This window comes from Pleurodeles waltl, chromosome 4_1, assembly GCF_031143425.1.
Source record: "Pleurodeles waltl isolate 20211129_DDA chromosome 4_1, aPleWal1.hap1.20221129, whole genome shotgun sequence".
Lineage (NCBI taxonomy): Eukaryota > Metazoa > Chordata > Amphibia > Caudata > Salamandridae > Pleurodeles > Pleurodeles waltl.
The window spans coordinates 34,634,764-34,688,340 of record NC_090442.1 but is presented as its reverse complement, the minus strand read 5'-3'; the positions used below and the strand labels follow the sequence as shown (position 1 = coordinate 34,688,340).

Below are 53,577 nucleotides of genomic sequence, written 5' to 3'. Positions count from 1 at the left end.
TCCTGGCTCTCAGAGGCGGGTTGGGGAGCGTTGTCTGTTGGCACACTCTCAGGGATGGCAGGCATTTCTTCTTCTGTGTTCTGTGGCTCCAAGGCCGGGGTGGGGTCCTGGTCAGGTTTGACTTGCTCCTGCCTGGGGCCTTTCCTCCTCCCAGTTTCCTTGGTCTTTCTGGGTGCTGGGACTGGAAGGTTGGCCACGGCAGCCTCCTCTTGTGCCTCTCTCCCAGGAGGTTTGGCCGCCTGGGCATAGGACTTGGCTCTTTGCGGGCAGTCTTTGAAACGGTGGCCCACTGCACCGCAGAGGTTGCAGGGGGCTTCCTCTTTGCATACCCTGGCTGTGTGTCCTTCTCTTTTGCAGTTCTTGCACACTTGCACTGTGCAATCTTTAGCGGTGTGGCCCGGTTTACTACACTTGTTGCACAGTCTGGGCTGCTCGGGGTAGTAGAGGTAGCCCGAGTCGCGCCCTAGGGAGAAGCTTGAAGGAGGGTGAAGGATTCCATCCGGGGCGGCCGGGTCCTCTTTCAGCTTCACCATGACTGTCCATTTCCCATCCCATATGCCATCACTGTCCAGGTTGCGGGAGGGTTCTCTCGTCACTGTGCAGTGGCGGCGTAGGAAGGTGGTCAGGTCCTGGATGTTGACATGCGGGTTGTAGACGTGCACGGTCATCCTCTTCACCTCCAACACGAGTTGGCACTCCAGGTGGAAGTCGGCAAAGGGTTTCTCGTCCCGTCTTGACCAGCACATCTGCCAGTATCTCCTGCAGATTGATTCCGACATGAACGTCAGCAGGTAAGTGCCTTTGGGTGCATCTGACATTATGCACCAAATCTCTGCTGCTGTGAACCCCATCTTGGTCACCAGCAACTCTGTGAAAGTCTTTCTGCTCAGCTCTGGTGTGGAGCCGTCCGATTCCACCTTCCTCTGCATCTTCACCGTGTTGTGGAACCAGGGGTTCAGCGGTCTGCTCATCCTGTTCTTGCTGTTGCGGCGTGCCTTGGGAAGGGTCCATCAGGGAGCTGCAGCAGGTAGGTACTCCTCAGGCCTGCTCCTGGTGGCTGGCAGTGGTTCCCTTCAGGCAGGCAGGGAAGCTTGGCAGGCAGGGGATCCCCTCAGCAGGCAGGCAGGCAGGCAGGTCTCAGTATCCAGGCAGCTACAGCAGGCAGGTGAGAGTCCACAGCAGGCGTTTCCAGCAGGCAGGCGAAGTCCACAGCAGGCAGGTGAAGGTCCACAGCAGGCAGGCAGGTTTCAGCAGGCAGGTATCTTCAGCAGGATGCAGCTCCAGTAGTAGCACTTAAAAGTGCCCTTGTGTGCATATAGCACCAGGTAGCTCTTTGGCAGAACAGTGACCTCTAGTGGACACTAAAGGTACTGCAGGCACGTGGTGTCTCCCCTGCCAGGTAAATATGAGCTGGAAGGGCACAGGGCAAGGGGGGCCTGCTTGGCATCTCCCTGCAGAGCGAGGGTGGCATCCACAGAGGCATGGCCTGAGGTGGGGCAGAACATGGGCGTGGGGGCGCAAAGTGACCAGCCAAGGCCCCTCAGTCCCTTTGGGCATGGGGTTGCCTAGCCAAAGCTGCTTCCCACAAGCCTCGGCCGGCCAGCAAAATCTGCATGACCACGCCTTCCAGCAGAGCCAATCAGGGCTTTGCTTTCACTATCCTGTCCATTGCTGAGAATTGGGGCAAGCGTAGAGTAGACCAAGCAAGCTGACAGGTGGGCTCACCAGGTGGAAAGCAGGACCAGAAGCAGAGTTGGAGGCTTCTGAGCCTACAGAACTGCTGCTAAGCCCTACTCTAGGGCTAGTCAGCGCTTTTGTTGGCCAAGGCCAGGGAAAAGGCCTGTGTGGGGCCAGGGTTTCTCGCCCTGAGCCCCTCACGCTTTCCCCGAACGCTCCCAAACGCGGCAGAACCCTCGCCGGGCCCAGGCCTGGGGGCCTCAACCAGAGGCTGAGCTTGGGAAGGCAAGGGTGAGGGCTACAGGCTGGCAGCCGGTCCACAGGCCCCGGGGCGCAGCTGAAAGGGACAGACCTGTCACCTATCCCGGGCCTACTTTCCTCTCTCTGGGTAGGCCCCCTGTGTGGGAGGCGGCAGCTATCCCAGCACTCCCCAGACTCCTAAATTTGCATGCCACTCCCCCTTGCCCAGCCCCATTTCCAGCTTCCTGCAGCCCCCAGAAGGAAGCTGGAACAATGGCTAAGTGTGCTGCAGACCAACTTTTTCTTTTCTTGACACCAAAGATCAGGGGAAAGCGCGAACGCAGTCCCCCACTACCAGAAATTCTGCAGTCGAGTATCCCGCATTTGGGGACATCGCAGGGGTCAGCACATCCGAAGTGCAATGGATGAGCCTCACCCTGGGAGAATCACTTTTTTTTTTTTTTTTTTCAAAAACCTTTATTAAGTGCTTTAAGTAGGCGATACATAGGTTTTTAAAGAGTGGTACCTCTTCCCTTAGGAAGGGCAGTCCACTTCAACTTTGTTTCAAATCACATTTTAACAACACAGTCAGTTTACATATGAAATAAGTAGTAAAGGGGGTTTGGTTTCTTGGGGCAGTGTGGGGAGTTCAGTGGGAAAGAGGGGTTAGGGTTTACAGTTCTTCCTCCTTCTCACTCTCCTTGTTGTCCTTGTCTGTGTAATCTCTCAGCAGGTTGAGTACCATTCGGCGGCACGCTTCTCTGCTCACCACCTCCCCGTTGGTCACCAGTCGGGTCCTGGCATACAAGAGGATGTCTTTTACGCAGCAGAGGATTCTCCAGCATCCTTGGATGGCCTCCACTGAGTGTGTCTTTGGAAACAGCCCATACAGCACCGAGTGGTGAGTGATGTTTGGGTATGGGATGTGGGCTTCCATTTCTTGTTTTAAGGCTCCCCGCAGTCTCTGGGCAAAAGGGCAGGCCCAGAACAGATGGTATGTAGTTTCCTCTGCAGGGCATCCCCTTGGGCATTCTCTGTGTGGGCACAGACCCCTGCTGTGCATGAATGACCGGACTGGCAGTCCCCCTTTCACGGCCATCCATGCAATGTCTTTGTGTCTGTTGGTTAGGGATGGGGAGGATACATTTTCCCACACCCTTGTTGCTGTAGCAGGTGGCAGGTCGCTCACTGGTTCTGTGGTGTCCCTGGACCTGATTAGTCTGTGGATTGTCCTGGTCTTCCATAGGCTTGGTGTGACACAGTTCAGCCCAAATTCCACCATAAACTTCTCAATCTCCTTGTAGTACCAGGGGAGGTCCCAGTTGAACATTGTTGCATTCTCCCACTTATCCCATCCCAGTCTTCTCCATACTGGGAGCAGGAAGAAGCGGAAGACCTTGTAAGCTGAGTGGTCCTTGTTCTCGTTCGTCAGGGTTATTCGGACGCAGCCACACACAAAGAAGGCTCTGAGGATTGTCGGGATGTCAGGGACTGCCTTCCCTCCCTTGCGATGCTCCTTGTGCATGACTGTCCTTTTCACCCTGTCCATCTTTGAGTGCCAAACAAAGTGGAAAACCATGCTGTTCACAGCCCGTGCTACGTTGGCCAGGAGTGGCCAGGCCTGTGTCACATACTGCAGCACGGGCAGTGCGTCGTTCCTGAGCACCAGAGCCTTTCCTTCAATGCTCAGGTGTCTCAAGCTCCAAAAGCCCAGTTTCTGCTTGACTTTGGCCAGGCGTTCGTTCCAGCTTTTCGCCGCCGCTCCTGGTCCCCCAAACCAGATACCGAGGATCTTTACCAGTCCTGCCTCAACGGGGAAAGGGAGAGGCTCGTTACATAGGTCCCAGCGGCCAAAAAGCTTTGCCTGTGATTTGTCCACGTTGATCTTTGCTCCTGATGCTTTGCCAAAGTCCTTGCATGCCTCCAGCAGGGACTGGACCGATTTCCCATCCATGCAGAAGAGGGTGACGTCGTCCATGTACATTGAACACTTGACTTCTTTCTTTGCGTCTCCTGGTGTCGGGATCCTTCCGATGTTCGGGTTCTTCCTGATGTACTCCGCGAGTAGCTCTATAACCAAAACAAACAAAGAGGGCGAGAGCGGGCAGCCTTGTCTTACCCCAGACCTGATAGGAAAGGGGTCTGTTTTCCAACCATTTACCATGACTGAACTGAAAATGTCTGTATACATTATTCTAACATAATTGCAGAAGCGCTCCCCCAGCCCAAAACCCTGCAGTACTCTCTCCATGAACTCATGGGAGACGCGGTCGAAGGCCTTTTCCTGATCGAGACAGACCAGCGCAGCGTGGATATTCCGGTCTGTGATGTATTGGATTGTGTCCCTGATCAGTGCTAGGCTGTCCGCCACTCTGCGTCCTGGAACCCCACAGGTCTGGTCTGGGTGAACTAACTCTCCCATAGCGCTCTTGAGTCTATTCACCATTGTCTTTGCCAGGATCTTGTAGTCCACATTCAGGAGAGAGATGGGACGCCAGTTCTTGAGGTCACATCTCTCCCCCTTATGTTTATACAGGAGCGCAATCGTTCCTTCCCTTAATGTGTGGGGCATGACTCCCTCCTGCTCCATCTCCTTATACAGCTCCAGAAGGTCTGGTCCCACTAGGTCCCACAGTGAAGTGTAGAATTCAATTGGTAGACCATCACTGCCTGGTGTCTTTCCTGACTTGAAGGATTTAACTGCAATGTGCAGCTCCTCCAGAGTGAGGGGTGCGTTGAGGACTTCCCTTGCTGGTGTGGAAACCTTTCTCGGGATACCTGCCAAAAACCTTTCTGCCTGATCCCCATCTGACCTCTTCTCTGAGTACAGGTCCCCATAGAAATCTGTCACAGCCTTCCTAATGTCTTCCTTGGTGTCACACAAAATTCTCTCCCTGTTGCGCAGTTGAACAAGTGGGGTGTGCGCAGAGTGGACTTTCTTAAAGAAAAAGGAGTTGCATTTCTCCCCCTTTTCCAGGTTCTCCACCTTAGAACGGAAGATGATCCTCCTGGATTCCTCATGAAAGTGCTCGCTCAGCTCTTTCTTGACTGCCTCCAGAGGGTTCATGACGTCCCATCCCCGGAGTTGGAGGTGGTGCAGTTCCTGCAGCTGTTGCTGCAGTCTACTGAAATCCCTCTTCCTCCCCCTTGCTGCTTTCCTGCCCACGTTCTTAAAGAAATCCTGAATCCTGCCTTTCACCCATTCCCACCATTCCCCTATGGACTGGAAGGTGTCTTTCATGTCTTGCCACTCACTGTAAGTCCTCCTCAGCTCCTCCTGTACATCCTCTCTCCCCAGCAGAGAGCTATTCAGTTTCCAGGTGCCCGGTCCTGTCAGGAACTTCCCTGTTAGTTCCCCCTGAAACCTGATAGCCCTGTGGTCAGAGAAATGCACTGTCACCATGGAGTGCTGCCTGATCCTCACTGATCTAGAGGTGAAAACAAAGTCTATCCTGGAGCGCACAGATCCATCCGGGCGGCTCCAGGTGAAAATTCCTGGCGTCCGCCCCCATGGATCCCATGACGTCCGTCAGGGAGGCCTCACCCACCATCTCCGCTAGGAGTTTCGCACCACCATCCATCCATCCTTCCTTAGCTCTGGTCCCACATCGACCACCACTCTCTAGTATACAGTTGAAATCCCCACCCATCATGACTGTTCTGGAGGTGACCAGCTGTGGTCTGAGGCGCTGGAACAGCTCCCGTCTCTCACCTACATCAGAAGGCGCATACACATTGATCAGTCTAACCGGTTCTCCTGCCCATGAGCCGTCAACGACAAGAGCCCTGCCGCCTTCCAGCTCGGTGACCGAGTCCACTGTGAAGCACCTCCCTCTGACTAAGGTAGCGACTCCTACAGACCTACTGCTGTTCCCCCCAGACCAAAAAGAAGACCCAAATGCCCACTGCTGTTCTAGGTGGGTGTATGAAGCTGAAAAAGGGATGGAGCATTCCTGAATCATGTACACATCACATTCCTGGCTGGCAAGAAAGTTCAAGATGCAAGCACATCTGCGCTTGTCTCTGATACTTCTCACATTTATGGAAAACAATGAAATAGCCATCTTAATTAGTGTTTAAGAGTTTAACTTAGGCTTAAATACTAACTATCAAGTCAGGGTAATTAGCTGTTTTTACACAGTGACAAGGCTACTTACAGGGCTGGTCAGGCTCCTGGCGGGTCTCCGGCGCGGGGGCTGTTGTCTTGGCCACCGTTGCTTGGTGCTTCTCTGAGGCTGGCTCGCCCACGTGGCTGGTCTCTGGCTCTTCCTCCTCCATGGAGGTCTCTTCCTTCTCAGCTATTGCTGGCGATGGTGGTGGGGATGCTTCCATGACGCTGGCTAGCGCCCTCATCTCCTGCAGCACTCTGGTGACTTGGTCCAGTTGGTCATCTGGACCCTCATTCCCTTGTTGTTCTTCTTCTGACTCCTCTGGATCGGAGTTGGGGTTGTGGTTGCTAAGGTGTTTCTTCCTGGTCTTCTTTGTTACTTGTGGGGGACTGTGCCTCCTTTTCCTGCGCTCCTGTTTTGTCCAGGGTCCTTCTTCCTGGCTCTCAGAGGCGGGTTGGGGAGCGTTGTCTGTTGGCACACTCTCAGGGATGGCAGGCATTTCTTCTTCTGTGTTCTGTGGCACCAGGGCCAGGGTGGGGCCCTGGTCAGGTTTGACTTGCTCCTGCCTGGGGCCTTTCCTCCTCCCAGTTTCCTTGGTCTTTCTGGGTGCTGGGACTGGAAGGTTGGCCACGGCAGCCTCCTCTTGTGCCTCTCTCCCAGGAGGTTTGGCCGCCTGGGCATAGGACTTGGCTCTTTGTGGGCAGTCTTTGAAACGGTGGCCCATGGCACCGCAGAGGTTGCAGGGGGCTTCCTCTTTGCATGCCCTGGCTGTGTGTCCTTCTCTTTTGCAGTTCTTGCACACATGCACTGTGCAATCTTTAGCGGTGTGGCCCGGTTTACTACACTTGTTGCACAGTCTGGGCTGCCCGGGGTAGTAGAGGTAGCCCGAGTCGCGCCCTAGGGAGAAGCTTGAAGGAGGGTGATGGATTCCATCCGGGGCGGCCGGGTCCTCTTTCAGCTTCACCATGACTGTCCATTTCCCATCCCATATGCCATCACTGTCCAGGTTGCGGGAGGGTTCTCTCGTCACTGTGCAGTGTCGGCGTAGGAAGGTGGTCAGGTCCTGGATGTTGACATGTGGGTTGTAGACGTGCACGGTCATCCTCTTCACCTCCAACACGAGTTGGCACTCCAGGTGGAAGTCGTCGAAGGGTTTCTCGTCCCGTCTTGACCAGCACATCTGCCAGTATCTCCTGCAGATTGATTCCGACATGAACGTCAGCAGGTAAGTGCCTTTGGGTGCATCTGACATTATGCACCAAATCTCTGCTGCTGTGAACCCCATCTTGGTCACCAGCAACTCTGTGAAAGTCTTTCTGCTCAGCTCTGGTGTGGAGCCGTCCGATTCCACCTTCCTCTGCATCTTCACCGTGTTGTGGAACCAGGGGTTCAGCGGTCTGCTCATCCTGTCCTTGCTGTTGCGGCGTGCCTTGGGAAGGGTCCTTCAGGGAGCTGCAGCAGGTAGGTACTCCTCAGGCCTGCTCCTGGTGGCTGGCAGTGGTTCCCTTCAGGCAGGCAGGGAAGCTTGGCAGGCAGGGGATCCCCTCAGCAGGCAGGCAGGCAGGCAGGCCTCAGTATCCAGGCAGCTCCAGCAGGCAAGGAAGGGTCTCCAGCAGGCAAGCAGCTCCAGCAGGCAGGTGAGAGTCCACAGCAGGCGGTTCCAGCAGGCAGGCGAAGTCCACAGCAGGCAGGTGAAGGTCCACAGCAGGCAGGCAGGTTTCAGCAGGCAGGTTTCAGCAGGCAGGTATCTTCAGCAGGATGCAGCTCCAGTAATAGCACTTAAAAGTGCCCTTGTGTGCATATAGCACCAGGTAGTTCTTTGGCAGAACTCTGGCGACTTGCTCCAGTTGGTCATCTGGACCCTCATTCCCTGTTTGTTCTTCTTCTTCTGACTCCTCTGGATCGGAGTTGGGGTTGTGGTTGCTCAGGTGTTTCTTCCTGGTCTTCTTTGTTACTTGTGGGGGACTGTGCCTCCTTTTCCTGCGCTCCTGTTTTTTCCAGGGTTCTTCTTCCTGGTTCTCAGAGGTGAGTTGGGGAGCGTTGTCTGTTGGCATACTCTCAGGGATGGCAGGCATTCCTTCTTCTGTGCTCTGTGGCTCCACCAGGACTGGGGTGGAGCCTTGGTCAGGTTTGACTTGCTCCTGCCTGGGGCCTTTCCTCCTCCCAGTTTCCTTGGTCTTTCTGGGTGCTGGGACTGGAAGGCTGGCCATGGCATCCTCCTCCTGTGCCTCTCTCCCAGGAGGTTTGGCCGCCTGGGCGTAGGACTTGGCTCTTTGCGGGCAGTCTTTGAAACGGTGGCCCACGGCACCGCAGAGGTTGCAGGGGGCTTCCTCTTTGCATGCCCTGGCTGTGTGTCCTTCTCTTTTGCAGTTCTTGCACACTTGCACTGTGCAATCTTTAGCGGTGTGGCCCGGTTTACTACACTTGTTGCACAGTCTGGGCTGCCCGGGGTAGTAGAGGTAGCCCGAGTCGCGCCCTAGGGAGAAGCTTGAAGGAGGGTGATGGATTCCATCCGGGACGGCCGGGTCCTCTTTCAGCTTCACCATGACTGTCCATTTACCATCCCATATGCCATCACTGTCCAGGTTGCGGGAGGGTTCTCTCGTCACTGTGCAGTGTCGGCGTAGGAAGGTGGTCAGGTCCTGGATGTTGACATGTGGGTTGTAGACATGCACGGTCATCCTCTTCACCTCCAACACGAGTTGGCACTCTAGGTGGAAGTCGGCGAAGGGTTTCTCGTCCCGTCTTGACCAGCACATCTGCCAGTATCTCCTGCAGATTGATTCCGACATGAACGTCAGCAGGTAAGTGCCTTTGGGTGCATCTGACATTATGCACCAAATCTCTGCTGCTGTGAACCCCATCTTGGTCACCAGCAAATCTGTGAAAGTCTTTCTGCTCAGCTCTGGTGTGGAGCTGTCCGATTCCACCTTCCTCTGCATCTTCACCGTGTTGTGGAACCAGGGGTTCAGCGGTCTGCTCATCCTGTCCTTGCTGTTGCGGCGTGCCTTGGGAAGGGTCCTTCAGGGAGCTGCAGCAGGTAGGTACTCCTCAGGCCTGCTCCTGGTGACTGGCAGTGGTTCCCTTCAGGCAGGCAGGGAAGCTTGGCAGGCAGGGGATCCCCTCAGCAGGCAGGCAGGCAGGCAGGCAGGCAGGCCTCAGTATCCAGGCAGCTCCAGCAGGCAAGGAAGGGTCTCCAGCAGGCAAGCAGCTCCAGCAGGCAGGTGAGAGTCCACAGCAGGCGGTTCCAGCAGGCAGGCGAAGTCCACAGCAGGCAGGTGAAGGTCCACAGCAGGCAGGCAGGTTTCAGCAGGCAGGTATCTTCAGCAGGATACAGCTCCAGTAATAGCACTTAAAAGTGCCCTTGTGTGCATATAGCACCAGTTAGTTCTTTGGCAGAACAGTGACCTCTAGTGGACACTAAAGGTACTGCAGGCACGGGGTGATCGTGGTGTCTCCCCTGCCAGGTAAGTATGAGCTGGAAGGGCACAGGGCAAGGGGGGCCTGCTTGGCATCTCCCTGCAGAGCGAGGGTGGCATCCACAGAGGCATGGCCTGAGGTGGGGCAGAACATGGGCGTGGGGGCGCAAAGTGACCAGCCAAGGCCCCTCAGTCCCTTTGGGCATGGGGTTGCCTAGCCAAAGCTGCTTCCCACAAGCCTCGGCCGGCCAGCAAAATCTGCATGACCACGCCTTCCAGCAGAGCCAATCAGGGCTTTGCTTTCACTATCCTGTCCATTGCTGAGAATTGGGGCAAGCGTAGAGTAGAGCAAGCAAGCTGACAGGTGGGCTCACCAGGTGGAAAGCAGGACCAGAAGCAGAGTTGGAGGCTTCTGAGCCTACAGAACTGCTGCTAAGCCCTACTCTAGGGCTAGTCAGCGCTTTTGTTGGCCAAGGCCAGGGAAAAGGCCTGTGTGGGGCCAGGGTTTCTCGCCCTGAGCCCCTCACGCTTTCCCCGAACGCTCCCAAACGCGGCAGAACCCTCGCCGGGCCCAGGCCTGGGGGCCTCAACCAGAGGCTGAGCCTGGGAAGGCAAGGGTGAGGGCTACAGGCTGGCAGCCAGTCCACAGGCCCGGGGCGCAGCTGAAAGGGACCGACCTGTCACCTATCCCGGGCCTACTTTCCTCTCTCTGGGTAGGCCCCCTGTGTGGGAGGCGGCAGCTATCCCAGCACTCCCCAGACTCCTAAATTTGCATGCCACTCCCCCTTGCCCAGCCCTATTTCCAGCTTCCTGCAGCCCCCAGAAGGAAGCTGGAACAATGGCTAAGTGTGCTGCAGACCAACTTTTTCTTTTCTTGACACCAAAGATCAGGGGAAAGCGCGAACGCAGTCCCCCACTACCAGAAATTCTGCAGTCGAGTATCCCGCATTTGGGGACATCGCAGGGGTCAGCACATCCGAAGTGCAATGGATGAGCCTCACCCTGGGAGAATCACCTTTTTTTTTTTTTTTTTTTTTTTTAAGTTTCAAAAACCTTTATTAAGTGCTTTAAGTAGGCGATACATAGGTTTTTAAAGAGTGGTACCTCTTCCCTTAGGAAGGGCAGTCCACTTCAACTTTGTTTCAAATCACATTTTAACAACACAGTCAGTTTACATATGAAATAAGTAGTAAAGGGGGTTTGGTTTCTTGGGGCAGTGTGGGGAGTTCAGTGGGAAGGAGGGGTTAGGGTTTACAGTTCTTTCTCCTTCTCACCCTCCTTGTTGTCCTTGTCTGTGTGGTCTCTCAGCAGGTTGAGTACCATTCGGCGGCACGCTTCCCTGCTCACCACCTCCCCGTTGGTCACCAGTCGGGTCCTGGCATACAAGAGGATGTCTTTTATGCAGCAGAGGATTCTCCAGCATCCTTGGATAGCCTCCACTGAGTGTGTCTTTGGAAACAGCCCATACAGCACAGAGTGGTGAGTGATGTTTGGGTATGGGATGTGGGCTTCCATTTCTTGTTTTAAGGCTCCCCGCAGTCTCTGGGCAAAGGGGCAGGCCCAGAACAGATGGTATGTAGTTTCCTCTGCAGGGCATCCCCTTGGGCATTCTCTGTGTGGGCACAGGCCCCTGCTGTGCATGAATGACCGGACTGGCAGTCCCCCTTTCACGGCCATCCATGCAATGTCTTTGTGTCTGTTGGTTAGGGATGGGGAGGATACATTTTCCCACACCCTTGTTGCTGTCGCAGGTGGCAGGTCGCTCACTGGTTCTGTGGTGTCCCTGGACCTGATTAGTCTGTGGATTGTCCTGGGCTTCCATAGGCTTGGTGTGACACAGTTCAGCCCAAATTCCACCACAAACTTCTCAATCTCCTTGTAGTACCAGGGGAGGTCCCAGTTGAACATTGTTGCATTCTCCCACTTATCCCATCCCAGTCTTCTCCATACTGGGAGCAGGAAGAAGCGGAAGACCTTGTAAGCTGAGTGATCCTTGTTCTCGTTCGTCAGGGTTATTCGGACGCAGCCACACACAAAGAAGGCTCTGAGGATTGTCGGGATGTCAGGGACTGCTTTCCCTCCCTTGCGATGCTCCTTGTGCATGACTGTCCTTTTCACCCTGTCCATCTTTGAGTGCCAAACAAAGTGGAAAACCATGCTGTTCACAGCCCGTGCTACGTTGGCCAGGAGTGGCCAGGCCTGTGTCACATACTGCAGCACGGGCAGTGCGTCGTTCCTGAGCACCAGAGCCTTTCCTTCAATGCTCAGGTGTCTCAGGCTCCAAAAGCCCAGTTTCTGCTTGACTTTGGCCAGGCGTACGTTCCAGCTTTTTGCCGCCGCTCCTGGTCCCCCAAACCAGATACCGAGGATCTTTACCAGTCCTGCCTCAACGGGGAAAGGGAGAGGCCCGTTACATAGGTCCCAGCGGCCAAAAAGCTTTGCTTGTGATTTGTACACGTTGATCTTTGCTCCTGATGCTTTGCCAAAGTCCTTGCATGCCTCCAGCAGGGACTGGACCGATTTCCCATCCGTGCAGAAGAGTGTGACGTCGTCCATGTACAGCGAACACTTGACTTCTTTCTTTGCGTCTCCTGGTGTCGGGATCCCTCTGATGTTCGGGTTCTTCCTGATGTACTCCGCGAGTAGCTCTATAACCAAAACAAACAAAGAGGGCGAGAGCGGGCAGTCTTGTCTTACCCCAGACCTGATAGGAAAGGGGTCTGTTTTCCAACCATTTACCATGACTGAACTGAAAATGTCTGTATACATTATTCTAACATAATTGCAGAAGCGCTCCCCCAGCCCAAAACCCTGCAGTACCCTCTCCATGAACTCATGGGAGACGCAGTCAAAGACCTTTTCCTGATCGAGACAGCCAGCTCAGCGTGGATATTCCGGTCTGTGATGTATTGGATCGTGTCCCTGATCAGTGCTAGGCTGTCCGCTACTCTGCGTCCTGGAACCCCACAGGTCTGGTCTGGGTGAACTATCTCTCCCATAGCGCTCTTGAGTCTATTCACCATTGTCTTTGCCAGGATCTTGTAGTCCACATTCAGGAGAGAGATGGGACGCCAGTTCTTGAGGTCACATCTCTCCCCCTTATGTTTATACAGGAGCGCGATCGTTCCTTCCCTTAATGTGTGGGGCATGACTCCCTCCTGCTCCATCTCCTCATACAGCTCCAGAAGGTCTGGTCCCACTAGGTCCCACTGTGAAGTGTAGAATTCAATTGGTAGACCATCACTGCCTGGTGTCTTTCCTGACTTGAAGGATTCAACTGCAATGTGTAGCTCCTCCAGAGTGAGGGGTGCGTTGAGGACTTCCCTTGCTGGTGTGGAAACCTTTCTCGGGATACCTGCCAAAAACCTTTCTCCCTGATCCCCATCTGACCTCTTCTCTGAGTAGAGGTCCCCATAGAAGTCTGTCACAGCCTTCCTAATGTCTTCCTTGGTGTCACAGAAAATTCCCTCCCTGTTGCGCAGTTGAACCAGAGGGGTGTGCGCAGAGTGGATTTTCTTAAAGAAGAAGGAGTTGCATTTCTCCCCCTTTTCCAGATTCTCCACCTTAGAACGGAAGATGATCCTCCTGGATTCCTCATGAAAGTGCTCGCTCAGCTCTTTCTTGACTGCTTCCAGAGGGTTCATGATGTCCCATCCCCGGAGTTGGAGGTCGTGCAGTTCCTGCAGCTGTTGCTGCAGTCTACTGAACTCCCTCTTCCTCCCCCTTGCTACTTTCCTGCCCACGTTCTTAAAGAAATCCTGAATCCTGCCTTTCACCCACTCCCACCATTCCCCTATGGACTGGAAGGTGTCTTTCATGTCTTGCCACTCACTGTAAGTCCTCCTCAGCTCCTCCTGTACATCCTCTCTCCCCAGCAGAGAACTATTCAGTTTCCAGGTGCCTGGACCTGTCAGGAACTTTCCTGTTAGTTCCCCCTGGAACCGGATAGCCCTGTGATCAGAGAAATGCACTGTCACCATGGAGTGTTGCCTGACCCTCACTGATTTCGAGGTGAAAACTAAGGGGCATATTTATACTCTGTTTGCGCCGAATTAGCGTCGTTTTTTTCGACGCAAATTCGGCGCAAAACTAACGCCATATTTATACTTTGGCGTTAGACGCGTCTAGCGCCAAAGTATGGGCAAATAGCGTCATTTTTTTGCGTGAACGCCTTCCTTGCGTTAATGAGATGCAAGGAAGGCGTTCCCGTCTAAAAAAATGACGGCGACGCAAATGCGTCGTATTTATACTCCCGGGCAAAAATCACGCCCGGGAGTGGTCGGGTCAAAAAAAACCGCATTTGCGCCACTTTTTAACGCCTGGGTCAGGGTAGGCGTTAAGGGGCCTGTGGGCTCAAAATGAGCCCACAGGTGCCCTCCCCTGCCCCCAGGGACCCCCCCTGCCACCCTTGCCCACCCCAGGAGGACACCCAAGGATGGAGGGACCCACCCCAGGGACATTCAGGTAAGTTCAGGTAAGTATAATTTTTTTTTTTTATATATATTTTTTTTGGCATAGGGGGGCCTGATTTGTGCCCCCCTATATGCCACAATGCCCAATGACCATGCCCAGGGAACATAAGTCCCCTGGGCATGGCCATTGGGCAAGGGGGCATGACTCCTGTCTTTACTAAGACAGGAGTCATGTAAATGGCGTCTGGGCGTCGTTTAAAATGGCGCAAATCGGGTTAAGACGATTTTTTAGCGTCAACCTGACTTGCGCCATTTTTAAGACGCCCTAACGCCATTTTTCCCAACGCCGGCGCTGCCTGGTGTACGTGGTTTTTTTCCACGCACACCAGGCAGCGCCGGTCTGCTTGCGCCGGCTAACGCCATTCAATAAATACGGCGCCCGCATGGCGCTTCAGAATGACGTTAGCCGGCGCAAAAATTTTTGACGCTAAACTGCGTTAGCGCAGTTTAGCGTCAAAAAGTATAAATACGGGCCTAAGTCTATCCTGGAGCGCAGAGATCCATCAGGGCGGCTCCAGGTGAATTTCCTGGCATCCGGACCCATGGATCCAATCACGTCTGTCAGGGAGGCCTCACCCACCATCTCGCCAGGAGTTTTGCGGCATCATCTATCCATCCTTTCCCAGCCCTGGTCCCACATCGACCACCACTTTCTAGTATACAGTGAAATCCCCACCCATCATGATTGTTCTGGAGGTGACCAGCTGCTGTCTGAGGCGCTGGAACAGCTCCCGTCTCTCACCTACATCAGAAGGCGCATACACATTGATCAGTCTAACCGGTTCTCCTGCCCATGAGCCGTCAATGACAAGGGCCCTGCCGCCTTCCAGCTCGGTGACCGATTCCATTGTGAAGCACCTCCCTCTGACTAAGGTAGCGACTCCTACAGACCTACTGCTGTTCCCCCAAGACCAAAAAGAAGGCCCAAATGTCCACTGCTGTTCTAGGTGTGTGCATGAAGCTGCAAAAGGGATGGAGCATTCCTGAATCATGCACACATCACATTCCTGGCTGACAAGAAAGTTCAAGGTGCTAGCACATCTGCGCTTGTCTCTGATACTTCTCATATTTATGGAAAACAATGAAATAGCCATCTTAATTAGTGTTTAGGAGTTTAACTTGGGCTTAAATACTATCAATTCAGAGTAATTAGCTGTTTATACACTGTGACAAGGCTACTTAAGAACACACTCCACTTCAATATATCTTATACAATCAAAGTAAATGCTAAATATTTATTAGATTTAAGAGGTTCCAGCTCATACAACTATAACCCGCTAATGTTAGGCCAACTTTAAGATGCCTGTTTTTAATTCAATATCACAAATGCCCTACAATATACAACTAAAGTTACTCCTATCAGTGATAAACAAGTGTCTGCTTCCCTTCGTGGTGATGAGCCGCGATGGCTTCTGGGTAGCTTCTGGGTTGTAGCAGCCTTCGCTGACAGGCTCTGCCCCTTGGAGTCCGCCCTTCTGGAAAGAAGCGCGTGGCTGGTGTCAGGGCGTGAGGGCCCGAGCTCTGAACTCCTCCGACCGGCGCTCACAGCAGTGAAAACTGATCCTCTCAGTTGAACCCGCATCACCTCGTTATCTAATGTCACTCTTTCAGAGTGAAGTTCACAGCGCACTCTCTTCTCCCATCCATCAGATTCCTTTGTTGCGAAACTCTATAAATATTACAAATGTTACTCTTTGGTCCTCACTATGCACAGAGCCTAATTTATATTTCTTTGCGCGGCATTATTTATTCATGCAATTTTTTTTTTTAGAACTCATGCTTTGGTTCTTTTACGTACAATCGTCACCATACACAAATACTGATTTGATCGTAAGTTGTAGGTAACAAGCTTGACAACATGTGCACAAGCTATCTCTTTGACCTTTTACCTGTTAAGGAAAAAGGTCACATTAGTCAAAATCAAAACATTACATTACATCATTTTACATTTACTACACCTGTCTTCATCTGAGCCCTCTCCTTTCGCCTTTCGGGTCCTGAAGAGAAAAAGGAGGCAACAGGTTAGTGGTCCCTCTGGGGTGGGCCCCTTCAGGTTTCGTCGTCGCTGTTGTCGTCCGATCCGTCCAGTGCTGCGTAGTCACGCAAGAGACTGTGGATCATCTTCCGGCAGCCCAGGGTCGATGTCTCCTTCTTCCCTACTTCCAGGCGGTTTCTGGAAAATTAAAGAACATCTTTAAAGCAGCACAGGAGCCTCCAGCAGCCATGGAGGTCTCCGAGTGCGTGGGAAATGGGGAACAAACCATACATTACTGAGTCTGCAGTGATGCATGCAGTGTTGTTGGTATCCAGGCCCCAAGCTCTGTGCTTAGGGCCTTCAGAAGGTCCTGGGCATAGGCGCAGTACCGGAAGAGATGGTAGGTTGTCTCATCTGCGGTGCATTCTCTTGGGCAGGACTTCTATCGGTTGAGCCCCCTTGCGTGCATGAAGGCTCTCACTGGCAGGCCTCTATGGATGACCATCCACGCAATGTCCTTGTGTTGGTTGGTCGGGTGTTTGGAGGCTACGTTTCCCCAGATGTGGTCCGCTGTGGCAGAGGAGAGGGTACTGATTGGCTTGCTGACGTCCCTCGCACGGATCTGTCGTTGGACGATCTTTGGAGTCCACTGCGTCGGGGCGATTGCCACCAGACCGTGCTCCTTAATGAACTTCTCCACTTCTTTGTAAAACCATGGGGTTTCCCAGTTGTAGGGGACAGCGCTCTCCCACTCTGCCCATCCAAGTCGCCTCCACTTTGGCAACAGGAAAAAACGTGCCACCAGGAATCTGACATGGCTTTCGTCTTATGATCTCAGGGTGTTCCTCACGCAGTGGCATACGAAGGTTCCCCTCAGGATGGTGGCGCTGTCCGGCACTCCTTTGCCTCCCTTGTCGTGGGTTTTGAACATCACCTTCCTCTTCACTGTATCCATCTTGGAGTTCCAGATGAAATAGATTATTCTCGTGATGGCCTTGGCCGTTCGAGGCTGCACTGGCCACACTTGTGCGACGTACTGGAGCACTGGCAGGGTCTCGTTCCGCAGGACCAAAGACTTCCCTTCGATCGTCAGCTTCCGGAGGCTCCAGAGTCCCAGCTTCTGCTTCGTCTTCGCCAGTCTTTCTTCCCATGATTTTTCCGCTGCGCCTTTTCCGCCGAACCAGACTCCAAGGATCTTCAGGAAGTCCTGCTTGATGGGGAATGGCAGTGGGTCTGTGGTGGAGGTCCAGTGACCGAGGAGTAGCGTTTCTGACTTGGCGCTGTTTATCTTTGCTCCTGACGCCTTCCCAAACACGATACAAGTCTTATCAAGTTCTTTTATGGAGCACCCGTCCGTGCAGAATACTGAGACCTCGCCCATGTAGAGGGAGCACTTTACTTCGCCCTTCCCTTTGCTTCCTGGCACTGTCCCTCCTCTGATGTCCCTGTTCTGTCTGATGCGTTCGGCGAGGAGCTCTATAACACAAATGAACAGAAGGTGTGAGAGTGGACAGCCCTGCCGGACGGGGAAGGGGTTGGTTTTCCATCCATTGACCAACGCTGTGCTAGAGGTGTCTCTATACATTGCGGTCACCACGTCATGGAAGAAGTCGCCCAGTCCCAGCGCTCTGAGTGTCCGGTCCATGAACTCATGGGAGACGCGGTCAAAGGCCTTTTCCTGGTCCAGACTGACCAAGGCCATCGGAACCTTTCGGCTCTTGACGTACTCGATCGTGTCTCGAACCAGGGCCAGGCTGTCCGCGATCTGTCGACCCAGTATCCCACAGGTCTGGTCAGGATGGACTATCTTCTTTATCACTTTCTTCAGGCGGTTGGCTATTGCCTTCGCTAGGAGTTTGTAGTCCACATTGAGGAAAGAGATGGGCCTCCAGTTCCTGAGGTCCTCCTTCTCTCCCTTCTGTTTGTACAAAAGCGTTATCATGCCTTCACGCAGGGGTTGCGGCATACTGCCCTTGCCCACCACTTCCCCGTAGAGGTCCAGCAAGTCTGGCCCGATCAGGTCCCACAGTTCGACATAAATTTCCACTGGGAGACCATCACTACCGGGGGTCTTGCCTCTCTTGGAGGTCGTGGCGGCCAAGTGCAGCTCTTCCAGGGTGAAGGGCGCGTTCAGGCTCTCTCTCTCTTCCGGACTCAGGGCCTGATGTAGCAAGATATGCTTTTGCGATTCTGAAATTGCGAGTTGGTGTGACTCGCAATTTCAGAATCGCAAAAGCATATGCAGAATGGTGTCTCAGACACCTTCTGCGACTCGCTTTGGGGTCGCAAAGACCCACCTCATAAATATTCATGAGGTGGGTCGCATTTTGCGACCCCATAGCGAGTCCCTGCACTCAGAGGGATGGTGGCCTGCTGAAGTCAGCAGACCTCCATGTCTGTGACTGCTTTTTAAATAAAGCAGTTTTTTTTTTTCATTTTGAAGCCCGTTTTCCTTAAAGGAAAATGAGTTGCAAAATGAAAAAAATACCGAAACTATTTGGTTTCGTTTTTTTCAGAGTAGGCAGTGGTCCATAGGAACACTGCCTGCCCTGAAAAAATATTTTTGTCGACATTCACAAAGGGGAAGGGGTCCCATGGGGACCCCTTCCCTTTTGCGAATGAGTTACCACCAGTGTGACACTGGTGGTAACTGCAAGTTGCTTCGCGACCGCATTCGAGGTCACAAAGCAATTCTGAATTGCGATGCGAGTCGCAAATAGGAAGGGAACACCCCTTCCTATTTGCAAGTCGCATTCACCGACTCGCAATTTGTGAATGTGCATCGCGGGAGGCCGTTTGCATGGTGCAAACTGCGATTTTCGCAGTTTGCGGCATGCAAACGGCTTGCTACATCTGGCCCTCAGTGTCTTTGAGATGCCCTTTAGGAAACTATCCGACTGGGATCTCTCTGGCGACTTCGGTGAGTAAAGCTTGCCATAAAAGTCGGTGACAACCCTCATGGCGCGCTCTTTCCCACTCTGGAGGTTGCCCTCCGAGTCCCGAAGCTCTACCAGCAGGGTGTGGGCCGAGTGAAGTTTCTTGAAGAAGAATGAGTTGCATTTTTCATCCTTCTCAAGGTTCTCGGTTCTGGTCCGGAAGATGATTTTCCTGGATTCCTCCCTGAAGTGCTCTCCGAGCCCTTTTTGGGTTTCCTCCAGTTCGTCATCCACGTCCCATCCCCTGAGCTTGAGTTTAAACAGGCACTGCAGTTTGCTTTGCAGCTGCCTGAAATCCCTCTTCTTTTCCCTTGCAGAAGCTCTGCTTGCATCCTGGAAGAAGCTCCGGAACCTGTCCTTCACCCATTCCCACCACTCTCTGGCGGACTGAAAGAGGTCCCTCATGTCCCTCCAGAGGTTGCACACCTTTTTCCCTGTGCTTCTGCTCGTCTCGTGTCCGGTTTGTCTGCATATCCTGCAGTACTTCTCGGGGCAGTCCATTCCTTTGTGTCCCACTGCTTGACACTTCCTGCAGGTAAAAGGATGACCTGGGTAACGGATCCTGCCGTCGTCGGCCCCTAAGTAAAAGCTTAACTTATTAAAGGAGTTAAATGGTTTCTCCCCTTTCTTTCCCTGGCAGAACTCCCAATACTTCCTGTATAAGGTGTGAGTGATGAAACTCAAGAGGAAAATCCACCCAGATGCTGATGCTTGGCTGCTCAGCACCTCCTCCCCTGGGATCCCTGCTGGTTTGATGACCTTATCTAAGAAGAGGTCCCTATCTAGCTTGGGTCCCGCCTTATCTTTTACCTCCCACCGCATAACTTGGGCGTGTCCACGGGTAAGGTTGTACCCATTGAAGCGTTTGGGGGCTGTCCCTTGCCTGGTTCCCTCCTCACCTTTCCCTCCACCACCTGGTTTGGCAGCTGTGGGGCTTTCAGGGTTCCCCTGCTTTGGCCCTGGGGCCTTCTGCTCACCAGCCTTCCCAGCACTGGTGCTTGCTATTGGGGGGTCCACCTTACTTGCCACCTTGCTGCCCACTCCTGGGGGGTTGGGGTTGGGTTTCGGGGCGTCCACTGGGGGGATACTGTTTTCCATGGGCCTGGGGGCACCAGTATCCATCTCTTCAGGGATGGATTCCATAGGTTCCACCTTCAGCCACCGGTCTATCTGGTTCGCCACTGGTTCCGGTGTGCCTCTGGATGTCACCTGTCCTGTACCGACCAAACAGACCGAAAACTCCTTGTAGTGCAAGAAACACTGCACAGTCACTCCCAAGAGCTAAGGTGAGAGTTATAGGTGTTACCACCTAAGCATGGATCCCCCTTTTTTTTTATAAAAGCATCTTTAATTTACATGTTTTACATATTTATATACAATCCAGTAACATAGTTTAGATATAATGGTACCACTTTGTACAGTGAAATATTTAATAAGTCTCATGGAGTGCCAAGATTAAAATAGGACTTGGCTAATGAGGTAGCTTCACTATTTAAGAGAACCTTGTTTAAACATTTATGAAACAAATAAGAACAAATACTTTTAGGCAGAACATTACAGATCTATCAAGTTGCACTGGATTTCAGATGGGATTTGACAAGCTTAAAGCCTTGTCCTGTGTCCAACACAGCAGGTAGAAACTGTAGGAAGCTGGCTCTGTATGTACTATTTCAAAGTAAGAAATAGCATGCACAGAGTCCAAGGGTTCCCCTTAGAGGTAAGATAGTGGCAAAAAGAGACAATCTAATGCTCTATTTTGTGGTAGTGTGATCGAGCAGTAGGCTTATCAGAGGGTAGTGTTAAGCATTTGTTGTACACACACAGGCAATAAATGAGGAACACACACTCAAAGACAATTCCAGGCCAATAGGTTTTTGCATAGAAAAATATATTTTCTTAGTTTATTTTAAGAACCACAGGTTCAAGATTTACAAGTAACACTTTAAATGAAAGGTACTTCACTTAGGAACTTTAGGAACTTTGAATTAGCAAAATAGCATATACAGTTTTCACACAAATGGCATATAGCTATTTTAAAACTAGACACAGTGCAATTTTCAACAGTTCCTGGGGGAGGAAAGTGTTTGTTAGTTTTGCAGGTAAGTAAACCACCTACGGGGTTCAAAGTTGGGTCCAAAGTAGCCCACCGTTGGGGGTTCAGAGTAACCCCAAAGTTACCACACCAGCAGCTCAGGGCCGGTCAGGTGCAGAGGTCAAAGTGGTGCCCAAAACACATAGGCTTCAATGGAGAAGGTGGTGCCCCGGTTCCAGTCTGCCAGCAGGTAAGTACCCGCGTCTTCGGAGGGCAGACCAGGGGGGTTTTGTAGGCCACCGGGGGGGACACAAGTCAGCACAAAAACTACACTCTCAGCAGCACGGGGGCAGCCGGGTGCAGTGTGTTTTACCAGGCGTCGGGTTCGCAATGTAATCCAATGGGAGACCAAGGGGTCTCTTCAGCGATGCAGATAGGCAAGGGGGGGGCTCCTCGGGGTAGCCACCACCTGGGCAAGGGAGAGGGCCACCTGGGGGTCACTCCTGCACTGGAGGTCGGATCCTTCAGGTCCTGGGGGCTGCGGATGCAGTGTCCTTACCAGGCGTCGGGTCTTTGAAGCAGGCAGTTGCGGTCCGGGGGAGCCTCGGGATTCCCTCTGCAGGCGTCGCTGTGGGGGCTCAGGGGGGTCAACTCTGGCTACTCACGGGCTTGCAGTTGCCGGGGAGTCCTCCCTGTAGTGTTTGTTCTCCACAAGTCGATCCGGGGGCGTCGGGTGCAGAGTGCAAATTCTCACGCTTCCGTCGGGAAACGTGTGTTGTTTCAAAGTTGCTTCTTTGTTGCAAAGTTGCAGTCTTTGTGGAGCAGAGGCGCTGTCCGCGGGAGTTCTTGGTCCTTCTAGATGCAGGGTAGTCCTCTGAGGCTTCAGAGGTCGCTGGACCCTGTGGAACGCGTTGCTGGAGCAGTTTCTTTAGAAGTGGGGAGACAGGCCGGTAGAGCTGGGGCAAAAGCAGTTGGTGTCTCCGTCTTCTCTGCAGGTTTTTCAGCTCAGCAGTCCTTCTTCGTCTTAGGTTGCAAGAATCTGATTTTCTAGGTTCTGGGGAGCCCCTAAATACTGAATTTAGGGGTGTGTTTAGGTCTGAGAGGGCAGTAGCCAATGGCTACTGTCCTTGAGAGTTGCTACACCCTGAGGGGAGGGGGGCACATCCCTATTCCTATTGGGGGAATCCTCCAAAATCAAGATGGAGGATTTCTAAAGGCAGGGGTCACCTCAGCTCAGGACACCTTTAGGGGCTGTCCTGACTGGTGGGTGACTCCTCTTGTTTTTCTCATTATCTCCCCTGGACTTGCCGCCAAAAGTGGGGGCTGTGTCCAGGGGTGGGCATCTCCACTAGGTGGAGTGCCCTGGAGCATTGTAACACGAATCATGAGCCTTTGAGGCTCACTGCTAGGTGTTACAGTTCCTGCAGGGGGGAGGTGTGAAGTACCTCCCCCCAGAGCAGCCTTTTGTTTCTGTCCTCAGAGAGCACAAAGGCCCTCACCACATAGGGTCAGAAACTCGTCTCTCAGCAGCAGGCTGGCACAGACCAGTCAGCCCTGCACTGAACAACTGGGTAAAATACAGGGGGCATCTCTAAGATGCCCTCTGTGTGCATTTTTAAATAAATCCAACACTGGCATCAGTGTGGGTTTATTATTCTGAGAAGTCTGATACCAAACTTCCCAGTATTCAGTGTAGCCATTATGGAGCTGTGGAGTTCGTTTTTGACAGACTCCCAGACCATATACTCTTATGGCTAACCTGCACTTACAATGTCTAAGGTTTTGCTTAGACACAGTAGGGGCATAGTGCTCATGCACCTATGCCCTCATCTGTGGTATAGTGCACCCTGCCTTAGGGCTGTAAGGCCTGCTAGAGGGGTGACTTACCTATGCCACAGGCAGTGTGAGTTTGGCATGGCACCCTGAGGGAAGTGTCATGTCGACTTAGTCATTTTCTCCCCACCAGCACACACAAGCTGGCAAGCAGTGTGTCTGTGCTGAGTGAGGGGTCCCTAGGGTGGCATAAGACATGCTGCAGCCCTTAGAGACCTTCCCTGGCATCAGGGCCCTTGGTACCAGGGATTACCAGTTACAAGGGACTTACCTGGGTGCCAGGGTTGTGCCAATTGTGGAGACAATGGTACATTTTAGGTGAAAGAACACTGGTGCTGGGGCCCGGTTAGCAGGGTCCCAGCACACTTCTCAGTCAAGTCAACATCAGTATCAGGCAAAAAGTGGGGGGTCATTGCAACAGGGAGCCATTTCCTTACAGAAACCAATTCATTTTTAATTGTTTTAAACATTTGTAGCAGGTCATACAAACCCAGAAAACATTTAGACCACAAAACCAGCTTGCTAAATGTACCAATGGATATGTAATGCGTGGAAAATAAATCATCCAGTGCTTGGCGATGTCACTTTCTGTTGGTATATGTAGAGAATAGTCAATCCAGTGTCTTGACACCCCATACACTGCTTTCACCATAGGACCTTTTTCAGACCAGCTGATGTTGTTTTCTGGGTTGCAGTTGTATTCCACCCATTCTTTAGTGAAATCTCCTATTTGAGGAAAACCTGCATCCTCAACATCTACAATTTTTGTCATTTCTGCTCCTTGCACAGCAATGTAAATGTTACAAATTTTTCTCACATCTTTTACCCAGGGTTGAGAATTTTCACAATCAAGAACAATTATTAGTCGAGAACAAAAAATGCCATTCTTTTCCCTCCACCATTCCAAAAGTGTTTCCAGACGGAACGTCTCACCACCTGCTAATGCCCATTCTCCACTGCTGTGAGAGTGTCCACTGTATTACAGAATATACGTATCATTTCGAGGTCCATCAACTGTACGGAGTTCCAAGAAAGATTTAAGCTTGGAATGAAGGGTGTCCAACGAAAGTCTACTTGTTGAATAGTCACAACCACAAGTCTCCATAATGTGATGAGCAAAAAACCTCTGAAGGCAATTTAGCATGCCTGTAGATCTCCAATTCAATTCTTTCACATGTTCGGGTGGAAGAAGGGTAGGCTGGTCCTCTGGACTGCAGAAGCTAGTGGGAATCACCATAGCATATCCAACACATGTTCCACAATTACCCAATTCATGAAAAAGGCCATGCGCCATAGATTCCAACAGTAAAACAATCAGGAACACAATCATAAAAATCCCTTTATTGCAGAAATGTCGCATTCCTTTAGAAGCCATGACTCGATCTAGGCTGTTATTCTCCGCTTTGTGTGTTAAGTACATTTTGTGACAATCATTTAGTTTTGTATGGAAGCTCCAAAGGGTGATCAGAAAAATAATATGACATACTAACCAAAAAATCCCAAAGATTGAAAATCCTGGTATTACAAAGTACCATAGTTTAAGATGGCTCAGTTTAAAGGTTGAGAGTACAAAGAAAATGAGTTCAATACACCCAACAAAAATTACTGAAAGTCTTCGACAAAGTGCACCACGGAACAAGTAAGGTTTCCAACGTTCAATAACAGAAAGTCCGCTAAAGTAAACATCAAAAAGTGGATCACAAACCAGGCAGCTGAAGAAGCAGGCCAAAGCAAATGGGTTTGTAGGAATTTTCAAGGATGGGAAGAACAATAAAGAAGCAAGAATCCCAAATATCAGCAGGTTTGGAATTGCGAGGAAAGACTTCACCCGCAGGTCGATCATCAACAAAATGATACTCACAGACTTCTCAAGCAACGCGGTGGTGCTGGCAATGGCAAAAGCAGTGAGCTCCAGAACGCTACTGATGTCAGCAAAGTGGGCTGATGTGGCGCAGCCACAGATCCGCTCCGCGAAAGAGCGCCGCGTCCTTATTGCCACAGAGGAAATAAGCAGACATTTGTCTGGACATTTGGTTGCTTCTTCTTTCATATCATTCTTAAAATAAGAATTATCAACGAAACAAAGCAAGCCAAGCAAGAAGCCAAAGCACACATGGGAAAGATATTGTGGGACAGCTTATAAGCGTCCTTTTCAATTCAATATTACAACTGCACTTGAAAGAATAATAAGAATAATTACTATTAAAGAAATGTCGGTTTCCGCCGTGATCATGAGGCAAAAGTGTTCGCCGCGGGGGCTTCTGGGTATGCAGATATCTCTTTGCTGCGGGATCCCGCACAGCGCGTAGGGGAGCAGCCTGGCGAGATCACCCGAAACAGGCCCCGCCCCTTCCTAGTAAGGCTCTGAAGCAAGCCCCGCCTCTTCCTGTGACTTTCTCCAGCCGAGCGGTCCGTTTTCTTTTTAAAAACTCTCTCTTTGATGCGATGTTCTTATTTAACAGGCTCATGAGTTTCTTCAACGCAGAAAACTCTTCAAAAATTGGAATAACTCGATCCGCTGATCATCGCCACACGCGGTGCAGATGAACCACACGGACCAATTTATAAAAATACTTCAGACTGATGAAAGTGCTCTAAGGGTGGTACAAAATATATAACTCAGTAATGCTAGGGCAACTTTGTAATGTCCGCGTTTATCGAGCATTATTAATGCTTCTGCACACATAACTACAGCGACTGCTGTCAGTATTACCCGTGCCTGTTCTCCGTTGCATCAGTGGTCATGAAACAGAAGTGTTCACCGCACCGCGGTGGCTTCTGGGTATGCAGATATCTGTAGAGCCACGCCCCCACGTTCCACAAGCCGCAGTACTGCGTTTGGTTACTGGAGGGAGGGACGGACCTAATGACGAGCTCCAGAAAGGACTGAACTAGGGACACCTAGTGACGGCATTTGGTACTGCACCCTAGTGTGTACACAGCGCGCGCTGAGGAAGGACGTCATTAGGACCCGTTCCCTGCTTTGGTGTACTCCGTGCGCGTGCCGCTGCAAATATCTGCATACCCAGAAGCCTCCGCGGTGAACACTTTCGTTTCATGATCACGGGCGAAACAGATATTTCTTTTTTACTGAAAGGAGAGATTGTGGTTATATATTCAAGGACATTCATAACAATTAATTCGTCGTGGATATTTCACAGTTGACTAGTATTAGTGAGTTATATTTTTTTATCACCAGTACACAGATTATTTTGTAATTTGAGTTGAGGTTACAAGTTTTGGATTTGTGCTGATGTTAGAGCTATTTATTAGCTAGTTACTGACAACGTAAATTTACCTGGGCGTGTTATCAAATAAATCGCTTTTTTTCTTTTTAAGGGCTTGAATATTATATATTCTCAAAATACATTTTTCTAGTTTTGTGCTCAGAATTTGAGTTTTATCACGATTTATTATTCTTTTGTTTAGTAGCATATTTTTGTTTTTATGTAAGATGGCAACCCCTACATCTTTGCTGCCCCCACCAGAGAAGAAAACGACGCAAGGCGGTGGGGGTGGCGGAAGAGGAAAAGGAGGTTGTGAGTCAAAAAATGGCACTAGGCTGGTTGGAGGCAAAAAAAAATGTCGCTAACCAGCCTAGCGTCGTTTCCTGACGCACAACCACCCAAAAATGACTCCTGTCTTTGTAAAGACAGGAGTCATGCCCACCATCCCAATGGCCAGCACAGGGGACCTTTGTCCCCTGCGCATGGCCGTAAGACCCTGTGCCATGCAGGGGGCCCCATGTAAGGGCCCCCAATGGCACTTAAAAAAATATATATACTTACTTTACTTACCTGCGATGGGGTCCCTCATCCTATAGTGTCCGTTTGGTGTGGGTAGGGGTGTTGCTGTGGCTCGGACTTACCATGGAAATGGGTTCACAGGTACCTTAACGCCTGGTCATACCCAGACATTAAATAATGGCGCTAAGCAAGCTTAGCTTAATTATTTAGGTACGCCTTGCACCGGTGCACGATTTTAGCACTGGGGGATAAATATGGCGCAAATGGGTTTGCAGCATTTTTTGGACAGGAATGTCTACCTTGCATCTCATTCACGCAAGTTGGGTTCACACATCCAGAAGATGTTGCAAACTCAAATGTTTTGATGTTAGACTGGTCTAGCATCAAAATATAAATATGGAGCAAAGTTTGCTACGTTTTAGTGGCAAACAAAATTACGCTAAAACAGCACGAACTGAGTATAAATATGCCCCAAAGTCTTTCTGTTACAAACCAATACTAGATGTCGCTTCAGTGGAAAAGCTTTAAATAACCATAATACGAACCCTTCGGCCCGACATAAAATAAAAAAAATACTAGCTATCTTGTTTTACAATTTTCAATTTTATGAATGACTTAGAGGCGAGGATTACCCCACACTGAAAAAGATATTAATGGCCCATCTGATTGAATGATTATTTACCGCCCACCCTGGTAATTGTTATGCATTTTTGTAATGTTATCCTGTAAAATTCAGCTTTCATATGGAAGGAACTTGCACGTTCTATGTTTTAATTCAGGTGCTGACCAAAAACACGAATAGAAGAAGTCAAGGTGATAATTCCTGGCAGACATTTTGTTTCACACTTCAGGCCTGGTTTGAATGTTGCTCCTGATATTCCGAAGTGTTTCCTATGAAGGGAATGTTTCGTTTTTTCCACAGTCCAGACTGTAGAATGTGGAAGTTGTTGAATACAAGTTATATTTTAAGTTTGCTTTACTAGTTGCAAAGAAAGAGGCACTAAAATTATGTTGAGGGCTATTATGGCATAAGTGACACGCTGATTGGTGCAAAGTGCATGATGTCACACAAGAGTTGCGGGAAATGTAGTTTAGTTTTAAACATTTTTAATGTGATTGGCTATTGTGAAAACAATTTTACTAAAGGGTGAAGAAAGAAAATCATAATCCTCTCTCCGAGTTCTTAATACAATTGAAAATTCTAGATGCATTAACTAGAAGTTATTTTAGCCCTTGCAAGGGAAAGCACCCAAGAGTGAGCTTTGTGTTGGGCAGCATCAAACCGGAAGTGCTCCAGACCATCCACCAAGCTGCATTTGGAACCAAGAAATATGTAAGTCTTGATATAATCAGTATTACATAACTTGGGAACATGATGTGGTCACAGAGGAGGAAAGAAGAGTAGTAAGAGGAGAATTAGGGAGTGCAAACCCATGAAGAAGGTTGGAAGCCATACTGGAGTGAAGTGAGAATAATGAATGAAATCTGTCAGTACATTAACCACAAAGCTGACATTTTGCCATAAAAGATGTCTGAGGAGAGATGGAGCAAAATATAACATTTAGGACATTTTCAAAACTGAGGCTAAGATAAAGAAGAGTGATTATATTCTGAGTGTGCCTTCTTCTTGTTTAATGAGTGGCAAGGTATTCCTGTCTTGGACTCTGATCATCACTGAAGTCCCTCATTGTTTTCCGAATCCTAGTGGGGAAAAGAGGGAGGCGCAGGTGATTGTGCAGAAGATGAAGATGTAGGTTATTGGTTTATCCCACTGGTGGCAACTAAAATATCTAAAGGTTCGACCTTGGTGGTATTCTCGTCTCAGAATCCGTTGATCCTTCATGCTCACTATTCCTTAGATGTGAAGGTTCCTCATCCGTCACAGAGGAGCAATGATAGAGGACGATGGCCGCTGTGCTGGGGTTATATAGTCTGAGATGTTCTAATTCTGGAACGTCTATTGCGACTAATGGGTTTGCTTTACAGTGGGTCCCAGGGAGAAGCAATAAGGAGTTTATGCACAACGCAGCCTCCGGTCTTGACGTGACGTCTGTGGAGCCTTGATGCCCATTACTGGGGGAAACAGAGATGGATGGACTTAGGATCCAGACAAAGGCCCATGGTTCATCCCAGCTGCAGAGAGCAAAGCTGGATACATAAGAAAACCACAACCAATTTACTAGTTACTGTATATATGTTTAATGGACTGCCAGAAGAATACAAAATTTGTGAGAAGAATGGTTACGGATACCGTAATTGGGCCTAACGGGATGGCATTGCAAAGGCGCTCACGTCTCATTGATTGCATTGGTCAAGATATGACGCTTAATGTGTATCAGAACATCAGCAGTTTTATGCAGCACAGTGCTTGTAGAGTAAGAGAGGAGGATGTAACCAAGTCCACCCTACCTTCAGTTTGTTGTAACGCTCAGTGCCACATACATGGAGAATAAACAGCTTTGGTTGATGAAAGGAGCATATCCGAGAATGAGTGATCACTTTAAAGCAGCCAATAATGCATTTCTGAGTCCAGGTGTAAACCTCTTTAAAGGTGTAGGTGCGCCATTCACTTACTTTCTGTTGTAGTGTTAGTCCTAGATTGCCACCTCCTTTGTTGAGCTAAACCTGTTCTATTCCCACAAACTGGAATGTCCTGTTGTGTCCGTGTTCAAGCAGAAAGAGCTTTGCACGTTAGGATAATCCTCTAGAATCCTGTTTTTAGGGTCCTTGTGGTGCTGCCTGGGTAATACTTATCACATGGGCATTAAATGATATAAATGAGAAAGGTGCTGATGCAATTGATCAGTGGTTTGAAGGTGCTTGAAACCACTGCGGAAGATCAATTCCTTTATTGCATTCATCCCAAGTAAACAGACAGAGCAGTTACGGGAAGTGTGGAAACCTGTAGCCATTTCATTTACCATCTCAATTCTGGTTGGTTTGCTCTGGACATGTGATATACATGGTTGTTGTTTTAGGTTTCTTGCTGTTCTAAACCCTATTTGGGGATAATAGTTGCAATCACTCCTGCCTATGAAACAGCCTTCTATGCTAAATGTACCAAGGCACAAGTCTTGTACGTTTCCTCGCTATGTAAACACGCATGTCTCCTGTGTGTAACCAGGCACAAGTCTTGTACGGCTTCTCACTATAAAAATAATCACGTCTCCTGTCTGTAACCAGGCATCACCAGGCTGATATCAACCATACTTTTAAAACCAAGGTGAGGTGATGTGTCTGTTATGTTCTGATAGAGAATTCTAGTTGCTGATTCCTCACCTTCTGAATATACCCTACCTTAAAACTATAGGTTTTGAAACCTACAAGGACTGCTTCTATGACAGATCCCTATCAGGTGTGCTTGTGGTGTTTGGGGTCAAGCAGAACTCCACAGCCTGCAGCGACTGTGCACTGATGAATCCAAAGTCCATTTGGGACCATGAGCCAAAACTTTACGTCACCATGCACAAGAAGACTCCTTGCTGAGACTGCTCCAATTCGCATTCTAGGTCCAAGGTTTGGTCTTAGTCTTGTTCCACCTCCAAGAGTCACCAAAATCGTTCACAAGGCTGATCTTTATTACATTCCAGGTTATCTGGTAAGGAAATGCATAAAAAGTGGAAGCTGTATTCAACCTCCTCACGCCACTTGCATTGACCTGAGCGAGTGTGGCGGCAGTGCCATAGCTCTCAATTTCTTGCTCTTTGTGTCGCCCAACTTTAAAGTCAATCCCACAGTTGGTTCTGTAACAACCAGAGATTCCAACCACTCCACAACATATCGAAGAGTTCTGCACAGCCATACTCTGGCTGTTCAGTTCCCTACAGACTATCTCTGGCACTCTTTCAGGCCCTGAGGAGCCAAGAGGCCTTCTATCTGGAATATGCCAGTAGGTTCACCCTCTGTGCCAGTGGGACCTTTTGAGTCTGACACAACACCTCCAGCTCCAGCCAACACCCTTCATCAGGTGCCATAGCCCTCGCTAATCCCTGGGACTTCAAGGCTGGCTACAGAGTCACCCATAGTATTATCTGACTCTGAATCAGGCCTGGTCCAACCTCAGCCAACATTGCACCCAGTGACAGCTGAGGCACCATCTTCTCCACTTGTTCTGCTGCCTCCACAACAAACCTTACAAACACTATTCGGTACAGACCAAGACAATGATTATGAAGCAGGTGACAAGTTCTGTCATGCTAAATGATACAATGACTTGCTAGAGGCTAATGGGGTTGATACGTCCCCTGAAATGGGCATTCTGTTACCTCCTGGTCTATCCACGGATGAGGCCACATCTTACGCCATGGTGATGCGTAGTGTGGCCAAAGTACTTGACCTCCAGCTCCTCACCTTGGAGGTCAAGCTAATGTTTTGACAAAGATACTTCATCTATTAGGGGCACAGGCCAAGACTTGTTCTGGTCCCTTGGTCAAATTACCTCTCAACAGCATTTAAAACGGTGTCCCAACACACACTCATCACAAGGATGAAAAACAGAGGCATCCAAGGAGCTGCCCTCATATGGATCACCTCTTTCCTTACTGGAAGAACGCAAAAAGTACGCCTTCGCCTCCGAACCTAAGAAAATCTGTGGAGCATCGCAAGTATCCTCGCTCAGCCCTACCCGCTTCAACACTTATATGACACCTCTGCTAAGGATCGCTAAAACCCACAGACTCAACATCATATTCTATGCTAACAACACACAGCTCATCCTCTCCAAAGACACACCAAACACCAGCCTCCACATCTGCATGACAGACATTGCCAGCTGGATGGAGGACAACTGCCTGAAGCTCAACACAGACAAGACAGATGTATTGATTCTGTGCAACAAAAGCTCCTCATGGGATGCATGCTGGTGGCTCTCAGAACTCAGACCTAGTCCTACCCCCACCGACCACACTAGCAATCTAGGCATCATTATGGACAACAAGCTAACCTGATGATTCAGGTCACCTCTGTCTCCTCCGGCTTCTTCATCCTTTGCATGCTTCGTAAGATATTCAAATGGCTACCCCAATGCTCCAGACCCACCATCACCCAGGCTATCATCTCCAGTTGACTGAACTACGGTAACTCTCTCTCGGCAGGGCTCGCAGCTCACCTCCAATGACTACAGACCATACAGAATATAGCAGCCAGACTTGTCCTGGATCTCCCTAGATGACCCCACATCACTTCCTACCTCAGGGAACACCAGTGGATCCCTGTACTGTAAAGATGCCAGTTCAAGCTCCTGACAGATGCATACAAGGCCATACACAACTGTGGACCTGCCTACTTGAACCATCACCTGAACCTCCATCAACCCACCAGACACCTCCGCTACATGTCCCTTTCTCTAACCCTCACTCCCTCCCTCATATCCGATGTAGAAGATGCAGAGGCTGCTCCTTCTTCTACCTAGAAGAAAAACATGATTTGAGCTACCCTTTCATCTGCAGACCTCCCTATCTCTTCCAGAGTTCTGAAAGTCCCTGAAGATCTGGCTATCCACGAGTTGCTGGCCAATGACTGGGGAGGGGGCAAAACGTTTTTCTTTAATTGGCTTATGCTCAGCGTATTATCAGATACCTCTTACACCAGACTCACAGGATTTAATGACTTTTCTGACGCCCTTTGGAGCTTTCAAATATCTTAAACTGCTATTTGGACTCGCTTCTGCAGCTAGCATTTTTCGAAGACTCATGGACAACCTGATTGGTGAGGTACAAGATATGTTGATTTTCGCTAACTCCTGGGATTAACATAATGACATTTAAAAAAATGGTTTTAACCATTCTTTCCCAAGCAGGTATGAATGTAAGATGAGGGAATTGCAAGTTTGGAATGCAGGAATTAAAGTACATGAGTCACACTATCTCTACGTCTGGTGTTAGACCTACATTTTGTCTTATCCAGGTGATCCATCACACTGCTCCTCTGAAGGACAGGAATTCCCCTCATTCCTTTTTAAGACCGGTGGATACTATGCCTGATTTCTACATGACTACACACAAACTGTTGAACCTTTGCGATTTGTGCTTAGAAAGGGGGTAAAATATGGCTGGTGAAGCAAATTTGATGTTTTTAGCAAGATCAAATGTTAATAGCGGAAGCTATACCTTCAAATGCTTTTCAAGCTGGCAATAAATGCCTAGTTACCATTGATGCAAGTCTAACTGGGCTTGGTGCTGGTCTCAGCCAGTGGGTCTCTGGTAAGAAACAGACACTAGAATTTGGGTTTAGGATGTTGAAACAAGCGGAAACTCATTACATACCGATTGAGCACAAGGCACTTGCATGTATATAGGTACTGCAAAAATTCACCACCTATATTAGGGGATGTACGTTTGAGATTCAAACTGGCCGTAAACTTCTAGTCCACATTCTCAGTTATGGTGGCTCTGATAAGGTGTCAGCTAGGCTTGTGCGGCTGCTTTCCAAATTACAAGATTATCATTTTGAGATAAAGCATTTGCCAGGAGGGAAAAACTTTAGAGCTGATTGTTTATCACATATGGCACTCGAGATAGAGTTGTGTGAGAATGAGGTGGATGACACAGAATGGTTAGTGGCGGCGTTGGACGCTGTTGAAGGCTGCATGCCTTAAGTAACTGAAATGAGTTGGGAAGATGCTTATTCTGGTGATGAAACACTCATGAAGGTTAAGCAGTTCACAGTCAAGTTGACAGGAGACATGAAAGGTTTTTCTTAAGTTTCTAATAAATTTATCAGTTGTCAATGATATGATTATGACACATGATTTATTTGTGCCTCCCACAATCCTGAGAAAATAGCTTATTTTTGTAGCATGTCAGGACCATTTTGGCATTAAAAAGATATGTCAACGATTAAAACAATATTAGTGGAGGCCTTCACTGGACGCTCAATTTAGGTTTGTTGTTGACAGTTGCTCTGAATGTCTGCTTTCAGATAAACATTGGATGACCATTGATACACCGTTACACCCTGCGCCTTTTCCTGATGCTCCATGGGACAAGGCTGGTTCAGATTTGTCTGGTCCCTATATGGCATGGCCTAGAGACATTAGGGCCCCTATTTATACCCCGTTTGCGCTGAATTAACGTCATTTTTATTGACGCTTATTCAGCGCAAACCTAACTCCATATTTATACTTTGGCGCTAGTCACGTCTAGTGCCAAAGTTATGGAGTTTACGTAATTTTCTGGATGTGAAAACCTACCTTGTGTCAATGAGATGCAAGGTAGGCGTTCCTCTCCAGAAAACGACAATATGGCCTTAGCAGCATATTTATCCCCCGTGCTAAAATCTAGCATGTGGGATAGGGGCCTCTAAGCTTGCTTGGCGCCATTATTTAACGACTGGGTATGGGCAGGCGTTAGGGGACCTTTTGGTCTTTTTCCATTGTCAGAGACCATGGAAAGAGCCCACAGGTGCCCTTCCCTGGCCCCAGGGACACCTCCACCCACACCAGAGGGACACCACAGGATGGGGGACCCATCCCAGGTAAGTCCCGGTAAGTATTCTTTTTTTTCCCCAGCTGGAGGGCCCTGACTTGGGGCCCCCTGCATGCCGCTGGCCACAATGGCCACGCCCAGGGGACATTCATCTTTACTAAGACAGAAGCCATGTCCATGGGGGGGTTGTGCGCCAGGAAATGATGCCTCACTGCTTAGAGGGATTTTTTCCCCTCTAAACAGTGTAGTGCCATAATTTGGCGCACAAGCTCCGGTTTCCCCTACGCCTCCCCCACCCTGTTAGAGTCCTTTACAAGGACGCTAACAGGGCATTAGCGCCGGCTAGCACCAATCCATAATTATTGCACCCGGCCAGCGTCCAGGAATGGCGCAAGCCGGCACTATACTTTTACACGCAAAACTGGGCTAACGCAGTTTTGCCTGTACAAGTATAGATATGGGCCTAGGTATTTAATACTATTAATTGGGTGTCTTAAATGGATTTCTTATGCTTTTGTTGATGTACTGAGCACAGAAAATGCTATTAAGTTTTAGGAAAATGTGTTTACTTTGGAAGGTTCACAATCAGTGTGAGAAAGTAGACTCCTTCTAGTATGGTTACCCCCATTTTTGGCAGTGTGTTTGACTGTGACACTGGGATCCTGCTAACCAGGACCCCAGTGCTTATGATCTCTTCCCTTTAAATTTGGTTGTTGGACACTGTTAACACAGTATTCTACTCATAATTGGTGCCCCCATATAAGTCCCTAGTATATGGTACCTAGGTACCCAGGGCATTGGGGTTCTAGGGGATACCTATGGGCTGCAGAATTACTTTTGTCACCCATAGGGAGCCCATGCAAAGGCATCTGCTGGACCGCCATTGCAGCCTGCGTGAAATGGTGCATGCACCCTTTCACCGCCATTTACACTGCACCAGGTCACTTATAAGTCACCTATATGTCAAGCCTTCCAACCCTAAATGCTAGGTGCAAAGTACCTGTGCATGAGGGCACCCCTGCAATGGCAGAGGTGCCTCCACGTCGTCTAGGACCATTTTCCTGGACTTCGTGAGTGCAGGGACGCCATTTTTCGAGTGCACTGGACAAAGGTCAATACCTATATCCAGCTGCACAATGGTAATTCCAAATATGGCCATGTCAGGTGTCTAACATCTTGGAATTATACCCCAATGCTCATTCTAGCATTGGTTGTATTGTCGCGTAGGCTCTCATTATTATTCTAATGAGTCTATTGGATTTGAGCGGCAGAATCACCTGCACTGTGGGGGACTGAGTCTGTACCCACTACACAAGACACCTGTCGGCCTAATCTGGGTTTTGCTCCACCTAACTAGCAGTGCCTCATCTCCACCCAAAAGCGGGGATGATTAGGTAGCCAAGCGCAAGACACAATTGATTACTCAGGGAAATTGTGGTCACTCAGATCTCATCCATTTCTCTCATTTACATTAGTCTCATGCATGCAAGGACAATCGGAGGCAGTATAGGTTTCAACAAGATTTTAATGAAGCAACTTCATCTTGGTTAATAAAGCATGTACTGCAATAACTAGGACGATTAAAACTGTGACGAGGAGAGTAAAGCATAAAAATAACGCTACTATAATGTCACTAGAATCGTTAAAATAATTCCTTCCTAGGCTACGGTAGAGCACAGCATGTTAAGCTCTAGTTCTGCCTTTCAGGTTCCCCAGGGTAGACATAATTCCCCCATACCTGAGTAAGAGGCCTGTAGTTTACAGACGCATTCAGCAATCAGCATACAGTTGTGGTCATCTGGCTGGAATCTCCCTCTAACGTGTATGGGACAGAGAAGTGTTTTTATAATAAAACAACTGATGTTCCAAGAAAGGAACCCTACGTAAGAGTGTGTATGTTTCTATGAACACTAGAGGCAAAGCGTTGCCACGTTTACCAGCAACCTATCTTACTACAGCCTTGAGAAAAGCACAGAGTGAAAGAAATGTCTTGTTAAAGAACGCAGTGCTGACCTAGGCAAAGAACAGCTAGATAGAGAGAAATAAAACAAGACCACAAATGTGGCTATTTGTTAAAATAATAAACAAAGCTGAATAAAATATATCTCGGGTAAAGTGCACAGCAGCAGGCCTAGTTTGCTAAAATAACATATATGAAGCTATAACTAAAATAGCTACACAACACCCTCCCATTGCCGGTTCAAAGGTGGTTCAAAGCCTAATTATATGTTAAAGCTATTAAAATCGAACCTAAGGCATATATAATAATGTCAGTAATGACAAGTCAAAAAGACTCTTGAGCATGTATAAAACGGACAATTTAAAATGTTAACTGTGGCACAAAAAAAATGAATTTCAAGAGTCAGAGTCATTTTGGAAGTTGCCAATTGAATCCGGAATCATTGAAGACAGGAAATCTTCCACTTCGGCAGGTGGTAAGGTAAGAAGTTCATCGTCAAGAAAAACCAAGGAGCATTTGTGTTTCAAAGCCTGAGCTCCAGCCAAGGCAGTAGCATTCCGTGGTGTGCCAAACAATAAGTTTAGAGTTGCATCCTCCACGAAGGGCAACTCATAAGCAGCTTCCCATAGAAAACGCACCCTCAACGCGCATGTCTGGTAATGAGCCCTCAGCGAGACCATCAACAGATCAACTTCCAATGAAAGCAAGCGCTGCGTGGAAAGACAAACTTTCAGTGCATGTTCACACGAGCACCAGAGGCACCGAAAACACAGGCTGCACACAATGCAAAACTGGTCTGAATGATAGAAACCAGTCACACTTCAATTGCTCCAGGAGTGTTGCTCCAAAGTACTGCATCATGTATTCACGACACAGCTGCACTGGTGGGAGCACTTTCAGTCCTCCTTGTTGCAACGGGACAGCCGTTGCGCAGAAAAAAGTAGCAATAGCAAGATACCACCTATTATAGCCAAAGTTATTGGAAATCCCCCGAAAATACTGGAAAATATTGAGTGGATGACTGAAGGTATTAAGCCGAATATAGCGGAGAAGGTGTGAACGAGACCAGAACCAACAGCCATAAAAGGTTTGCTATTCCAGTAGTACTGGACGGATTAAATATTTGTCCCACAAGCTCACCAAAGTGTCTCAGAAAGTAAGTACTTAAAAGGGACTGTATCTCTGCTGACGACCTTGCCACCTGAATCACGTAGGTCTCACGTGCAGATTTGAGCCACACATGTTTTTAGAACAATAAGGAATTGAGTCTGCTCAACTTGTCAAAATTCACATTTGAAGTAGCAACATGGAGCCAAATCTCAGCTACTTCCCTCTGTATTGTGGGAGGGAAAAAGTATGTTCCCGCAACATGTAAAATTTTTAGAGACCGAAACAACGTAAACTATTCCGGCTCGCATCCCACAACAGTTTTCACTATTGAGGAGAACATAGCTGCCATTGGAGAGCACCTGGAACGCTGGTCTATCAAACAAACTGGAACTCCCTTCAGATAACAAGGCAAATTTGCTGCCGAAGTGTTGCATGCCCTGTGCAAGGACAGCTGTTTACAAACCATCGAATGGCTGACAGAAGTCTCACATTCACTACCGCTAAAAAAGACCTCTTTCATGCCACTGAGACATTTGTACGAGAAGGGCAGCTCCCACACCTCATGAATGTAACTATCTCCTAGCCTTTCATATCTGCCCAATGGAATGTGTTTTAAGCAGGACGTGAATTGAAGTGTTGAAATACGCAGATTAATGACCCGTGTATTAACCGCTCAGCAGAAGTATTTCAGCTACAGTAAAAGGCAACTTTTTAAACTTTTCAGTATTTAACATGACATAAGTCACTTCTTTCTCAGCCATTAGTTGTTGTTGTTGCGTTAAATTAAATGTGGAAAATATGTCCCTTGTGCTAACTTGTTGCCAGGGAATGCGACCTGCCTTAAATGTTTGTAGTGTCCAACCTAACTGCATGATGGATCTTCATTGACTCTGTCCATGGTGTAGCAAGGACATGTCACTTTGTATTATATCTATTGCAGAAGAAACAATGTTGTTTAAGGTGTGTATCCGGTCGGACAGGGTATCAATCCCATTATCTACAACAACTAATGCCTTCTGTAAGTTTTCCTGATATACTTGCTTTAACCGGGCAGCAGCTTCTTGTTGGGAAAGCTTCCAAATTTAATTATAAACTTTATATAAAAAGGACTTTCTGCAATGTTTTCTGAGGCCTAACAGGAAATCCTGTAAGTCAATGTTATTGGATAGGAGACTGAGGTGTTCTCTAACTGCATCTAGTGAGGAACTCGTCAACCAATGCTGGCATAGTTTCTCTACACTCTATGTTGTTACTATACCCACGTGTTCAGATGACACAAATCAAGGGTCTGGTCTACTTGTTCTAAAACCCCCCATGGAGTTTACAACATGTTTGTGACACCCATTGGTACCTATTGACCACAATACCCACCCACCAGGACGTGACAGTGAAGCATTAAACTTACCTTTAATCGAGCTGATCTTCAGTTGCATTTATATACTTTTGCCATTTGTAACATTTTGCTGGGGCAGGAACTCTAGGCGCATTCGAATCCTTAATTTTTGCTAAGCGTAAACAACTTGTCAGTTGTACAGTTTCATTTAAAAATATCATTTGAACAGATACCAGGCATGCTCTAAACAAAGCTTCCTTTACCCTTATTTGCCAATGTCTTGTTCCCCACACACTTTTTAAGTCAGTCAATTTTAACCAATATTCATAGCTTTCTGTAGCCAACCGGGAAACAAAGGAATCCGAATAAATGAACTTCGTATCTGTCAACAATATGTGTACATTTTCCATCAATGGCAATTTGAAATACTATGACTCGGTATTCTTAACATTGTGCCCAGAAAAATATGCACATTTTTCAGAATATGTTTTAGAACTCCCTTGTGGTGGAGTTGGACTATGTTCCCATTGTGTGCAATTAAAAATGGTGTTTGGACTGCTAGCTCTGTGAATGAAAAGGTGTCCATAATAATTATAGCAAAACATTTCACCATAATTCTCTTTTGATTGATATACATCCCCACTATCAAATACAGTAAAATACTGCAATTCACTCATCATGGATGTAGGAGGCTGGACTGGCTTGTAGTGAGTACCTAGGGGTACTTGCACCTTGCACCAGGCCCAGTTATCCCTTATTAGTGTATAGGGTGTCTAGCAGCTTAGGCTGATAGATAATGGTAGCTTAGCAGAGCAGCTTAGGCTGAACTAGGAGACGTGTGAAGCTACTACAGTACCACTTAGTGTCATATGCACAATATCATAAGAAAACACAATACACAGTTATACTAAAAATAAAGGTACTTTATTTTTATGACAATATGCCTACGTATCTCAGAGTGTGCCCTCAGTGAGAGGATAGGAAATATACACAAGATATATATACACAATACCAGAAATATGCAGTATAGTCTTAGAAAACAGTGCAAACAATGTATAGTTACAATAGGATGCAATGGGGACACATAGGGATAGGGGCAACACAAACCATATACTCCAAAAGTGGAATGCGAACCACGAATGGACCCCAAACCTATGTGACCTTGTAGAGGGTCGCTGGGACTATTAGAAAATAGTGAGAGTTAGAAAATTAGCCCTCCCCAAGACCCTGAAAAGTGAGTGCAAAGTGCACTAAAGTTCCCCAAAGGACAAAGAAGTCGTGATAGGGGAATAAGGCAGGAAAGACACAAACCAACAATGCAACAACACTGGATTTCCAATCTGGGGTACCTGTGGAACAAGGGGACCAAGTCCAAAAGTCACAAGCAAGTCGGAGATGGGCAGATGCCCAGGAAATGCCAGCTGCGGGTGCAAAGAAGCTTCGACTGGACTGAAGAAGCTGCGGTTTCTACAGGAACGCAAAAGGCTAGAGACTTCCCCTTCGGAGGAAGGATTCCTCTTGCCTTGTAGAGTCGTGCAGAAGTGTTTTCCCGCTGAAAGAACGCCAACAAGCCTTGCTAGCTGCAAATCGTGTGGTTAGTGTTTTTGGATGCTGCTGTAGCCCAGGAGCGACCAGGAGGTCGCAAATTGGACCAGGAGGTAGAGGGGATGTCGAGCAAGACAAGGAGCCCTCTTAGCAGCAGGTAGCACCCAGAGAAGTGCCAGAAACAGGCATTACAAGGATGCGTGAAACAGTGCTCACCCAAAGTTGCACAAAGGAGTCCCACGTCGCCGGAGACCAACTTAGAAAGTCGTGCAATGCAGGTTAGAGTGCCGTGGACCCAGGCTTGGCTGTGCACAAAGGATTTCCGCCGGAAGTGCACAGGGGCCGGAGTAGCTGCAAAAGTCACGGTTCCCAGAAATGCAGTCTAGCGAGGTGAGGTGAGGCAAGGACTTACCTCCACCAAACTTGGACTGAAGAGTCACTGGACTGTGGGAGTCACTTGGACAGAGTTGCTGGATTCGAGGGACCTCGCTCGTCATGCTGAGAGGAGACCCAAGGGACCGGTAATGCAGCTTTTTGGTGCCTGCGGTTGCAGGGGGAAGATTCCGTCGACCCACGGGAGATTTCTTCGGAGCTTCTAGTGCAGAGAGGAGGCAGACTACCCCCACAGCATGCACCACCAGGAAAACAGTCGAGAAGGCGGCAGGATCAGCGTTACAGAGTTGCAGTCGTCGTCTTTGCTACTATGTTGCAGGTTTGCAGGCTTCCAGCGCGGTCAGCAGTCGATTCCTTGGCAGAAGGTGAAGAGAGAGATGCAGAGGAACTCGGATGAGCTCTTGCATTCGTTATCTAAGGAATCCCAAGAGACAGAGACCCTAAATAGCCAGAAAAGAGGGTTTGGCTACCTGGGAGAGAGGATAGGCTAGCAACACCTGAAGGAGCCTATCACAAGGAGTCTCTGACGTCACCTGGTGGCACTGGCCACTCAGAGCAGTCCAGTGTGCCAGCAGCACCTCTGTTTCCAAGATGGCAGAGGTCTGGAGCACACTGGAGGAGCTCTGGGCACCTCCCAGGGGAGGTGCAGGTCAGGGGAGTGGTCACTCCCCTTTCCTTTGTCCAGTTTCACGCCAGAGCAGGGCTAAGGGGTCCCCTGAACCGGTGTAGACTGGCTTATGCAGAATTGGGCACATCTGTGCCCAAGAAAGCATTTCCAGAGGCTGGGGGAGGCTACTCCTCCCCTGCCTTCACACCATTTTCCAAAGGGAGAGGGTGTCACACCCTCTCTCAGAGGAAGTCCTTTGTTCTGCCATCCTGGGCCAGGCCTGGCTGGACCCCAGGAGGGCAGCTGCCTGTCTGAGGGGTTGGCAGCAGCAGCAGCTGCAGTGAAACCCCGGGAAAAGCAGTTTGGCAGTACCAGGGTCTGTGCTACAGACCACTGGGATCATGGGATTGTGCCAACTATGCCAGGATGGTATAGAGGGGGCAATTCCATGATCATAGACATATTACATGGCCATATTTGGAGTTACCATTGTGAAGCTACATATAGGTAGTGACCTATATGTAGTGCACGCGTGTAATGGTGTCCCCGCACTCACAAAGTCCGGGGAATTGGCCCTGAACAATGTGGGGGCACCTTGGCTAGTGCCAGGGTGCCCTCACACTAAGTAACTTAGCACCCAACCTTTACCAGGTAAAGGTTAGACATGTAGGTGACTTATAAGTTACTTAAGTGCAGTGTAAAATGGCTGTGAAATAACGTGGACGTTATTTCACTCAGGCTGCAGTGGCAGGCCTGTGTAAGAATTGTCAGAGCTCCCTATGGGTGGCAAAAGAAATGCTGCAGCCCATAGGGATCTCCTGGAACCCCAATACCCTGGGTACCTCAGTACCATATACCAGGGAATTATAAGGGTGTTCCAGTAAGCCAATGTAAATTGGTAAAATTGGTCACTAGCCTGTCAGTGACAATTTGAAAGAAACGAGAGAGCATAACCACTGAGGTTCTGATTAGCAGAGCCTCAGTGAGACAGTTCGTCACTACACAGGTAACACATTCAGGCACACTTATGAGCACTGGGGCCCTGGTGAACAGGGTCCCAGTGACACATACAACTAAAACAACATATATACAGTGAAAAATGGGGGTAACATGCCAGGCAAGATGGTACTTTCCTACACAACCCCCCCCCCCAAACGAAGGACAATAAGACTAGCCATGACCTGATGAGTCTTCATTGTCTAAGTGGAAATATCTGGAGAGTCCATCTGCATTGGAGTGGCTACTCCCAGGTCTATGTTCCACTGTATAGTCCATTCCCTGTAGGGATATGGACCACCTCAACAATTTAGGATTTTCACCTTTCATTTGTTTTAGCCAAAGTAGAGGTTTGTGGTCTGTCTGAACAATGAAGTGAGTGCCAAACAGGTATGGCCTCAACTTCTTCAGAGCCCAGACCACAGCAAAGGCCTCCCTCTCAATGGCAGACCAACGCTTTTCTCTAGGGGTCAACCTCCTACTAATAAAAGCAACAGGTTGATCCTGGCCCTCAGAATTAAGTTGTGATAGGACTGCCCCTACTCCTAATTCAGATGCATCAGTCTGGACATAGAATTTTTTAGAGTAACAAGGGCTTTTCAGGACAGGTGCAGAGCACATGGCCTGCTTCAGCTCCTCAAAAGCTTTCTGACAGCTAGCTGTCCACAATACCTTTTTAGGCATCTTTTTGGATGTGAGGTCATTAAGAGGGGCTGCAATGGAGCCATAGTTCTTAATGAACCTCCTGTAATACCCAGTGAGGCCTAGGAAGGCTCTCACCTGAGTCTGAGTGGTAGGGGGAACCCAATCCATAATAGTTTGGATTTTCCCCTGAAGTGGTGCAATCTGTTCCCCACCAACAAGGTGTCCCAGATAAACCACCTTACCCTGCCCTATCTGGCACTTTGAAGCCTTGATAGTGAGGCCTGCCTTTTGCAGGGCCTCCAAAACTTTCCATAGGTGGACCAGGTGCTCATCCCAGCTGGAGCTAAAGACAGCTATATCGTCCAAATATGCTGCACTGAAAGCTTCCAGCCCTTGCAGGACTGTGTTCACCAACCTTTGAAAAGTGGCAGGTGCATTTTTCAAACCAAAAGGCATTATTGTAAATTGGTAATGGCCTCCAATGGTTGAAAATGCAGTTTTAGGTTTAGCATCTTCTGACAATTTGATCTGCCAATACCCTGCAGTCAAATCAAAAGTGCTTAGATACTTGGCAGATGCCAGTGTATCTATGAGCTCATCTGCCCTGGGTATAGGGTGAGCATCAGTTTTGGTTACAAGGTTGAGACCTCTATAGTCTACACAAAACCGCATTTCCTTCTTTCCATCTTTGGAATGGGGTTTTGGTACAAGTACCACAGGAGAAGCCCATGGACTTTCAGAGTGCTCAACCACTCCCAGCTCTAACATTTTCTGCACTTCTTGCTTTATGCAGTCCCTGACATGGTCAGGCTGCCTATAGATCTTACTTTTGACAGGTAAACTGTCTCCAGTATCTATAGTGTGCTCACACCAAGAAGTGGTACCTGGCACAGTAGAGAAGAGTTCAGAGAATTGATCTAGGAGGTTTATGCAATGGTCTTTCTGCTCAGCAGTAAGACAATCAGCCAAAACTACCCCTTCCAAAAGAGCATCTTGTTCTGTGGAAGAGAAGAGATCAGGTAGAGGATCACTGTCTTCTTCCTGTCCCTCATCAGTTGCCATGAGCAGGGTGAGATCAGCCCTGTCATAGTAGGGTTTCAGGCGATTGACATGGAGCACCCTAAGGGGACTCCTGGCAGTGCCTAAGTCAACTAAGTAGGTGACTTCACCCTTCTTTTCAACAATTATGTGGGGTCCACTCCATTTATCTTGGAGTGCTCTTGGGGCCACAGGCTCCAAGACCCACACTTTCTGCCCTGGTTGGTACTGAACCAAAACAGCCTTCTGATCATGCCATTGCTTCTGGAGCTCTTGGCTGGCCTGAAGGTTTTTACTGGCCTTTTTGATATACTCAGCCATCCTTGATCTGAGGCCAAGTACATAATCCACAATATCTTGCTTAGGAGCTTTTAAAGGTTGTTCCCAACCCTCCTTTACAAGTGTGAGTGGACCCCTAACAGGGTGTCCAAAAAGAAGTTCAAAGGGGCTGAAGCCCACTCCTTTCTGGGGTACCTCCCTGTAGGCAAAAAGGAGGCATGGTAACAGGATATCCCATCTCCTGCAGAGTTTTTCAGGGAGACCCATAATCATGCCTTTGAGAGTTTTATTAAATCTCTCCACCAGTCCATTTGTTTGTGGATGATAGGGTGTAGTGAACTTGTAAGTCACACCACACTCCTTCCACATGGCCTTTAAGTATGCAGACATGAAATTGCTTCCCCTGTCTGATACTACTTCCTTTGGGAAGCCCACCCTAGAAAATATTCCCAGGAGGGCCTTTGCCACTGCAGGTGCTGTAGTGGTCCTTAAAGGAATTGCTTCAGGATATCTTGTGGCATGGTCCACTACCACCAAGATAAACCTATTGCCTTAAGCAGTAGGAGGGTCAAGGGGGCCAACTATGTCAACCCCTACCCTTTCAAAGGGTACCCCAACCACAGGCAGTGGAATAAGGTGTGCCTTTGGAGTGCCACCTGTCTTGCCACTGGCTTGACAGGTTTCACAGGACTTACAAAAATCTTTTGTGTCCTCAGACATCCTAGGCCAATGAAACAATGGAACCAGTCTGTCCCAAGTTTTCATTTGTCCCAGGTGCCCAGCTAGGGGAATGTCGTGTGCAAGAGTTAGAAGGAACTTTCTGTACTCCTGAGGGATCAATAATCTCCTGGCAGTTCCAGGTTTAGGATCCCTTGCCTCAGTGAACAAGAGGTTGTCCTCCCAGTAAACTCTGTGAGAGTCACTGACATCCCCATTAGCCTGTTTGACAGCTTGCTGTCTTAGACCCTCTAATGTGGGACAGGTTTGCTGTGCCACACTCAGCTCCTCCCTGGCAGGCCCCCCTTCACCCAAAAGCTCAGCAGTGTCTGCTTGAAGCTCCTCTGGTGTAGGTTCTGCACAGGGAGGGAATTCTTTTTCCTCAGAAGTAGAATCCACTGTAGAGGGAGGGATAGTAGGAAGTGGTTTGCTTCTACTAGCCCTAGCTTTAGGGAGCACTTGGTCCATTGTTCCAGGATCCAAGCTTCCCTGTCCTTTTTGCTTTTTGGCCTGAGCCCTTGTCAAAGCAAAAATATGCCCTGGGATGCCCAGCATTGCTGCATGGGCCTCCAACTCCACATCTGACCAAGCTGATGTCTCCAAATCATTCCCTAATAGACAGTCTACAGGTAAATCTGAAGCTACCACAACTTTCTTTGGACCAGTAACCCCGCCCCAGTTGAGATTTACAACAGCCATGGGGTGGCTAAGTGTGTTGTTGTGAGCATCGGTTACTTGGTACTGGTGACCAAGTAGGTGTTGTTCAGGGTGGACCAGTTTCTCTATGACCATAGTTACACTGGCTCCAGTGTCCCTGTAGGCCTGAACCTCAACACCATTTATTAGGGGTAGCTGCTTGTACTTATCCATATTAAGGGGACAAGCAACTAAGGTGGCTAAATCAATAGCCCCCTCAGAGACTAACACAGCCTCTGTGGCCTCCCTAACAAGACCAACCCCAACTAAGTTACCAATAGTGAGCCCAGCTACTCCCTTGGATTGGCTATTAGTAGGTTTGCTCCCACCACCACTGCTATTAGTAGGGACACTAGGTGTAGCAGTAGGGGTTGTAGTGGTAGGAGGCTTGGTGCTTTTCTTTGGACAACTGGGATCTGTTGTCCAATGGCCTTTTATTTTACATAAATAGCACCATGGTTTCTTTTCCTTGTTTTGATTAGAAGAGGATTTGGGCCCACCACCCCCACCAGAGTGTTTTTGTGGGCCTGATGAAGACTCATTTTTAGATTTGTCCCCATCCTTGTCAGAAGACTTACCATCCTTCTTTTTGTTGCCATCTTTGTCACCCCCTGTATGAACTTTTCTGTTCACCCTTGTTCTGACCCATTTGTCTGCCTTCTTTCCCAATTCTTGGGGAGAGGTCAGATCAGAGTCCACCAAGTACTGGTGCAACAAATCAGACACACAATTATTAAGAATATGCTCTCTCAGGATCAAGTTATACAGGCTGTCATAATCATTAACTTTACTGCCATGTAACCACCCCTCCAAGGCCTTCACTGAATGGTCAATGAAATCAACCCAGTCTTGTGAAGACTCCTTTTTGGTCTCTCTGAACTTTATCCTGTATTGTTCAGTGGTTAAGCCATAACCATCCAGGAGTGCATTCTTAAGAACTTTGTAATCATTAGCTTCATTTTCTTTTACAGTAAGGAGCCTATCCCTACCTTTCCCACTAAATGATAGCCATAGGATAGCAGCCCACTGCCTTTGAGGGACATCCTGTACAGCACAGGCCCTCTCAAGTGCAGCAAACCACTTGTTAATGTCATCCCCCTCCTTATAAGGGGGAACTATCTTATGCAGATTCCTGGAATCATGCTCTTTTGCAGGATGACTATGGGGAATACTGCTGCTGCCACCATGGGTTTCTAAACCCAGTTTCTGTCTCTCCTTCTCTACTTCTAAGGTCTGTCTATCCAAATCCAGCTGTTGCTTCTTGAGCTTCAGTCTGGTTTGTTCCACTCTCAATCTATTGAGCTCCCTTTCTAACAATCTGTCATCAGGGTGGGTGGGAGGGACATGCCTTGAAACAGAAGTATGGTGAGAATGGACAGAAGGAGACCTGTCCCTTACAGAGGGCACCCTAACAGCTTGGCTAACAGAAACATCAGTACCACTGTGGTGAGAATAAATGCTTTTGCTATGATGTGAGACAACACTATTTGTATGGTGTGGCTCTTCATCATTACCAACTATGCTAGACTGTCTAGTAATGGGCAGGCTAGGAAGTTTCTTTCCTGAATCTTTTCCTGGGGGAGTCCCTGGATCAGATTGGGAACCATTAGCTACTTTTTCAACAGATGGGGCACTTCTAGCCTTATCCTGTTCTCTAAGCATGTTAAGTAACAATTCCAAGGAAGGATTCTTCCCTACACTCAAACCTCTCTCTATGCAGAGACTCCTTGCTCCTTTCCAGCTAAGGTGATCATATGCAAGTTTGGACAGATCAACATTTTGGCCTGTGCCAGACATTTTTAGAGAGAGTTAAAGTGATAGAAAAAGAGAAAAAAGTTTGTCAGAGCTTTTAGAAAGACAGCGAAAAAAACTTTTAGAAAGTTAGAAGTACTTTTCAGCACTTAGAAAAGAGGAAATGCAAAACTTTTTGGCAATGTGTATATACACTGAACTTGTTTTGTATATTTTTCTCTTATGAAAAGTACAATGACAAGAGTGGTAAGTAGTCTCAAAGCACTTATCCCACCGCTGCACAACCAATGTAGGAGGCTGGACTGGCTTGTAGTGAGTACCTAGGGGTACTTGCACCTTGCACCAGGCCCAGTTATCCCTTATTAGTGTATAGGGTGTCTAGCAGCTTAGGCTGATCGATAATGGTAGCTTAGCAGAGCAGCTTAGGCTGAACTAGGAGACGTGTGAAGCTACTACAGTACCACTTAGTGTCATATGCACAATATCATAAGAAAACACAATACACAGTTATTCTAAAAATAAAGGTACTTTATTTTTATGACAATATGCCAAAGTATCTCAGAGTGTACCCTCAGTGAGAGGATAGGAAATATACACAAGATATATATACACAATACCAGAAATATGCAGTATAGTCTTAGAAAACAGTGCAAACAATGTATAGTTACAATAGGATGCAATGGGGACACATAGGGATAGGGGCAACACAAACCATATACTCCAAAAGTGGAATGCGAACCACGAATGGACCCCAAACCTATGTGACCTTGTAGAGGGTCGCTGGGACTATTAGAAAATAGTGAGAGTTAGAAAATTAGCCCTCCCAAGACCCTGAAAAGTGAGTGCAAAGTGCACTAAAGTTCCCCAAAGGACAAAGAAGTTGTGATAGGGGAATAAGGCAGGAAAGACACAAACCAACAATGCAACAACGCTGGATTTCCGATCTGGGGTACCTGTGGAACAAGGGGACTAAGTCCAAAAGTCACAAGCAAGTCGGAGATGGGCAGATGCCCAGGAAATGCCAGCTGCGGGTGCAAAGAAGCTTCGACTGGACTGAAGAAGCTGCGGTTTCTGCAGGAACGCAAAGGGCTAGAGACTTCCCCTTCGAAGTTCCTAGCGCTCATAGTTTGTGGCCTGAATGTGTGTACCTGTGTAGTGACTAACTGTGCCACTGAGGCTCTGCCAACCAGAACCTCAGTGCTTATGCTCTCTCTGCCTTTAAAATTGTCATTATAGGCTAGTGACCATTTTTACCAATTCTAATTGGCACACTGGAACACCCTTAAAATTCCCTAGTATATGATACCTAGGTACCCAGGGTATGGCGGTTCCAGGAGATCCCTATGGGCTGCAGCATTTCTTTTGCCACCCATAGGGAGCTCAGACAAAGCTTATATGTCTAGCCTTCACTTGCTGAAGGTTAGGTGCAAAGTTACTAAGTGTGGGGGCACCCTTGCACTAGCAAAGGTGCCCCCACATAGTTCAGGGCCATTTCCCCGGACTTTGTGAGTGCGGAGACGCCATTACACGCATGCACTACATATAGGTCAATACCTTTATGTATCTTCACAATGGTAACTTCAAATATGGCTATGTAACATGTCTAAAATCATGGAATTGTCCCCCCATGCCAGTCCTCCTCTGAGGGCTATTTAGGGTCTCTCCAGTGGGCTTTTCCTCAGATAACACCTTGCAAGAATTCACCAGAGCTCCTTTGCACCTCTTTCTTCGACTTCTGCCAAGGATCAACCGCTGACTGCTCCTGGACGCCTGCAAACCTGCAACAAAGTAGTAAGAAGACTACCAGCGACATTGTAGCGCCTAATCCTGCCGGCTTTCTCAACTGTTTCCTGGTGGTGCATGCTTTGGGGGCTGCCTGTCTTCATTCTGCACTGGAAGCCACAAAGAAATCTCCAGTGTGTCGACGGAATCTTCCCCCTGCTTCAGCAGGCACCAAACTTCAGCATCACTGGTACTCTGGGACCCCTCTGATTCTGACGAGCGTGGTCCCTGGAACACAGGTACTGGACCCAAGTGACCCAGACTTTCCAGTGGTCCAACTGTCCAAATTTGGAGGAGGTAAGTCCTTGCCTCCCCTCTCCAGACAGTAATCCTGTGCACCGCATGACCTGCAGGTGCTAGGGCTTCTGTGCACATTTCCGAGGAATCCTTCGTGCACAGCCAAGCCCAGGTCCCCAGCACTCTGTCCTGCATTGCTCAACTCCCTGAGTTGACCTCCAGCTTCGTGGGACCTTCTGTTGTAGTGTTGCGATGACTGCCATGTCCAGTCTTCTTGAACCTGTGTTTAAGGACTTCTGCGAGTGCTACCTTCTTGTGCGTGGGCTCTCTACGTTGCTGAGGGCCCCCTCTGTCTCCTCTCCCAAGTGGTGACATCCTGGTCCTTCCTGGGCCCGGGCCACCTTTTTCTTCAACCGCGACTATTGTAGCTAGCAAGGCTTGTTTTGTCAAAGAAACAACTCTGCATCCTCCAGCACTCCGTGGGACATTTTCTGCACAAAGGAGAAGTTCCTAGCACCTTTTGTTGTTGCAGAATGTTCAGTTTCTTCCATCCGGAGGCAGCCATTTTGCACCTTCATCTGGGGGATAGTGGGCTCCTGCCCCCCCCCCTGGACACTTTCACAACTCTTGGACTTGGTCCCCTTCCTTTGCAGCTCCTCAGGTCCAGGAATCCGTCTTCAGTGCTTTGCAGTCTGTTGTGGTCTTTGCAAAATCCTCTATCACTGGTTTAGTGTGTTTCTGGGGAAATATTAGTACTTTACTCCTACTTTCCAGGGTCTAGGGGTGGGGTTTGTGTTGCCCCTAGGCCTATTGCATCCTATTGTATTCTACAGTGTTTGCACTACTTTCTGACAGTTTTACTGATTTTGGTTTCTGTGTATACTTTGTGTATTTTACTTACCTCCTAAGGGAGTATATCCTCTGAGATATTTTTGGCACATTGTCACTAAAATAAAGTACCTTTATTTGTAGTAACCCTGAGTATTGTGTTTCTAATGATATAGTACCTATATGATATAAGTGTTATGGTAGAAGCTTTGCATGTCTTCTAATTCAGCCTAAGCTGCTCTGCTGTAGCTACCTCTATCAGCCTAAGCTGCTAGAACACTACTAATCTACTAATAAGGGATAACTGGACCTGGCACAAGATGTAAGGACCATCAGGTACCCACTATAAGCCAGGCCAGCCTCCTACACGCCTCCACGCCAGGACCATCAAGATCTGGAACATACATTCAAGTTCCAAACAGGCACTCGTATTAAGTACGACCCCCCCAGGGACCTCCTAGGCAGATTATTACGTGCTTTCTGGACTCCATACAGATGATTAAGCCAACTTCGACCCGTACCTAATACTCTGGCTGGTCAGGACTGCTTTAAATCACAGTTTTGTCGCTCCACAACACTATTTCTCTCTGGATGAAATGGAAACGAGTAAGGGAGTTGGACCTCTAACGAAGCCATGGCGTACCTGAATGCCCTTGATGCGAAAGCAGGGCCGTGGTCCGATTGGAAAGCCGCAACTGCATATGTGCTTATAAAGACTTGCAAATCTTTAATAACAGAGCATTCAGCCGAGCATTTGGGCCACACCGATAGAAATCTGGAGCAAGAGTCCACAGTGACTAAAATGTACTTGTATGCACTATCCGGTGTTAGGAGACCACAATGGTCCAAGTACACACATTGTAATGGTTTTTGGAAATTAGGAGGGGTGTCTGCGGTGGGAGTTTGACAGGGAAGCCCTTAATTTGTTGCCAGATGTCACAACAAAGGACATATTGTTTGTTCTGTTTGTATAGACCTGGACAACATTAACATGCTTGCAATAATGATATTGTAGCCACCACATCAGCATGGGCAGATGCAACTCCCTCATGCGCTGTTTTAATCAACTCTTTACTTCTGCGTCAAGGGAGCCTCCCATTCGGTAGGAATATTTAGCAGGAAATGCTTTTGGATAAGGCGTGCCTTCAGCTGTAGCTTTCACGGGCAGCCCACATGTCATCGTCCGGTTTCGTTCCAGAACAAGTTACTGCAGCAACAGCAGCAGTGGCTACTGCTGATTTGGCTGCTTCATCAGCCAGTGTATTTCCAGCAACATGTATTCCAACGCACTGGTGTCCAAGAGTACGTACAACATGGACTTTTGGTAGCGTTTCCTTTAGATCCGCTACTTTCTCCAATAGAAGCCTTTGAATCTCTGAACCCATTCTGGCACTAGTAATGCAGGTATTCATTGAAGGACTGGACACAGTAGTACGAAGCACAAACAATCAGCGTCACCTGTGCAGGATCCATATGTTCCAGTGCCATCACCAGAGCCTTTAGCTCTGCCAGTTGTGCTATGCAATCCCCTAGGGTTTGCGTAAAAGTGTGTTGTGGATAGAATTTATTACCTTCCATATAGCCGCTTACGACTGCGCAAGCAGCGGAGTATTGATGCTTTGTGTCTACAGCTGGTTGTGCTGAGCCATCGGTGTACATGACTCTTTGATATTGATCAATAGGTAATGTGTTTGCTGGAACTGGATATTCTAGTTTATATGACAAAAACCCTTGAGTTTGTAACTTTGGGTCGAAGATATGGTCAACATCAGTGGCTGTTAGAGATGTTGCCCATTGAATCCAACGTGGATGTAATGCTTTAGCGTTTGGAATGCTTGCTTTGGTAACAGCCTCAAGAGCTGGCATTGGAGATACAACAACAATGCATTTCCTCTGGGCTAGTGGTCTCTCTTTAATGACGGCCATCTGAACAGCAGTGAGAATTTTTTCAGTGGGAGCAAAGCGTTGTTCTGCTGAATACAAATATGATTTGTAGGCAATCGGGACTGTCTCACTTGAAAGTTATAAAGGTGAAACCAATGGCACCAGCAATTACTCTGATGACTAGATGTGTTTTATTGTCCCTTGTGTGTAGGTGTTGCGCTGCAAGCATGTCTGTTTGCAAAGCTCTGAGTATATGGGTGTGTTCGACTGTCCAAAATTTACTGGAGAAGTCGGGACGTATTTAGTCATATATTAGTTTTATTCATGATGCATAATCTGGAATGTAAGTTCTGCCAAAATTTAGGAAACCCAACAGTGATTGGAGTTTCTTAATGGTATTTGGAGGTTGTAATTGAGCTCATTTTTCCAAGAATTGTGGCGCTAGGCTCTTTCCTTCACTCGACAATTCATATCCCAGAAACAGGACACTAAGGAAGGCTATTTTTGTTTTCTTGAAGTAAAATTTGTAGCTGTATAAAGCAAATCCCACAACAATGTGGGCTACATGCCTTAGATGTTGCAGTAATTCATAATCTGTGAGATATATATCACCTACATAGAACAATGCTTCAGGGTCAATGTCGTGTAATATTGAAGTCACACGAGCCGCGAACTGTCCTGGACTGTTCTTGCACCCCTGGGATAAACAAAATCATTTTTTTGAGACCCTAGTGCGCTGAAACGTGTTAGGTCTCTACTCTCAGGTGCTAAATTTTGACAGAAGAAACCATTGGAAATGTCCAGTGTTGTTTTGTATTTTTTTAGCACTATGTTGTTAATGAGTGCTGTGCTGTGAGAGTTTTGTGTTGCATATGTGCGTGTATGACTGTTTAAATGTCTGTAATCTAAGACTATTCTGTACGAATAGTCCGGTTTAGCTACTGGGAATAAGGGATTATTTATTGGTGAGACATAGGGTTCGATTATGCCCTGGTACTCTAGTTGTGTGAGGATTTCCTTCATGGGTGGTATAGCATCATGTATTATTGGATATTGGGGATGAGGTTGATTTTTAATAGGAATTACATGATAGGGGGAATATATATCCTACCCTACGTGGTTGCGGTATAGGGCAGGTGCCTGCTCCAATGCCCAATCGATGGCGTAGGATTCTGCAAGCTCATCAGGAACAAGAGGCGAGAAAGAAGGTTTGATAACATCTTTCCCATATGGGCAAGTACGGACAAATTCAGGTGGCGATCCCTTTCGGCCAGTAGAATATCATATATGTTTAAGATGCGATCCCAAAATATTGCGTCAATAGTGCCTTCTATGTCTCCTTCTAACTGTAACGTTACTTTGTACACCCTATCAGGCGTGGAGCCTCGCATGTCCGCAGCTTCAACTTGTAAGAAATCATCAGCTACGTTTACCTCCAGATGCTAACGCTAGTGCTCACTTCTTGTTCTTCAATAGAACCCTCTTCTTGAGTGACATGACGAATCAGAACTGCTGTCACTTTTTTCTTTTTAAATTGGGGTTTTTGTTGGGAAAGTTTCACTTCTTTTTTAACTGAAACTTCCGATGAGCGTTGTGATTCCTGTCTCGGTTTCACATACTCAGGCCCGTATTTATACTCCGTTTGCACCGAATTAGCGTCGTTTTTTTCGACGCAAATTCGGCGCAAAACTAACGCCATATTTATACTTTGGCGTTAGACGCGTCTAGCGCCAAAGGATGGGCAAATAGCGTCATTTTTTTGCGTGAACGCCTTCCTTGCGTTAATGAGATGCAAGGAAGGCGTTCCCGTCTAAAAAAATGACGGCGACGCAAATGCGTCGTATTTATACTCCCGGGCAAAAATCACGCACGGGAGGTGGCGGGTCAAAAAACCCCGCATTTGCGCCACTAT

The 53,577-nt window shown here is 48.3% G+C and overlaps 2 non-coding genes and 1 pseudogene across 2 annotated transcripts; all 3 read right to left on the bottom strand.

The window, feature by feature from the left end:
* Positions 1–2,240: 2,240 nt before the first annotated feature.
* Positions 2,241–2,401, bottom strand: LOC138288686 (U1 spliceosomal RNA). Its single transcript, XR_011202539.1, has one exon. It is a non-coding gene; the product is annotated as a U1 spliceosomal RNA (small nuclear RNA).
* A 7,932-nt stretch (positions 2,402–10,333) lies between these two features.
* LOC138288690 (U1 spliceosomal RNA) lies at positions 10,334–10,491 on the bottom strand. The gene has a single exon (XR_011202540.1). It is a non-coding gene; the product is annotated as a U1 spliceosomal RNA (small nuclear RNA).
* Positions 10,492–20,317: 9,826 nt separating this feature from the next.
* On the bottom strand, positions 20,318–26,509 carry LOC138286960 (transmembrane protein 168 pseudogene; annotated as a pseudogene).
* Positions 26,510–53,577: the final 27,068 nt, after the last annotated feature.